A 72,089-nucleotide genomic window follows, 5' to 3' on the forward strand; every position below is an offset into this window, starting at 1 on the left:
AATGTGCAAGTGGCTATTTAGCGGGCTTGGAGGACTGTGTTGGAAAAGGAAATATCTTCTCCTAAAAACGACATAGAAGCATTCTCAGAAACTGCTCTGTGATGATTGCATTCAACTCCCAGAGTTGAACATTCCTTTTGATAGAGCAGTTTGCAAACACTCTTTTTGTAGAATCTGCAAGTGGAGATTTGGACCGCTTTGAGGCCTGTGGTAGTGAAGGAAAGAACTTCATATAAAAACCAGACGGTAGCACTCTCAGAAAATTCTTTGTGACGATGGAGTTTAACTCAGGGAGCTGAACATTCGTTATGATGGAGCAGTTTCCAAACACACGTTTTGTAGAATCTGCAAGGGGATATTTGGACCTCTCTGAGGATTTCGTTGGAAACGGGATCAACTTCCCATAACTGAACGGAAGCAAACTCAGAACATTCTTTGTGATGTTTGTATTCAACTCACAGAGTTGAACCTTCCTTTGATAGTTCAGGTTTGCAACACCCTTGTAGTAGAATCTGCAAGTGTATATTTTGACCACTTTGTAGCCTTCGTTTGAAACATGCTATATCTTCACATCAAACCTAGACAGAAGCATTCTCAGAAAGTTTTCTGCGATGACTGCATTCAACTCACAGAGTTGAACAATCCTTCTGATGGAGCAGTTTTGAAACCCTCTTTCTTTGGAATCTGCAAGGGGATATGTGGACCTCTTTGAAGATTTCACTGGAAACGGGATCATCTTCACATAAAAACTAAACAGAAGCATTCTCGGAAACTACTTTGTGATGTTTGTATTCAACTGCCAGAGTTGAACTTTCCTTTTGAAAGAGCAGCTATGAAACACTCTTTTTCGAGAATCTGCAAGTGGACGTTTGGAGGGCTTTGAGGCCTGTGGTGGAAAAGGAAATATCTTCACATAAAAACTAGATAGAAGCATTCTCAGAAACTACTTTGTGAGGATGGCATTCAACTCATGGAGTTGAACAATCCTATTGATAGAGCAGATTGGAATCACTCTTTTTGTAGAATCTGCAAATGGAGATTTGGACTGCTTTGAGGCCTACAGTAGTACAGGAAGGAACTTCATATAAAAGGCAAACGGAAGCATTCTCAGAATATTCTTTGTGATGATGGAGTTTCACTCACAGAGCTGAACATGCCTTTTGATGGAGCAGTTTCCAAATACACTTTTGGTAGAATCTGCAGGTGGATATTTGGAGCTCTCTGAGGATTTCGTTGGAAACGGGAATAATTTCCCATAACTAAACACAAACACTCTGAGAAAGTTCTTCATGATGAATGCATTTAACTCGCAGAGATGAACCTGCCTTTGAGAGTTCAGGTTCGAAACACTCTTTCTGTAGAATCTGCAAGTGGATATTTGGACCACTGGGTGGCCTTCGTTCGAAACGGGTATATGTTCACGTAAAAACTAAAGAGAAGCATTCTCAGAAACTTCTGAGTGATGATTGCATTCAAGTCACACAGTTGAACCCTCCTTTTGATGGAGCAGTTTTGAAACTGTCTTTTTGTAGAATCTGTAAGTGGATGCGTGGACCTCTTTGAAGATTTCTTTGGAAACGGGAATATTTCCACAGAAAAACTAAACTGAAGCATTCTCAGAAACTGCTTTGTGATGTTTGTGTTCGAGCCACAGAGTTTAACATTGCTTTTCATAGAGCAGTTTTGAAATATTCTTTTCGCAGAATCTGCAAGTGGACATTTGGAGCGCTTTCAGGCCTGTGGTGGCAAAGGCCTGAAAGCCTTTTCCTTTATCTTCACAGAAAGACGAGAGAGAAGCATTGTCAGAAACTTCTTTGTGATGATTGCATTCAACTCACAGAGTTGAAGATTCCTTTTGAAACAGCAGTTTCGAAACACTCTTTCTGTGGGATCCGCAAGGGGATATTTGGACCTCTTTGAAGGTTTCGTTGGAAACGGGATAATCTTCACCTAAAAGCTAAACGGAAGCATTCTCAGAAACTTCTTTGGGATGTTTGCATTCACCTCACAGAGTTGAACTTTCCCTTTGATAGCGCAGCTTTGACACACTTTTTCTACAATGTGCAAGTGGCTATTTAGCGGACTTGGAGGACTGTGTTGGAAAAGGAAATATCTTCTCCTAAAAACGACATAGAAGCATTCTCAGAAACTGCTCTGTGATGATTGCATTCAACTCCCAGAGTTGAACATTCCTTTTGATAGAACAGTTTGCAAACACTCTTTTTGTAGAATCTGCAAGTGGAGATTTGGACCGCTTTGAGGCCTGTGGTAGTGAAGGAAAGAACTTCATATAAAAACCAGACGGTAGCACTCTCAGAAAATTCTTTGTGACGATGGAGTTTAACTCAGGGAGCTGAACATTCGTTATGATGGAGCAGTTTCCAAACACACGTTTTGTAGAATCTGCAAGGGGATATTTGGACCTCTCTGAGGATTTCGTTGGAAACGGGATCAACTTCCCATAACTGAACGGAAGCAAACTCAGAACATTCTTTGTGATGTTTGTATTCAACTCACAGAGTTGAACCTTCCTTTGATAGTTCAGGTTTGCAACACCCTTGTAGTAGAATCTGCAAGTGTATATTTTGACCACTTTGTAGCCTTCGTTTGAAACGTCTATATCTTCACATCAAACCTAGACAGAAGCATTCTCAGAAAGTTTTCTGCGATGACTGCATTCAACTCACAGAGTTGAACAATCCTTCTGATGGAGCAGTTTTGAAACCCTCTTTCTTTGGAATCTGCAAGGGGATATGTGGACCTCTTTGAAGATTTCACTGGAAACGGGATCATCTTCACATAAAAACTAAACAGAAGCATTCTCGGAAACTACTTTGTGATGTTTGTATTCAACTCCCAGAGTTGAACTTTCCTTTTGAAAGAGCAGCTATGAAACTCTCTTTTTCGAGAATCTGCAAGTGGACGTTTGGAGGGCTTTGAGGCCTGTGGTGGAAAAGGAAATATCTTCACATAAAAACTAGATAGAAGCATTCTCAGAAACGACTTTGTGAGGATGGCATTCAACTCATGGAGTTGAACAATCCTATTGATAGAGCAGATTGGAATCACTCTTTTTGTAGAATCTGCAAATGGAGATTTGGACTGCTTTGAGGCCTACGGTCGTATAGGAAGGAACTTCAGATAAAAGGCAAACGGAAGCATTCTCAGAATATTCTTTGTGATGATGGAGTTTCACTCACAGAGCTGAACATGCCTTTTGATGGAGCAGTTTCCAAATACACTTTTGGTAGAATCTGCAGGTGGATATTTGGAGCTCTCTGAGGATTTCGTTGGAAACGTTAATAATTTCCCATAACTAAACACAAAAACACTCTGAGAAAGTTCTTCATGATGAATGTATTTAACTTGCAGAGATGAACCTGCCTTTGAGAGTTCAGGTTCGAAACACTCTTTCTGTAGAATCTGCAAGTGGATATTTGGACCACTGGCTGGCCTTCGTTCGAAACGGGTATATGTTCACGTAAAAACTAAAGAGAAGCATTCTCAGAAACTTCTGAGTGATGATTGCATTCAAGTCACACAGTTGAACCCTCCTTTTGATGGAGCAGTTTTGAAACTGTCTTTTTGTAGAATCTGTAAGTGGATACGTGGACCTCTTTGAAGATTTCTTTGGAAACGGGAATATTTCCACAGAAAAACTAAACTGAAGCATTCTCAGAAACTGCTTTGTGATGTTTGTGTTCGAGCCACAGAGTTTAACATTGCTTTTCATAGAGCAGTTTTGAAATATTCTTTTGGCAGAATCTGCAAGTGGACATTTGGAGCGCTTTCAGGCCTGTGGTGGAAAAGGCCTGAAAGCCTTTTCCTTTATCTTCACAGAAAGACGAGAGAGAAGCATTGTCAGAAACTTCTTTGTGATGATTGCATTCAACTCACAGAGTTGAAGATTCCTTTTGAAACAGCAGTTTCGAAACACTCTTTCTGTGGGATCCGCAAGGGGATATTTGGACCTCTTTGAAGGTTTCGTTGGAAACGGGATAATCTTCACCTAAAAGCTAAACGGAAGCATTCTCAGAAACTTCTTTGGGATGTTTGCATTCACCTGACAGAGTTGAACTTTCCCTTTGATAGCGCAGCTTTGACACACTTTTTCTACAATGTGCAAGTGGCTATTTAGCGGGCTTGGAGGACTGTGTTGGAAAAGGAAATATCTTCTCCTAAAAACGACATAGAAGCATTCTCAGAAACTGCTCTGTGATGATTGCATTCAACTCCCAGAGTTGAACATTCCTTTTGATAGAGCAGTTTGCAAACACTCTTTTTGTAGAATCTGCAAGTGGAGATTTGGACCGCTTTGAGGCCTGTGGTAGTGAAGGAAAGAACTTCATATAAAAACCAGACGGTAGCACTCTCAGAAAATTCTTTGTGACGATGGAGTTTAACTCAGGGAGCTGAACATTCGTTATGATGGAGCAGTTTCCAAACACACGTTTTGTAGAATCTGCAAGGGGATATTTGGACCTCTCTGAGGATTTCGTTGGAAACGGGATCAACTTCCCATAACTGAACGGAAGCAAACTCAGAACATTCTTTGTGATGTTTGTATTCAACTCACAGAGTTGAACCTTCCTTTGATAGTTCAGGTTTGCAACACCCTTGTAGTAGAATCTGCAAGTGTATATTTTGACCACTTTGTAGCCTTCGTTTGAAACGTCTATATCTTCACATCAAACCTAGACAGAAGCATTCTCAGAAAGTTTTCTGCGATGACTGCATTCAACTCACAGAGTTGAACAATCCTTCTGATGGAGCAGTTTTGAAACCCTCTTTCTTTGGAATCTGCAAGGGGATATGTGGACCTCTTTGAAGATTTCACTGGAAACGGGATCATCTTCACATAAAAACTAAACAGAAGCATTCTCGGAAACTACTTTGTGATGTTTGTATTCAACTCCCAGAGTTGAACTTTCCTTTTGAAAGAGCAGCTATGAAACACTCTTTTTCGAGAATCTGCAAGTGGACGTTTGGAGGGCTTTGAGGCCTGTGGTGGAAAAGGAAATATCTTCACATAAAAACTAGATAGAAGCATTCTCAGAAACGACTTTGTGAGGATGGCATTCAACTCATGGAGTTGAACAATCCTATTGATAGAGCAGATTGGAATCACTCTTTTTGTAGAATCTGCAAATGGAGATTTGGACTGCTTTGAGGCCTACGGTCGTATAGGAAGGAACTTCATATAAAAGGCAAACGGAAGCATTCTCAGAATATTCTTTGTGATGATGGAGTTTCACTCACAGAGCTGAACATGCCTTTTGATGGAGCAGTTTCCAAATACACTTTTTGTAGAATCTGCAGGTGGATATTTGGAGCTCTCTGAGGATTTCTTTGGAAACGGGAATAATTTCCCATAACTAAACACAAACACTCTGAGAAAGTTCTTCATGATGAATGCATTTAACTCGCAGAGATGAACCTGCCTTTGAGAGTTCAGGTTCGAAACACTCTTTCTGTAGAATCTGCAAGTGGATATTTGGACCACTGGCTGGCCTTCGTTCGAAACGGGTATATGTTCACGTAAAAACTAAAGAGAAGCATTCTCAGAAACTTCTGAGTGATGATTGCATTCAAGTCACACAGTTGAACCCTCCTTTTGATGGAGCAGTTTTGAAACTGTCTTTTTGTAGAATCTGTAAGTGGATACGTGGACCTCTTTGAAGATTTCTTTGGAAACGGGAATATTTCCACAGAAAAACTAAACTGAAGCATTCTCAGAAACTGCTTTGTGATGTTTGTGTTCGAGCCACAGAGTTTAACATTGCTTTTCATAGAGCAGTTTTGAAATATTCTTTTGGCAGAATCTGCAAGTGGACATTTGGAGCGCTTTCAGGCCTGTGGTTGGGAAAAGGCCTGAAAGCCTTTTCCTTTATCTTCACAGAAAGACGAGAGAGAAGCATTGTCAGAAACTTCTTTGTGATGATTGCATTCAACTCACAGAGTTGAAGATTCCTTTTGAAACAGCAGTTTCGAAACACTCTTTCTGTGGGATCCGCAAGGGGATATTTGGACCTCTTTGAAGGTTTCGTTGGAAACGGGATAATCTTCACCTAAAAGCTAAACGGAAACATTCTCAGAAACTTCTTTGGGATGTTTGCATTCACCTCACAGAGTTGAACTTTCCCTTTGATAGCGCAGCTTTGACACACTTTTTCTACAATGTGCAAGTGGCTATTTAGCGGGCTTGGAGGACTGTGTTGGAAAAGGAAATATCTTCTCCTAAAAACGACATAGAAGCATTCTCAGAAACTGCTCTGTGATGATTGCATTCAACTCCCAGAGTTGAACATTCCTTTTGATAGAGCAGTTTGCAAACACTCTTTTTGTAGAATCTGCAAGTGGAGATTTGGACCGCTTTGAGGCCTGTGGTAGTGAAGGAAAGAACTTCATATAAAAACCAGACGGTAGCACTCTCAGAAAATTCTTTGTGACGATGGAGTTTAACTCAGGGAGCTGAACATTCGTTATGATGGAGCAGTTTCCAAACACACGTTTTGTAGAATCTGCAAGGGGATATTTGGACCTCTCTGAGGATTTCGTTGGAAACGGGATCAACTTCCCATAACTGAACGGAAGCAAACTCAGAACATTCTTTGTGATGTTTGTATTCAACTCACAGAGTTGAACCTTCCTTTGATAGTTCAGGTTTGCAACACCCTTGTAGTAGAATCTGCAAGTGTATATTTTGACCACTTTGTAGCCTTCGTTTGAAATATCTATATCTTCACATCAAACCTAGACAGAAGCATTCTCAGCAAAGTTTTCTGCGATGACTGCATTCAACTCACAGAGTTGAACAATCCTTCTGATGGAGCAGTTTTGAAACCCTCTTTCTTTGGAATCTGCAAGGGGATATGTGGACCTCTTTGAAGATTTCACTGGAAACGGGATCATCTTCACATAAAAACTAAACAGAAGCATTCTCGGAAACTATTTTGTGATGTTTGCATTCAACTCCCAGAGTTGAACTTTCCTTTTGAAAGAGCAGCTATGAAACACTCTTTTTCGAGAATCTGCAAGTGGACGTTTGGAGGGCTTTGAGGCCTGTGGTGGAAAAGGAAATATCTTCACACAAAAACCAGATAGAAGCATTCTCAGAAACTGCTTTGTGAGGATGGCATTCAAATCATGGAGTTGAACAATCCTATTGATAGAGCAGATTGGAATCACTCTTTTTATAGAATCTGCAAATGGAGATTTGGACTGCTTTGAGGCCTACGGTAGTACAGGAAGGAACTTCATATAAAAGGCAAACGGAAGCATTCTCAGAATATTCTTTGTGATGATGGAGTTTCACTCACAGAGCTGAACATGCCTTTTGATGGAGCAGTTTCCAAATACACTTTTGGTAGAATCTGCAGGTGGATATTTGGAGCTCTCAGAGGATTTCGTTGGAAACGGGAATAATTTCCCATAACTAAACACAAACACTCTGAGAAAGTTCTTCATGATGAATGCATTTAACTCGCAGAGATGAACCTGCCTTTGAGAGTTCAGGTTCGAAACACTCTTTCTGTATAATCTGCAAGTGGATATTTGGACCACTGGGTGGCCTTCGTTCGAAACGGGTATATGTTCACGTAAAAACTAAAGAGAAGCATTCTCAGAAACTTCTGAGTGATGATTGCATTCAAGTCACACAGTTGAACCCTCCTTTTGATGGAGCAGTTTTGAAACTGTCTTTTTGTAGAATCTGTAAGTGGATACGTGGACCTCTTTGAAGATTTCTTTGGAAACGGGAATATTTCCACAGAAAAACTAAACTGAAACATTCTCAGAAACCGCTTTGTGATGTTTGTGTTCCAGCCACAGAGTTTAACATTGCTTTTCATAGAGCAGTTTTGAAATATTCTTTTCGCAGAATCTGCAAGTGGACATTTGGAGCGCTTTCAGGCCTGTGGTGGAAAAGGCCTGAAAGCCTTTTCCTTTATCTTCACAGAAAGACGAGAGAGAAGCATTGTCAGAAACTTCTTTGTGATGATTGCATTCAACTCACAGAGTTGAAGATTCCTTTTGAAACAGCAGTTTCGAAACACTCTTTCTGTGGGATCCGCAAGGGGATATTTGGACCTCTTTGAAGGTTTCGTTGGAAACGGGATAATCTTCACCTAAAAGCTAAACGGAAGCATTCTCAGAAACTTCTTTGGGATGTTTGCATTCACCTCACAGAGTTGAACTTTCCCTTTGATAGCGCAGCTTTGACACACTTTTTCTACAATGTGCAAGTGGCTATTTAGCGGGCTTGGAGGACTGTGTTGGAAAAGGAAATATCTTCTCCTAAAAACGACATAGAAGCATTCTCAGAAACTGCTCTGTGATGATTGCATTCAACTCCCAGAGTTGAACATTCCTTTTGATAGAGCAGTTTGCAAACACTCTTTTTGTAGAATCTGCAAGTGGAGATTTGGACCGCTTTGAGGCCTGTGGTAGTGAAGGAAAGAACTTCATATAAAAACCAGACGGTAGCACTCTCAGAAAATTCTTTGTGACGATGGAGTTTAACTCAGGGAGCTGAACATTCGTTATGATGGAGCAGTTTCCCAACACACGTTTTGTAGAATCTGCAAGGGGATATTTGGACCTCTCTGAGGATTTCGTTGGAAACGGGATCAACTTCCCATAACTGGACGGAAGCAAACTCAGAACATTCTTTGTGATGTTTGTATTCAACTCACAGAGTTGAACCTTCCTTTGATAGTTCAGGTTTGCAACACCCTTGTAGTAGAATCTGCAAGTGTATATTTTGACCACTTTGTAGCCTTCGTTTGAAACGTCTATATCTTCACATCAAACCTAGACAGAAGCATTCTCAGAAAGTTTTCTGCGATGACTGCATTCAACTCACAGAGTTGAACAATCCTTCTGATGGAGCAGTTTTGAAACCCTCTTTCTTTGGAATCTGCAAGGCGATATGTGGACCTCTTTGAAGATTTCACTGGAAACGGGATCATCTTCACATAAAAACTAAACAGAAGCATTCTCGGAAACTACTTTGTGATGTTTGTATTCAACTCCCAGAGTTGAACTTTCCTTTTGAAAGAGCAGCTATGAAACACTCTTTTTCGAGAATCTGAAAGTGGACGTTTGGAGGGCTTTGAGGCCTGTGGTGGAAAAGGAAATATCTTCACATAAAAACTAGATAGAAGCATTCTCAGAAACGACATTGTGAGGATGGCATTCAACTCATGGAGTTGAACAATCCTATTGATAGAGCAGATTGGAATCACTCTTTTTGTAGAATCTGCAAATGGAGATTTGGACTGCTTTGAGGCCTACGGTAGTACAGGAAGGAAGTTCATATAAAAGGCAAACGGAAGCATTCTCAGAATATTCTTTGTGATGATGGAGTTTCACTCACAGAGCTGAACATGCCTTTTGATGGAGCAGTTTCCAAATACACTTTTGGTAGAATCTGCAGGTGGATATTTGGAGCTCTCTGAGGCTTTCGTTGGAAACGGGAATAATTTCCCATAACTAAACACAAACACTCTGAGAAAGTTCTTCATGATGAATGCATTTAACTCGCAGAGATGAACCTGCCTTTGAGAGTTCATGTTCGAAACACTCTTTCTGTAGAATCTGCAAGTGGATATTTGGACCACTGGCTGGCCTTCGTTCGAAACGGGTATATGTTCACGTAAAAACTAAAGAGAAGCATTCTCAGAAACTTCTGAGTGATGATTGCATTCAAGTCACACAGTTGAACCCTCCTTTTGATGGAGCAGTTTTGAAACTGTCTTTTTGTAGAATCTGTAAGTGGATACGTGGACCTCTTTGAAGATTTCTTTGGAAACGGGAATATTTCCACAGAAAAACTAAACTGAAGCATTCTCAGAAACTGCTTTGTGATGTTTGTGTTCGAGCCACAGAGTTTAACATTGCTTTTCATAGAGCAGTTTTGAAATATTCTTTTGGCAGAATCTGCAAGTGGACATTTGGAGCGCTTTCAGGCCTGTGGTGGAAAAGGCCTGAAAGCCTTTTCCTTTATCTTCACAGAAAGACGAGAGAGAAGCATTGTCAGAAACTTCTTTGGGATGATTGCATTCAACTCACAGAGTTGAAGATTCCTTTTGAAACAGCAGTTTCGAAACACTCTTTCTGTGGGATCCGCAAGGGGATATTTGGACCTCTTTGAAGGTTTCGTTGGAAACGGGATAATCTTCACCTAAAAGCTAAACGGAAGCATTCTCAGAAACTTCTTTGGGATGTTTGCATTCACCTCACACAGTTGAACTTTCCCTTTGATAGCGCAGCTTTGACACACTTTTTCTACAATGTGCAAGTGGCTATTTAGCGGGCTTGGAGGACTGTGTTGGAAAAGGAAATATCTTCTCCTAAAAACGACATAGAAGCATTCTCAGAAACTGCTCTGTGATGATTGCATTCAACTCCCAGAGTTGAACATTCCTTTTGATAGAGCAGTTTGCAAACACTCTTTTTGTAGAATCTGCAAGTGGAGATTTGGACCGCTTTGAGGCCTGTGGTAGTGAAGGAAAGAGCTTCATATAAAAACCAGACGGTAGCACTCTCAGAAAATTCTTTGTGACGATGGAGTTTAACTCAGGGAGCTGAACATTCGTTATGATGGAGCAGTTTCCAAACACACGTTTTGTAGAATCTGCAAGGGGATATTTGGACCTCTCTGAGGATTTCGTTGGAAACGGGATCAACTTCCCATAACTGAACGGAAGCAAACTCAGAACATTCTTTGTGATGTTTGTATTCAACTCAGAGTTGAACCTTCCTTTGATAGTTCAGGTTTGCAACACCCTTGTAGTAGAATCTGCAAGTGTATATTTTGACCACTTTGTAGCCTTCGTTTGAAACGTCTATATCTTCACATCAAACCTAGACAGAAGCATTCTCAGAAAGTTTTCTGCGATGACTGCATTCAACTCACAGAGTTGAACAATCCTTCTGATGGAGCAGTTTTGAAACCCTCTTTCTTTGGAATCTGCAAGGGGATATGTGGACCTCTTTGAAGATTTCACTGGAAACGGGATCATCTTCACATAAAAACTAAACAGAAGCATTCTCGGAAACTACTTTGTGATGTTTGTATTCAACTCCCAGAGTTGAACTTTCCTTTTGAAAGAGCAGCTATGAAACACTCTTTTTCGAGAATCTGCAAGTGGCCGTTTGGAGGGCTTTGAGGCCTGTGGTGGAAAAGGAAATATCTTCACATAAAAACTAGATAGAAGCATTCTTAGAAACGACTTTGTGAGGATGGCATTCAACTCATGGAGTTGAACAATCCTATTGATAGAGCAGATTGGAATCACTCTTTTTGTAGAATCTGCAAATGGAGATTTGGACTGCTTTGAGGCCTACGGTCGTATAGGAAGGAACTTCATATAAAAGGCAAACGGAAGCATTCTCAGAATATTCTTTGTGATGATGGAGTTTCACTCACAGTAGCTGAACATTCCTGTTGATGGAGCAGTTTCCAAATACACTTTTGGTAGAATCTGCAGGTGGATATTTGGAGCTCTCTGAGGATTTCCTTGGAAACGGGAATAATTTCCCATAACTAAACACAAACACTCTGAGAAAGTTCTTCATGATGAATGCATTTAACTCGCAGAGATGAACCTGCCTTTGAGAGTTCAGGTTCGAAACACTCTTTCTGTAGAATCTGCAAGTGGATATTTGGACCACTGGCTGGCCTTCGTTCGAAACGGGTATATGTTCACGTAAAAACTAAAGAGAAGCATTCTCAGAAACTTCTGAGTGATGATTGCATTCAAGTCACACAGTTGAACCCGCCTTTTGATTGAGCAGTTTTGAAACTGTCTTTTTGTAGAATCTGTAAGTGGATACGTGGACCTCTTGGAAGATTTCCTTGGAAACGGGAATATTTCCACAGAAAAACTAAACTGAAGCATTCTCAGAAACTGCTTTGTGATGTTGGTGTTCGAGCCACAGAGTTTAACATTGCTTTTCATAGAGCAGTTTTGAAATATTCTTTTGGCAGAATCTGCAAGTGGACATTTGGAGCGCTTTCAGGCCTGTGGTGGAAAAGGCCTGAAAGCCTTTTCCTTTATCTTCACAGAAAGACGAGAGAGAAGCATTGTCAGAAACTTCTTTGTGATGATTGCATTCAACTCACAGAGTTGAAGATTCCTTTTGAAACAGCAGTTTCGAAACACTCTTTCTGTGGGATCCGCAAGGGGATATTTGGACCTCTTTGAAGATTTCGTTGGAAACGGGATAATCTTCACCTGAAAGCTAAACGGAAGCATTCTCAGAAACTTCTTTGGGATGTTTGCATTCACCTCACAGAGTTGAACTTTCCCTTTGATAGCGCAGCTTCGACACACTTTTTCTATAATGTGCAAGTGGATATTTAGCGGGCTTGGAGGACTGTGTTGGAAAAGGAAATATCTTCTCCTAAAAACGACATAGAAGCATTCTCAGAAACTGCTCTGTGATGATTGCATTCAACTCCCAGAGTTGAACATTCCTTTTGATAGAGCAGTTTGCAAACACTCTTTTTGTAGAATCTGCAAGTGGAGATTTGGACCGCTTTGAGGCCTGTGGTAGTAAAGGAAAGAACTTCATATAAAAACTAGACGGTAGCACCCTCAGAAAATTCTTTGTGACGATGGAGTTTAACTCAGAGAGCTGAACATTCGTTATGATGGAGCAGTTTCCAAACACACGTTTTGTAGAATCTGCAAGGGGATATTTGGACCTCTCTGAGGATTTCGTTGGAAACGGGATCAACTTCCCATAACTGAACGGAAGCAAACTCAGAACATTCTTTGTGATGTTTGTATTCAACTCACAGAGTTGAACCTTCCTTTGATAGTTCAAGTTTGCATCACCCTTGTAGTAGAATCTGTAAGTGTATATTTTGACCACTTTGTAGCCTTCGTTTGAAACGTCTATATCTTCACATCAAACCTAGACAGAAGCATTCTCAGAAAGTTTTCTGCGATGACTGCATTCAACTCACAGAGTTGAACAATCCTTTTGATGGAGCAGTTTAGAAACCCTCTTTCTTTGGAATCTGCAAGGGGATATGTGGACCTCTTTGAAGATTTCACTGGAAACGGGATCATCTTCACATAAGAACTAAACAGAAGCATTCTCGGAAACTACTTTGTGAAGTTTGTATTCAACTCCCAGAGTTGAACTTTCCTTGTGAAAGAGCAGCTATGAAACACTCTTTTTCGAGAATCTGCAAGTGGACGTTTGGAGGGCTTTGAGGCCTGTGGTGGAAAAGGAAATATCTTCACATAAAAACTAGATAGAAGCATTCTCAGAAACGACTTTGTGAGGGTGGCATTCAACTCATGGAGTTGAACAATCCTATTGATAGAGCAGATTGGAATCACTCTTTTTGTAGAATCTGCAAATGGAGATTTGGACTGCTTTGAGGCCTACGGTAGTATAGGAAGGAACTTCATATAAAGGGCAAACGGAAGCATTCTCAGAATATTCTTTGTGATGATGGAGTTTCACTCACAGAGCTGAAAATGCCTTTTGATGGAGCAGTTTCCAAATACACTTTTGGTAGAATCTGCAGGTGGATATTTGGACCTCTCTGAGGATTTCGTTGGAAACGGGAATAATTTCCCATAACTAAATACAAACACTCTGAGAAAGTTCTTCATGATGAATGCATTTAACTCGCAGAGATGAACCTGCCTTTGAGAGTTCATGTTCGAAACACTCTTTCTGTAGAATCTGCAAGTGGATATTTGGACCACTGGCTGGCCTTCGTTCGAAACGGGTATATGTTCACGTAAAAACTAAAGAGAAGCATTCTCAGAAACTTCTGAGTGATGATTGCATTCAAGTCACACAGTTGAACCCTCCTTTTGATGGAGCAGTTTTGAAACTGTCTTTTTGTAGAATCTGTAAGTGGATACGTGGACCTCTTTGAAGATTTCTTTGGAAACGGGAATATTTCCACAGAAAAACTAAACTGAAGCATTCTCAGAAACCGCTTTGTGATGTTTGTGTTCGAGCCACAGAGTTTAACATTGCTTTTCATAGAGCAGTTTTGAAATATTCTTTTGGCAGAATCTGCAAGTGGACATTTGGAGCGCTTTCAGGCCTGTGGTGGAAAAGGCCTGAAAGCCTTTTCCTTTATCTTCACAGAAAGACGAGAGAGAAGCATTGTCAGAAACTTCTTTGTGATGATTGCATTCAACTCACAGAGTTGAAGATTCCTTTTGAAACAGCAGTTTCGAAACACTCTTTCTGTGGGATCCGCAAGGGGATATTTGGACCTCTTTGAAGGTTTCGTTGGAAACGGGATAATCTTCACCTAAAAGCTCAACGGAAGCATTCTCAGAAACTTCTTTGGGATGTTTGCATTCACCTCACAGAGTTGAACTTTCCCTTTGATAGCGCAGCTTTGACACACTTTTTCTACAATGTGCAAGTGGCTATTTAGCGGGCTTGGAGGACTGTGTTGGAAAAGGAAATATCTTCTCCTAAAAACGACATAGAAGCATTCTCAGAAACTGCTCTGTGATGATTGCATTCAACTCCCAGAGTTGAACATTCCTTTTGATAGAGCAGTTTGCAAACACTCTTTTTGTAGAATCTGCAAGTGGAGATTTGGACCGCTTTGAGGCCTGTGGTAGTGAAGGAAAGAACTTCATATAAAAACCAGACGGTAGCACTCTCAGAAAATTCTTTGTGACGATGGAGTTTAACTCAGGGAGCTGAACATTCGTTATGATGGAGCAGTTTCCAAACACACGTTTTGTAGAATCTGCGAGGGGATATTTGGACCTCTCTGAGGATTTCGTTGGAAACGGGATCAACTTCCCATAACTGAACGGAAGCAAACTCAGAACATTCTTTGTGATGTTTGTATTCAACTCACAGAGTTGAACCTTCCTTTGATAGTTCAGGTTTGCAACACCCTTGTAGTAGAATCTGCAAGTGTATATTTTGACCACTTTGTAGCTTTCGTTTGAAACGTCTATATCTTCACATCAAACCTAGACAGAAGCATTCTCAGAAAGTTTTCTGCGATGACTGCATTCAACTCACAGAGTTGAACAATCCTTCTGATGGAGCAGTTTTGAAACCCTCTTTCTTTGGAATCTGCAAGGGGATATGTGGACCTCTTTGAAGATTTCACTGGAAACGGGATCATCTTCACATAAAAACTAAACAGAAGCATTCTCGGAAACTACTTTGTGATGTTTGTATTCAACTCCCAGAGTTGAACTTTCCTTTTGAAAGAGCAGCTATGAAACACTCTTTTTCGAGAATCTGCAAGTGGACGTTTGGAGGGCTTTGAGGCCTGTGGTGGAAAAGGAAATATCTTCACATAAAAACTAGATAGAAGCATTCTCAGAAACGACATTGTGAGGATGGCATTCAACTCATGGAGTTGAACAATCCTATTGATAGAGCAGATTGGAATCACTCTTTTTGTAGAATCTGCAAATGGAGATTTGGACTGCTTTGAGGCCTACGGTAGTATAGGAAGGAACTTCATATAAAAGGCAAACGGAAGCATTCTCAGAATATTCTTTGTGATGATGGAGTTTCACTCACAGAGCTGAACATGCCTTTTGATGGAGCAGTTTCCAAATACACTTTTGGTAGAATCTGCAGGTGGATATTTGGAGCTCTCTGAGGATTTCGTTGGAAACGGGAATAATTTCCCATAACTAAACACAAACACTCTGAGAAAGTTCTTCATGATGAATGCATTTAACTCGCAGAGATGAACCTGTCTTTGACAGTTCAGGTTCGAAACACTCTTTCTGTAGAATCTGCAAGTGGATATTTGGACCACTGGGTGGCCTTCGTTCGAAACGGGTATATGTTCACGTAAAAACTAAAGAGAAGCATTCTCAGAAACTTCTGAGTGATGATTGCATTCAAGTCACACAGTTGAACCCTCCTTTTGATGGAGCAGTTTTGAAACTGTCTTTTTGTAGAATCTGTAAGTGGATACGTGGACCTCTTTGAAGATTTCTTTGGAAACGGGAATATTTCCACAGAAAAACTAAACTGAAAGCATTCTCAGAAACTGCTTTGTGATGTTTGTGTTCGAGCCGCAGAGTTTAACATTGCTTTTCATAGAGCAGTTTTGAAATATTCTTTTGGCAGAATCTGCAAGTGGACATTTGGAGCGCTTTCAGGCCTGTGGTGGAAAAGGCCTGAAAGCCTTTTCCTTTATCTTCACAGAAAGACGAGAGAGAGCATTGTCAGAAACTTCTTTGTGATGATTGCATTCAACTCACAGAGTTGAAGATTCCTTTTGAAACAGCAGTTTCGAAACACTCTTTCTGTGGGATCCGCAAGGGGATATTTGGACCTCTTTGAAGGTTTCGTTGGAAACGGGATAATCTTCACCTAAAAGCTAAACGGAAGCATTCTCAGAAACTTCTTTGGGATGTTTGCATTCACCTCACAGAGTTGAACTTTCCCTTTGATAGCGCAGCTTTGACACACTTTTTCTACAATGTGCAAGTGGCTATTTAGCGGGCTTGGAGGACTGTGTTGGAAAAGGAAATATCTTCTCCTAAAAACGACATAGAAGCATTCTCAGAAACTGCTCTGTGATGATTGCATTCAACTCCCAGAGTTGAACATTCCTTTTGATAGAGCAGTTTGCAAACACTCTTTTTGTAGAATCTGCAAGTGGAGATTTGGACCGCTTTGAGGCCTGTGGTAGTGAAGGAAAGAACTTCATATAAAAACCAGACGGTAGCACTCTCAGAAAATTCTTTGTGACGATGGAGTTTAACTCAGGGAGCTGAACATTCGTTATGATGGAGCAGTTTCCAAACACACGTTTTGTAGAATCTGCAAGGGGATATTTGGACCTCTCTGAGGATTTCGTTGGAAACGGGATCAACTTCCCATAACTGAACGGAAGCAAACTCAGAACATTCTTTGTGATGTTTGTATTCAACTCACAGAGTTGAACCTTCCATTGATAGTTCAGGTTTGCAACACCCTTGTAGTAGAATCTGCAAGTGTATATTTTGACCACTTTGTAGCCCTTCGTTTGAAACGTCTATATCTTCACATCAAACCTAGACAGAAGCATTCTCAGAAAGTTTTCTGCGATGACTGCATTCAACTCACAGAGTTGAACAATCCTTCTGATGGAGCAGTTTTGAAACCCTCTTTCTTTGGAATCTGCAAGGGGATATGTGGACCTCTTTGAAGATTTCACTGGAAACGGGATCATCTTCACATAAAAACTAAACAGAAGCATTCTCGGAAACTACTTTGTGATGTTTGTATTCAACTCCCAGAGTTGAACTTTCCTTTTGAAAGAGCAGCTATGAAACACTCCTTTTCGAGAATCTGCAAGTGGACGTTTGGAGGGCTTTGAGGCCTGTGGTGGAAAAGTTAATATCTTCACATAAAAACTAGATAGAAGCATTCTCAGAAACGACTTTGTGAGGATGGCATTCAACTCATGGAGTTGAACAATCCTATTGATAGAGCAGATTGGAATCACTCTTTTTGTAGAATCTGCAAATGGAGATTTGGACTGCTTTGAGGCCTACGGTCGTATAGGAAGGAACTTCAGATAAAAGGCAAACGGAAGCATTCTCAGAATATTCTTTGTGATGATGGAGTTTCACTCACAGAGCTGAACATGCCTTTTGATGGAGCAGTTTCCAAATACACTTTTGGTAGAATCTGCAGGTGGATATTTGGAGCTCTCTGAGGATTTCGTTGGAAACGGGAATAATTTCCCATAACTAAACACAAACACTCTGAGAAAGTTCTTCATGATGAATGCATTTAACTCGCAGAGATGAACCTGCCTTTGAGAGTTCAGGTTCGAAACACTCTTTCTGTATAATCTGCAAGTGGATATTTGGACCACTGGGTGGCCTTCGTTCGAAACGGGTATATGTTCACGTAAAAACTAAAGAGAAGCATTCTCAGAAACTTCTGAGTGATGATTGCATTCAAGTCACACGGTTGAACCCTCCTTTTGATGGAGCAGTTTTGAAACTGTCTTTTTGTAGAATCTGTAAGTGGATGCGTGGACCTCTTTGAAGATTTCTTTGGAAACGGGAATATTTCCACAGAAAAACTAAACTGAAGCATTCTCAGAAACCGCTTTGTGATGTTTGTGTTCGAGCCGCAGAGTTTAACATTGCTTTTCATAGAGCAGTTTTGAAATATTCTTTTCGCAGAATCTGCAAGTGGACATTTGGAGCGCTTTCAGGCCTGTGGTGGAAAAGGCCTGAAAGCCTTTTCCTTTATCTTCACAGAAAGACGAGAGAGAAGCATTGTCAGAAACTTCTTTGTGATGATTGCATTCAACTCACAGAGTTGAAGATTCCTTTTGAAACAGCAGTTTTGAAACACTCTTTCTGTGGGATCCGCAAGGGGATATTTGGACCTCTTTGAAGGTTTCGTTGGAAACGGGATAATCTTCACCTAAAAGCTAAACGGAAGCATTCTCAGAAACTTCTTTGGGATGTTTGCATTCACCTCACAGAGTTGAACTTTCCCTTTGATAGCGCAGCTTTGACACACTTTTTCTACAATGTGCAAGTGGCTATTTAGCGGGCTTGGAGGACTGTGTTGGAAAAGGAAATATCTTCTCCTAAAAACGACATAGAAGCATTCTCAGAAACTGCTCTGTGATGATTGCATTCAACTCCCAGAGTTGAACATTCCTTTTGATAGAGCAGTTTGCAAACACTCTTTTTGTAGAATCTGCAAGTGGAGATTTGGACCGCTTTGAGGCCTGTGGTAGTGAAGGAAAGAACTTCATATAAAAACCAGACGGTAGCACTCTCAGAAAATTCTTTGTGACGATGGAGTTTAACTCAGGGAGCTGGATATTCGTTATGATGGAGCAGTTTCCAAACACACGTTTTGTAGAATCTGCGAGGGGATATTTGGACCTCTCTGAGGATTTCGTTGGAAACGGGATCAACTTCCCATAACTGAACGGAAGCAAACTCAGAACATTCTTTGTGATGTTTGTATTCAACTCACAGAGTTGAACCTTCCTTTGATAGTTCAGGTTTGCAACACCCTTGTAGTAGAATCTGCAAGTGTATATTTTGACCACTTTGTAGCCTTCGTTTGAAACGTCTATATCTTCACATCAAACCTAGACAGAAGCATTCTCAGAAAGTTTTCTGCGATGACTGCATTCAACTCACAGAGTTGAACAATCCTTCTGATGGAGCAGTTTTGAAACCCTCTTTCTTTGGAATCTGCAAGGGGATATGTGGACCTCTTTGAAGATTTCACTGGAAACGGGATCATCTTCACATAAAAACTAAACAGAAGCATTCTCGGAAACTACTTTGTGATGTTTGTATTCAACTCCCAGAGTTGAACTTTCCTTTTGAAAGAGCAGCTATGAAACACTCTTTTTCGAGAATCTGCAAGTGGACGTTTGGAGGGCTTTGAGGCCTGTGGTGGAAAAGGAAATATCTTCACATAAAAACTAGATAGAAGCATTCTCAGAAACTACTTTGTGAGGATGGCATTCAACTCATGGAGTTGAACAATCCTATTGATAGAGCAGATTGGAATCACTCTTTTTGTAGAATCTGCAAATGGAGATTTGGACTGCTTTGAGGCCTACGGTCGTATACGAAGGAACTTCATATAAAAGGCAAACGGAAGCATTCTCAGAATATTCTTTGTGATGATGGAGTTTCACTCACAGAGCTGAACATGCCTTTTGATGGAGCAGTTTCCAAATACACTTTTGGTAGAATCTGCAGGTGGATATTTGGACCTCTCTGAGGATTTCGTTGGAAACGGGAATAATTTCCCATAACTAAACACAAACACTCTGAGAAAGTTCTTCATGATGAATGCATTTAACTCGCAGAGATGAACCTGCCTTTGAGAGTTCATGTTCGAAACACTCTTTCTGTAGAATCTGCAAGTGGATATTTGGACCACTGGCTGGCCTTCGTTCGAAACGGGTATATGTTCACGTAAAAACTAAAGAGAAGCATTCTCAGAAACTTCTGAGTGATGATTGCATTCAAGTCACACAGTTGAACCCTCCTTTTGATGGAGCAGTTTTGAAACTGTCTTTTTGTAGAATCTGTAAGTGGATACGTGGACCTCTTTGAAGATTTCTTTGGAAACGGGAATATTTCCACAGAAAAACTAAACTGAAGCATTCTCAGAAACCGCTTTGTGATGTTTGTGTTCCAGCCACAGAGTTTAACATTGCTTTTCATAGAGCAGTTTTGAAATATTCTTTTGGCAGAATCTGCAAGTGGACATTTGGAGCGCTTTCAGGCCTGTGGTGGAAAAGGCCTGAAAGCCTTTTCCTTTATCTTCACAGAAAGACGAGAGAGAAGCATTGTCAGAAACTTCTTTGTGATGATTGCATTCAACTCACAGAGTTGAAGATTCCTTTTGAAACAGCAGTTTCGAAACACTCTTTCTGTGGGATCCGCAAGGGGATATTTGGACCTCTTTGAAGCTTTCGTTGGAAACGGGATAATCTTCACCTAAAAGCTAAACGGAAGCATTCTCAGAAACTTCTTTGGGATGTTTGCATTCACCTCACAGAGTTGAACTTTCCCTTTGATAGCGCAGCTTTGACACACTTTTTCTACAATGTGCAAGTGGATATTTAGCGGGCTTGGAGGACTGTGTTGGAAAAGGAAATATCTTCTCCTAAAAACGACATAGAAGCATTCTCAGAAACTGCTCTGTGATGATTGCATTCAACTCCCAGAGTTGAACATTCCTTTTGATAGAGCAGTTTGCAAACACTCTTTTTGTAGAATCTGCAAGTGGAGATTTGGACCGCTTTGAGGCCTGGGGTAGTGAAGGAAAGAACTTCATATAAAAACCAGACGGTAGCACTCTCAGAAAATTCTTTGTGACGATGGAGTTTAACTCAGGGAGCTGAACATTCGTTATGATGGAGCAGTTTCCAAACACACGTTTTGTAGAATCTGCAAGGGGATATTTGGACCTCTCTGAGGATTTCGTTGGAAACGGGATCAACTTCCCATAACTGAACGGAAGCAAACTCAGAACATTCTTTGTGATGTTTGTATTCAACTCACAGAGTTGAACCTTCCTTTGATAGTTCAGGTTTGCAACACCCTTGTAGTAGAATCTGCAAGTGTATATTTTGACCACTTTGTAGCCTTCGTTTGAAACGTCTATATCTTCACATCAAACCTAGACAGAAGCATTCTCAGAAAGTTTTCTGCGATGACTGCATTCAACTCACAGAGTTGAACAATCCTTCTGATGGAGCAGTTTTGAAACCCTCTTTCTTTGGAATCTGCAAGGGGATATGTGGACCTCTTTGAAGATTTCACTGGAAACGGGATCGATCATCTTCACATAAAAACTAAACAGAAGCATTCTCGGAAACTACTTTGTGATGTTTGTATTCAACTCCCAGAGTTGAACTTTCCTTTTGAAAGAGCAGCTATGAAACACTCTTTTTCGAGAATCTGCAAGTGGACGTTTGGAGGGCTTTGAGGCCTGTGGTGGAAAAGGAAATATCTTCACACAAAAACCAGATAGAAGCATTCTCAGAAACTACTTTGTGAGGATGGCATTCAACTCATGGAGTTGAACAATCCTATTGATAGAGCAGATTGGAATCACTCTTTTTATAGAATCTGCAAATGGAGATTTGGACTGCTTTGAGGACTACGGTAGTACAGGAAGGAACTTCATATAAAAGGCAAACGGAAGCATTCTCAGAATATTCTTTGTGATGATGGAGTTTCACTGACAGAGCTGAACATGCCTTTTGATGGAGCAGTTTCCAAATACACTTTTGGTAGAATCTGCAGGTGGATATTTGGAGCTCTCTGAGGATTTCGTTGGAAACGGGAATAATTTCCCATAACTAAACACAAACACTCTGAGAAAGTTCTTCATGATGAATGCATTTAACTCGCAGAGATGAACCTTCCTTTGAGAGTTCAGGTTCGAAACACTCTTTCTGTATAATCTGCAAGTGGATATTTGGACCACTGGGTGGCCTTCGTTCGAAACGGGTATATGTTCACGTAAAAACTAAAGAGAAGCATTCTCAGAAACTTCTGAGTGATGATTGCATTCAAGTCACACAGTTGAACCCTCCTTTTGATGGAGCAGTTTTGAAACTGTCTTTTTGTAGAATCTGTAAGTGGATACGTGGACCTCTTTGAAGATTTCTTTGGAAACGGGAATATTTCCACAGAAAAACTAAACTGAAACATTCTCAGAAACCGCTTTGTGATGTTTGTGTTCCAGCCACAGAGTTTAACATTGCTTCTCATAGAGCAGTTTTGAAATATTCTTTTGGCAGAATCTGCAAGTGGACATTTGGAGCGCTTTCAGGCCTGTGGTGGAAAAGGCCTGAAAGCCTTTTCCTTTATCTTCACAGAAAGACGAGAGAGAAGCATTGTCAGAAACTTCTTTGTGATGATTGCATTCAACTCACAGACTTGAAGATTCCTTTTGAAACAGCAGTTTCGAAACACTCTTTCTGTGGGATCCGCAAGGGGATATTTGGACCTCTTTGAAGGTTTCGTTGGAAACGGGATAATCTTCACCTAAAAGCTAAACGGAAGCATTCTCAGAAACTTCTTTGGGATGTTTGCATTCACCTCACAGAGTTGAACTTTCCCTTTGATAGCGCAGCTTTGACACACTTTTTCTACAATGTGCAAGTGGCTATTTAGCGGGCTTGGAGGACTGTGTTGGAAAAGGAAATATCTTCTCCTAAAAACGACATAGAAGCATTCTCAGAAACTGCTCTGTGATGATTGCATTCAACTCCCAGAGTTGAACATTCCTTTTGATAGAGCAGTTTGCAAACACTCTTTTTGTAGAATCTGGAAGTGGAGATTTGGACCGCTTTGAGGCCTGTGGTAGTGAAGGAAAGAGCTTCATATAAAAACCAGACGGTAGCACTCTCAGAAAATTCTTCGTGACGATGGAGTTTAACTCAGGGAGCTGAACATTCGTTATGATGGAGCAGTCTCCAAACACACGTTTTGTAGAATCTGCAAGGGGATATTTGGACCTCTCTGAGGATTTCGTTGGAAACGGGATCAACTTCCCATAACTGAACGGAAGCAAACTCAGAACATTCCTTGTGATGTTTGTATTCAACTCACAGAGTTGAACCTTCCTTTGATAGTTCAGGTTTGCAACACCCTTGTAGTAGAATCTGCAAGTGTATATTTTGACCACTTTGTAGCCTTCGTTTGAAACGTCTATATCTTCACATCAAACCTAGACAGAAGCCTTCTCAGAAAGTTTTCTGCGATGACTGCATTCAACTCACAGAGTTGAACAATCCTTCTGATGGAGCAGTTTTGAAACCCTCTTTCTTTGGAATCTGCAAGGGGATATGTGGACCTCTTTGAAGATTTCACTGGAAACGGGATCATCTTCACATAAAAACTAAACAGAAGCATTCTCGGAAACTACTTTGTGATGTTTGTATTCAACTCCCAGAGTTGAACTTTCCTTTTGAAAGAGCAGCTATGAAACACTCTTTTTCGAGAATCTGCAAGTGGACGTTTGGAGGGCTTTGAGGCCTGTGGTGGAAAAGGAAATATCTTCACATAAAAACTAGATAGAAGCATTCTCAGAAACTACTTTGTGAGGATGGCATTCAACTCATGGAGTTGAACAATCCTATTGATAGAGCAGATTGGAATCACTCTTTTTGTAGAATCTGCAAATGGAGATTTGGACTGCTTTGAGGCCTACGGTCGTATAGGAAGGAACTTCATATAAAAGGCAAACGGAAGCATTCTCAGAATATCTCCTTTGTGATGATGGAGTTTCACTCACAGAGCTGAACATGCCTTTTGATGGAGCAGTTTCCAAATACACTTTTGGTAGAATCTGCAGGTGGATATTTGGACCTCTCTGAGGATTTCGTTGGAAACGGGAATAATTTCCCATAACTAAACACAAACACTCTGAGAAAGTTCTTCATGATGAATGCATTTAACTCGCAGAGATGAACCTGCCTTTGAGAGTTCATGTTCGAAACACTCTTTCTGTAGAATCTGCAAGTGGATATTTGGACCACTGGCTGGCCTTCGTTCGAAACGGGTATATGTTCACGTAAAAACTAAAGAGAAGCATTCTCAGAAACTTCTGAGTGATGATTGCATTCAAGTCACACAGTTGAACCCTCCTTTTGATGGAGCAGTTTTGAAACTGTCTTTTTGTAGAATCTGTAAGTGGATACGTGGACCTCTTTGAAGATTTCTTTGGAAACGGGAATATTTCCACAGAAAAACTAAACTGAAGCATTCTCAGAAACCGCTTTGTGATGTTTGTGTTCGAGCCACAGAGTTTAACATTGCTTTTCGTAGAGCAGTTTTGAAATATTCTTTTCGCAGAATCTGCAAGTGGACATTTGGAGCGCTTTCAGGCCTGTGGTGGAAAAGGCCTGAAAGCCTTTTCCTTTATCTTCACAGAAAGACGAGAGAGAAGCATTGTCAGAAACTTCTTTGTGATGATTGCATTCAACTCACAGAGTTGAAGATTCCTTTTGAAACAGCAGTTTCGAAACACTCTTTCTGTGGGATCCGCAAGGGGATATTTGGACCTCTTTGAAGGTTTCGTTGGAAACGGGATAATCTTCACCTAAAAGCTAAACGGAAGCATTCTCAGAAACTTCTTTGGGATGTTTGCATTCACCTCACAGAGTTGAACTTTCCCTTTGATAGCGCAGCTTTGACACACTTTTTCTACAATGTGCAAGTGGCTATTTAGCGGGCTTGGAGGACTGTGTTGGAAAAGGAAATATCTTCTCCTAAAAACGACATAGAAGCATTCTCAGAAACTGCTCTGTGATGATTGCATTCAACTCCCAGAGTTGAACATTCCTTTTGATAGAGCAGTTTGCAAACACTCTTTTTGTAGAATCTGCAAGTGGAGATTTGGACCGCTTTGAGGCCTGTGGTAGTGAAGGAAAGAACTTCATATAAAAACCAGACGGTAGCACTCTCAGAAAATTCTTTGTGACGATGGAGTTTAACTCAGGGAGCTGAACATTCGTTATGATGGAGCAGTTTCCAAACACACGTTTTGTAGAATCTGCAAGGGGATATTTGGACCTCTCTGAGGATTTCGTTGGAAACGGGATCAACTTCCCATAACTGAACGGAAGCAAACTCAGAACATTCTTTGTGATGTTTGTATTCAACTCACAGAGTTGAACCTTCCTTTGATAGTTCAGGTTTGCAACACCCTTGTAGTAGAATCTGCAAGTGTATATTTTGATCACTTTGTAGCCTTCGTTTGAAACGTCTATATCTTCACATCAAACCTAGACAGAAGCATTCTCAGAAAGTTTTCTGCGATGACTGCATTCAACTCACAGAGTTGAAGAATCCTTTTGATGGAGCAGTTTTGAAACCCTCTTTCTTTGGAATCTGCAAGGGGATATGTGGACCTCTTTGAAGATTTCACTGGAAACGGGATCATCTTCACATAAAAACTAAACAGAAGCATTCTCGGAAACTATTTTGTGATGTTTGTATTCAACTCCCAGAGTTGAACTTTCCTTTTGAAAGAGCAGCTATGAAACACTCTTTTTCGAGAATCTGCAAGTGGACGTTTGGAGGGCTTTGAGGCCTGTGGTGGAAAAGGAAATATCTTCACACAAAAACCAGATAGAAGCATTCTCAGAAACTACTTTGTGAGGATGGCATTCAACTCATGGAGTTGAACAATCCTATTGATAGAGCAGATTGGAATCACTCTTTTTGTAGAATCTGCAAATGGAGATTTGGACTGCTTTGAGGCCTACGGTCGTATAGGAAGGAACTTCATATAAAAGGCAAACGGAAGCATTCTCAGAATATTCTTTGTGATGATGGAGTTTCACTCACAGAGCTGAACATGCCTTTTGATGGAGCAGTTTCCAAATACACTTTTGGTAGAATCTGCAGGTGGATATTTGGAGCTCTCTGAGGATTTCGTTGGAAACGGGAATAATTTCCCATAACTAAACACAAACACTCTGAGAAAGTTCTTCATGATGAATGCATTTAACTCGCAGAGATGAACCTGCCTTTGAGAGTTCAGGTTCGAAACACTCTTTCTGTAGAATCTGCAAGTGGATATTTGGACCACTGGCTGGCCTTCGTTCGAAACGGGTATATGTTCACGTAAAAACTAAAGAGAAGCATTCTCAGAAACTTCTGAGTGATGATTGCATTCAAGTCACACAGTTGAACCCTCCTTTTGATGGAGCAGTTTTGAAACTGTCTTTTTGTAGAATCTGTAAGTGGATACGTGGACCCCCTTTGAAGATTTCTTTGGAAACGGGAATATTTCCACAGAAAAACTAAACTGAAGCATTCTCAGAAACTGCTTTGTGATGTTTGTGTTCGAGCCACAGTAGTTTAACATTGCTTTTCATAGAGCAGTTTTGAAATATTCTTTTGGCAGAATCTGCAAGTGGACATTTGGAGCGCTTTCAGGCCTGTGGTGGAAAAGGCCTGAAAGCCTTTTCCTTTATCTTCACAGAAAGACGAGAGAGAAGCATTGTCAGAAACTTCTTTGTGATGATTGCATTCAACTCACAGAGTTGAAGATTCCTTTTGAAACAGCAGTTTCGAAACACTCTTTCTGTGGGATCCGCAAGGGGATATTTGGACCTCTTTGAAGGTTTCGTTGGAAACGGGATAATCTTCACCTAAAAGCTAAACGGAAGCATTCTCAGAAACTTCTTTGGGAAGTTTGCATTCACCTCACAGAGTTGAATTTTCCCTTTGATAGCGCAGCTTCGACACACTTTTTCTACAATGTGCAAGTGGATATTTAGCGGGCTTGGAGGACTGTGTTGGAAAAGGAAATATCTTCTCCTAAAAACGACATAGAAGCATTCTCAGAAACTGCTCTGTGATGATTGCATTCAACTCCCAGAGTTGAACATTCCTTTTGATAGAGCAGTTTGCAAACACTCTTTTTGTAGAATCTGCAAGTGGAGATTTGGACCGCTTTGAGGCCTGTGGTAGTAAAGGAAAGAACTTCATATAAAAACTAGACGGTAGCACTCTCAGAAAATTCTTTGTGACGATGGAGTTTAACTCAGAGAGCTGAACATTCGTTATGATGGAGCAGTTTCCAAACACACGTTTTGTAGAATCTGCAAGGGGATATTTGGACCTCTCTGAGGATTTCGTTGGAAACGGGATCAACTTCCCATAACTGAACGGAAGCAAACTCAGAACATTCTTTGTGATGTTTGTATTCAACTCACAGAGTTGAACCTTCCTTTGATAGTTGAGGTTTGCAACACCCTTGTAGTAGAATCTGCAAGTGTATATTTTGACCACTTTGTAGCCTTCGTTTGAAACGTCTATATCTTCACCTCAAACCTAGACAGAAGCATTCTCAGAAAGTTTTCTGCGATGACTGCATTCAACTCACAGAGTTGAACAATCCTTTTGATGGAGCAGTTTTGAAACCCTCTTTCTTTGGAATCTGCAAGGGGATATGTGGACCTCTTTGAAGATTTCACTGGAAACGGGATCATCTTCACATAAGAACTAAACAGAAGCATTCTCGGAAACTACTTTGTGATGTTTGTATTCAACTCCCAGAGTTGAACTTTCCTTTTGAAAGAGCAGCTATGAAACACTCTTTTTCGAGAATCTGCAAGTGGACGTTTGGAGGGCTTTGAGGCCTGTGGTGGAAAAGGAAATATCTTCACATAAAAACTAGATAGAAGCATTCTCACAAACGACTTTGTGAGGATGGCATTCAAATCATGGAGTTGAACAATCCTATTGATAGAGCAGATTGGAATCACTCTTTTTGTAGAATCTGCAAATGGAGATTTGGACTGCTTTGAGGCCTACGGTAGTATAGGAAGGAACTTCATATAAAAGGCAAACGGAAGCATTCTCAGAATATTCTTTGTGATGATGGAGTTTCACTCACAGAGCTGAACATGCCTTTTGATGGAGCAGTTTCCAAATACACTTTTGGTAGAATCTGCAGGTGGATATTTGGACCTCTCTGAGGATTTCGTTGGAAACGGGAATAATTTCCCATAACTAAACACAAACACGCTGAGAAAGTTCTTCATGATGAATGCATTGAACTCGCAGAGATGAACCTGCCTTTGAGAGTTCAGGTTCGAAACACTCTTTCTGTAGAATCTGCAAGTGGATATTTGGACCACTGGCTGGCCTTCGTTCGAAACGGGTATATGTTCACGTAAAAACTAAAGAGAAGCGTTCTCAGAAACTTCTGAGTGATGATTGCATTCAAGTCACACAGTTGAACCCTCCTTTTGATTGAGCAGTTTTGAAACTGTCTTTTTGTAGAATCTGTAAGTGGATGCGTGGACCTCTTTGAAGATTTCTTTGGAAACGGGAATATTTCCACAGAAAAACTAAACTGAAGCATTCTCTGAAACTGCTTTGTGATGTTTGTGTTCGAGCCGCAGAGTTTAACATTGCTTTTCATAGAGCAGTTTTGAAATATTCTTTTGGAAGAATCTGCAAGTGGACATTTGGAGCGCTTTCAGGCCTGTGGGTGGAAAAGGCCTGAAAGCCTTTTCCTTTATCTTCACAGAAAGACGAGAGAGAAGCATTGTCAGAAACTTCTTTGTGATGATTGCATTCAACTCACAGAGTTGAAGATTCCTTTTGAAACAGCAGTTTCGAAACACTCTTTCTGTGGGATCCGCAAGGGGATATTTGGACCTCTTTGAAGGTTTCGTTGGAAACGGGATAATCTTCACCTAAAAGCTAAACGGAAGCATTCTCAGAAATTTCTTTGGGATGTTTGCATTCACCTCACAGAGTTGAACTTTCCCTTTGATAGCGCAGCTTTGACACACTTTTTCTACAATGTGCAAGTGGCTATTTAGCGGGCTTGGAGGACTGTGTTGGAAAAGGAAATATCTTCTCCTAAAAACGACATAGAAGCATTCTCAGAAACTGCTCTGTGATGATTGCATTCAACTCCCAGAGTTGAACATTCCTTTTGATAGAGCAGTTTGCAAACACTCTTTTTGTAGAATCTGCAAGTGGAGATTTGGACCGCTTTGAGGCCTGTGGTAGTGAAGGAAAGAACTTCATATAAAAACCAGACGGTAGCACTCTCAGAAAATTCTTTGTGACGATGGAGTTTAACTCAGGGAGCTGAACATTCGTTATGATGGAGCAGTTTCCAAACACACGTTTTGTAGAATCTGCAAGGGGATATTTGGACCTCTCTGAGGATTTCGTTGGAAACGGGATCAACTTCCCATAACTGAACGGAAGCAAACTCAGAACATTCTTTGTGATGTTTGTATTCAACTCACAGAGTTGAACCTTCCTTTGATAGTTCAGGTTTGCAACACCCTTGTAGTAGAATCTGCAAGTGTATATTTTGACCACTTTGTAGCCTTCGTTTGAAACGTCTATATCTTCACATCAAACCTAGACAGAAGCATTCTCAGAAAGTTTTCTGCGATGACTGCATTCAACTCACAGAGTTGAACAATCCTTCTGATGGAGCAGTTTTGAAACCCTCTTTCTTTGGAATCTGCAAGGGGATATGTGGACCTCTTTGAAGATTTCACTGGAAACGGGATCATCTTCACATAAAAACTAAACAGAAGCATTCTCGGAAACTACTTTGTGATGTTTGTATTCAACTCCCAGAGTTGAACTTTCCTTTTGAAAGAGCAGCTATGAAACACTCTTTTTCGAGAATCTGCAAGTGGACGTTTGGAGGGCTTTGAGGCCTGTGGTGGAAAAGGAAATATCTTCACATAAAAACTAGATAGAAGCATTCTCAGAAACGACTTTGTGAGGATGGCATTCAACACATGGAGTTGAACAATCCTATTGATAGAGCAGATTGGAATCACTCTTTTTGTAGAATCTGCAAATGGAGATTTGGACTGCTTTGAGGCCTACGGTCGTATAGGAAGGAAGTTCATATAAAAGGCAAACGGAAGCATTCTCAGAATATTCTTTGTGATGATGGAGTTTCACTCACAGAGCTGAACATGCCTTTTGATGGAGCAGTTTCCAAATACACTTTTGGTAGAATCTGCAGGTGGATATTTGGAGCTCTCTGAGGATTTCGTTGGAAACGGGAATAATTTCCCATAACTAAACACAAACACTCTGAGAAAGTTCTTCATGATGAATGCATTTAACTCGCAGAGATGAACCTGCCTTTGAGAGTTCAGGTTCGAAACACTCTTTCTGTAGAATCTGCAAGTGGATATTTGGACCACTGGGTGGCCTTCGTTCGAAACGGGTATATGTTCACGTAAAAACTAAAGAGAAGCATTCTCAGAAACTTCTGAGTGATGATTGCATTCAAGTCACACAGTTGAACCCTCCTTTTGATGGAGCAGTTTTGAAACTGTCTTTTTGTAGAATCTGTAAGTGGATACGTGGACCTCTTTGAAGATTTCTTTGGAAACGGGAGTATTTCCACAGAAAATCTAAACTGAAGCATTCTCAGAAACTGCTTTGTGATGTTTGTGTTCGAGCCACAGAGTTTAACATTGCTTTTCATAGAGCAGTTTTGAAATATTCTTTTGGCAGAATCTGCAAGTGGACATTTGGAGCGCTTTCAGGCCTGTGGTGGAAAAGGCCTGAAAGCCTTTTCCTTTATCTTCACAGAAAGACGAGAGAGAAGCATTGTCAGAAACTTCTTTTTGATGATTGCATTCAACTCACAGAGTTGAAGATTCCTTTTGAAACAGCAGTTTCGAAACACTCTTTCTGTGGGATCCGCAAGGGGATATTTGGACCTCTTTGAAGGTTTCGTTGGAAACGGGATAATCTTCACCTAAAAGCTAAACGGAAGCATTCTCAGAAACTTCTTTGGGATGTTTGCATTCACCTCACAGAGTTGAACTTTCCCTTTGATAGCGCAGCTTTGACACACGTTTTCTACAATGTGCAAGTGGCTATTTAGCGGGCTTGGAGGACTGTGTTGGAAAAGGAAATATCTTCTCCTAAAAACGACATAGAAGCATTCTCAGAAACTGCTCTGTGATGATTGCATTCAACTCCCAGAGTTGAACATTCCTTTTGATAGAGCAGTTTGCAAACACTCTTTTTGTAGAATCTGCAAGTGGAGATTTGGACCGCTTTGAGGCCTGTGGTAGTGAAGGAAAGAGCTTCATATAAAAACCAGACGGTAGCACTCTCAGAAAATTCTTTGTGACGATGGAGTTTAACTCAGGGAGCTGAACATTCGTTATGATGGAGCAGTTTCCAAACACACGTTTTGTAGAATCTGCAAGGGGATATTTGGACCTCTCTGAGGATTTCGTTGGAAACGGGATCAACTTCCCATAACTGAACGGAAGCAAACTCAGAACATTCTTTGTGATGTTTGTATTCAACTCACAGAGTTGAACCTTCCTTTGATAGTTCAGGTTTGCAACACCCTTGTAGTAGAATCTGCAAGTGTATATTTTGACCACTTTGTAGCCTTCGTTTGAAACGTCTATATCTTCACATCAAACCTAGACAGAAGCATTCTCAGAAAGTTTTCTGCGATGACTGCATTCAACTCACAGAGTTGAACAATCCTTCTGATGGAGCAGTTTTGAAACCCTCTTTCTTTGGAATCTGCAAGGGGATATGTGGACCTCTTTGAAGATTTCACTGGAAACGGGATCATCTTCACATAAAAACTAAACAGAAGCATTCTCGGAAACTACTTTGTGATGTTTGTATTCAACTCCCAGAGTTGAACTTTCCTTTTGAAAGAGCAGCTATGAAACACTCTTTTTCGAGAATCTGCAAGTGGACGTTTGGAGGGCTTTGAGGCCTGTGGTGGAAAAGGAAATATCTTCACACAAAAACCAGATAGAAGCATTCTCAGAAACTACTTTGTGAGGATGGCATTCAACTCATGGAGTTGAACAATCCTATTGATAGAGCAGATTGGAATCACTCTTTTTATAGAATCTGCAAATGGAGATTTGGACTGCTTTGAGGCCTACGGTAGTACAGGAAGGAACTTCATATAAAAGACAAACGGAAGCATTCTCAGAATATTCTTTGTGATGATGGAGTTTCACTCACAGAGCTGAACATGCCTTTTGATGGAGCAGTTTCCAAATACACTTTTGGTAGAATCTGCAGGTGGATATTTGGAGCTCTCTGAGGATTTCGTTGGAAACGGGAATAATTTCCCATAACTAAACACAAACACTCTGAGAAAGTTCTTCATGATGAATGCATTTAACTCGCAGAGATGAACCTGCCTTTGAGAGTTCAGGTTCGAAACACTCTTTCTGTAGAATCTGCAAGTGGATATTTGGACCACTGGCTGGCCTTCGTTCGAAACGGGTATATGTTCACGTAAAAACTAAAGAGAAGCATTCTCAGAAACTTCTGAGTGATGATTGCATTCAAGTCACACAGTTGAACCCTCCTTTTGATGGAGCAGTTTTGAAACTGTCTTTTTGTAGAATCTGTAAGTGGATACGTGGACCTCTTTGAAGATTTCTTTGGAAACGGGAATATTTCCACAGAAAAACTAAACTGAAGCATTCTCAGAAACTGCTTTGTGATGTTTGTGTTCGAGCCACAGAGTTTAACATTGCTTTTCATAGAGCAGTTTTGAAATATTCTTTTGGCAGAATCTGCAAGTGGACATTTGGAGCGCTTTCAGGCCTGTGGTGGAAAAGGCCTGAAAGCCTTTTCCTTTATCTTCACAGAAAGACGAGAGAGAAGCATTGTCAGAAACTTCTTTGTGATGATTGCATTCAACTCACAGAGTTGAAGATTCCTTTTGAAACAGCAGTTTCGATACACTCTTTCTGTGGGATCCGCAAGGGGATATTTGGACCTCTTTGAAGGTTTCGTTGGAAACGGGATAATCTTCACCTAAAAGCTAAACGGAAGCATTCTCAGAAACTTCTTTGGGATGTTTGCATTCACCTCACAGAGTTGAACTTTCCCTTTGATAGCGCAGCTTTGACACACTTTTTCTACAATGTGCAAGTGGCTATTTAGCGGGCTTGGAGGACTGTGTTGGAAAAGGAAATATCTTCTCCTAAAAACGACATAGAAGCATTCTCAGAAACTGCTCTGTGATGATTGCATTCAACTCCCAGAGTTGAACATTCCTTTTGATAGAGCAGTTTGCAAACACTCTTTTTGTAGAATCTGCAAGTGGAGATTTGGACCGCTTTGAGGCCTGTGGTAGTGAAGGAAAGAACTTCATATAAAAACCAGACGGTAGCACTCTCAGAAAATTCTTTGTGACGATGGAGTTTAACTCAGGGAGCTGAACATTCGTTATGATGGAGCAGTTTCCGAACACACGTTTTGTAGAATCTGCAAGGGGATATTTGGACCTCTCTGAGGATTTCGTTGGAAACGGGATCAACTTCCCATAACTGAACGGAAGCAAACTCAGAACATTCTTTGTGATGTTTGTATTCAACTCCCAGAGTTGAAATTTCCTTTTGAAAGAGCAGCTATGAAACACTCTTTTTCGAGAATCTGCAAGTGGACTTTTGGAGGGCTTTGAGGCCTGTGGTGGAAAAGGAAATATCTTCACATAAAAACTAGATAGAAGCATTCTCAGAAACTACTTTGTGAGGATGGCATTCAACTCATGGAGTTGAACAATCCTATTGATAGAGCAGATTGGAATCACTCTTTTTGTAGAATCTGCAAATGGAGATTTGGACTGCTTTGAGGCCTACGGTAGTATAGGAAGGAACTTCATATAAAAGGCAAACGGAAGCATTCTCAGAATATTCTTTGTGATGATGGAGTTTCACTCACAGAGCTGAACATGCCTTTTGATGGAGCAGTTTCCAAATACACTTTTGGTAGAATCTGCAGGTGGATATTTGGAGCTCTCTGAGGATTTCGTTGGAAAAGGGAATAATTTCCCATAACTAAACACAAACACTCTGAGAAAGTTCTTCATGATGAATGCATTTAACTCGCAGAGATGAACCTGCCTTTGAGAGTTCAGGTTCGAAACACTCTTTCTGTAGAATCTGCAAGTGGATATTTGGACCACTGGCTGGCCTTCGTTCGAAACGGGTATATGTTCACGTAAAAACTAAAGAGAAGCATTCTCAGAAACTTCTGAGTGATGATTGCATTCAAGTCACACAGTTGAACCCTCCTTTTGATGGAGCAGTTTTGAAACTGTCTTTTTGTAGAATCTGTAAGTGGATACAGTGGACCTCTTTGAAGATTTCTTTGGAAACGGGAATATTTCCACAGAAAAACTAAACTGAAGCATTCTCAGAAACCGCTTTGTGATGTTTGTGTTCGAGCCGCAGAGTTTAACATTGCTTTTCATAGAGCAGTTTTGAAATATTCTTTTGGCAGAATCTGCAAGTGGACATTTGGAGCGCTTTCAGGCCTGTGGTGGCAAAGGCCTGAAAGCCTTTTCCTTTATCTTCACAGAAAGACGAGAGAGAAGCATTGTCAGAAACTTCTTTGTGATGATTGCATTCAACTCACAGAGTTGAAGATTCCTTTTGAAACAGCAGTTTCGAAACACTCTTTCTGTGGGATCCGCAAGGGGATATTTGGACCTCTTTGAAGGTTTCGTTGGAAACGGGATAATCTTCACCTAAAAGCTAAACGGAAGCATTCTCAGAAACTTCTTTGGGATGTTTGCATTCACCTCACAGAGTTGAACTTTCCCTTTGATAGCGCAGCTTTGACACACTTTTTCTACAATGTGCAAGTGGCTATTTAGCGGGCTTGGAGGACTGTGTTGGAAAAGGAAATATCTTCTCCTAAAAACGACATAGAAGCATTCTCAGAAACTGCTCTGTGATGATTGCATTCAACTCCCAGAGTTGAACATTCCTTTTGATAGAGCAGTTTGCAAACACTCTTTTTGTAGAATCTGCAAGTGGAGATTTGGACCGCTTTGAGGCCTGTGGTAGTGAAGGAAAGAACTTCATATAAAAACCAGACGGTAGCACTCTCAGAAAATTCTTTGTGACGATGGAGTTTAACTCAGGGAGCTGAACATTCGTTATGATGGAGCAGTTTCCAAACACACGTTTTGTAGAATCTGCAAGGGGATATTTAGACCTCTCTGAGGATTTCGTTGGAAACGGGATCAACTTCCCATAACTGAACGGAAGCAAACTCGGAACATTCTTTGTGATGTTTGTATTCAACTCACAGAGTTGAACCTTCCTTTGATAGTTCAGGTTTGCAACACCCTTGTAGTAGAATCTGCAAGTGTATATTTTGACCACTTTGTAGCCTTCGTTTGAAACGTCTATATCTTCACATCAAACCTAGACAGAAGCATTCTCAGAAAGTTTTCTGCGATGACTGCATTCAACTCACAGAGTTGAACAATCCTTCTGATGGAGCAGTTTTGAAACCCTCTTTCTTTGGAATCTGCAAGGGGATATGTGGACCTCTTTGAAGATTTCACTGGAAACGGGATCATCTTCACATAAAAACTAAACAGAAGCATTCTCGGAAACTACTTTGTGATGTTTGTATTCAACTCCCAGAGTTGAACTTTCCTTTTGAAAGAGCAGCTATGAAACACTCTTTTTCGAGAATCTGCAAGTGGACGTTTGGAGGGCTTTGAGGCCTGTGGTGGAAAAGGAAATATCTTCACATAAAACTAGATAGAAGCATTCTCAGAAACTACTTTGTGAGGATGGCATTCAACTCATGGAGTTGAACAATCCTATTGATAGAGCAGATTGGAATCACTCTTTTTGTGGAATCTGCAAATGGAGATTTGGACTGCTTTGAGGCCTACGGTCGTATAGGAAGGAACTTCATATAAAAGGCAAACGGAAGCATTCTCAGAATATTCTTTGTGATGATGGAGTTTCACTCACAGAGCTGAACATGCCTTTTGATGGAGCAGTTTCCAAATACACTTTTGGTAGAATCAGCAGGTGGATATTTGGAGCTCTCTGAGGATTTCGTTGGAAACGGGAATAATTTCCCATAACTAAACACAAACACTCTGAGAAAGTTCTTCATGATGAATGCATTTAACTTGCAGAGATGAACCTGCCTTTGAGAGTTCAGGTTCGAAACACTCTTTCTGTAGAATCTGCAAGTGGATATTTGGACCACTGGGTGGCCTTCGTTCGAAACGGGTATATGTTCACGTAAAAACTAAAGAGAAGCATTCTCAGAAACTTCTGAGTGATGATTGCATTCAAGTCACACAGTTGAACCCTCCTTTTGATGGAGCAGTTTTGAAACTGTCTTTTTGTAGAATCTGTAAGTGGATACGTGGACCTCTTTGAAGATTTCTTTGGAAACGGGAATATTTCCACAGAAAAACTAAACTGAAACATTCTCAGAAACCGCTTTGTGATGTTTGTGTTCCAGCCACAGAGTTTAACATTGCTTTTCATAGAGCAGTTTTGAAATATTCTTTTCGCAGAATCTGCAAGTGGACATTTGGAGCGCTTTCAGGCCTGTGGTGGAAAAGGCCTGAAAGCCTTTTCCATTATCTTCACAGAAAGACGAGAGAGAAGCATTGTCAGAAACTTCTTTGTGATGATTGCATTCAACTCACAGAGTTGAAGATTCCTTTTGAAACAGCAGTTTCGAAACACTCTTTCTGTGGGATCCGCAAGGGGATATTTGCACCTCTTTGAAGGTTTCGTTGGAAACGGGATAATCTTCACCTAAAAGCTAAACGGAAGCATTCTCAGAAACTTCTTTAGGATGTTTGCATTCACCTCACAGAGTTGAACTTTCCCTTTGATAGCGCAGCTTTGACACACTTTTTCTACAATGTGCAAGTGGCTATTTAGCGGGCTTGGAGGACTGTGTTGGAAAAGGAAATATCTTCTCCTAAAAACGACATAGAAGCATTCTCAGAAACTACTCTGTGATGATTGCATTCAACTCCCAGAGTTGAACATTCCTTTTGATAGAGCAGTTTGCAAACACTCTTTTTGTAGAATCTGCAAGTGGAGATTTGGACCGCCTTGAGGCCTGTGGTAGTAAAGGAAAGAACTTCATATAAAAACTAGACGGTAGCACTCTCAGAAAATTCTTTGTGACGATGGAGTTTAACTCAGGGAGCTGAACATTCGTTATGATGGAGCAGTTTCCAAACACACGTTTTGTAGAATCTGCGAGGGGATATTTGGACCTCTCTGAGGATTTCGTTGGAAACGGGATCAACTTCCCATAACTGAACGGAAGCAAACTCAGAACATTCTTTGTGATGTTTGTATTCAACTCACAGAGTTGAACCTTCCTTTGATAGTTCAGGTTTGCAACACCCTTGTAGTAGAATCTGCAAGTGTATATTTTGACCACTTTGTAGCCTTCATTTGAAACGTCTATATCTTCACATCAAACCTAGACAGAAGCATTCTCAGAAAGTTTTCTGCGATGACTGCATTCAACTCACAGAGTTGAACAATCCTTCTGATGGAGCAGTTTTGAAACCCTCTTTCTTTGGAATCTGCAAGGGGATATGTGGACCTCTTTGAAGATTTCACTGGAAACGGGATCATCTTCACATAAAAACTAAACAGAAGCATTCTCGGAAACTACTTTGTGATGTTTGTATTCAACTCCCAGAGTTGAACTTTCCTTTTGAAAGAGCAGCTATGAAACACTCTTTTTCGAGAATCTGCAAGTGGACGTTTGGAAGGCTTTGAGGCCTGTGGTGGAAAAGGAAATATCTTCACATAAAAACTAGATAGAAGCATTCTCAGAAACTACTTCGTGAGGATGGCTTTCAACTCATGGAGTTGAACAATCCTATTGATACAGCAGATTGGAATCACTCTTTTTGTAGAATCTGCAAATGGAGATTTGGACTGCTTTGAGGCCTACGGTCGTATAGGAAGGAACTTCATATAAAAGGCAAACGGAAGCATTCTCAGAATATTCTTTGTGATGATGGAGTTTCACTCACAGAGCTGAACATGCCTTTTGATGGAGCAGTTTCCAAATACACTTTTGGTAGAATCTGCAGGTGGATATTTGGAGCTCTCTGAGGATTTCGTTGGAAACGGGAATAATTTCCCATAACTAAACACAAACACTCTGAGAAAGTTCTTCATGATGAATGCATTTAACTCGCAGAGATGAACCTGCCTTTGAGAGATTCAGGTTCGAAACACTCTTTCTGTAGAATCTGCAAGTGGATATTTGGACCACTGGGTGGCCTTCGTTCGAAACGGGTATATGTTCACCTAAAAACTAAAGAGAAGCATTCTCAGAAACTTCTGAGTGATGATTGCATTCAAGTCACACAGTTGAACCCTCCTTTTGATGGAGCAGTTTTGAAACTGTCTTTTTGTAGAATCTGTAAGTGGATACGTGGACCTCTTTGAAGATTTCTTTGGAAACGGGAATATTTCCACAGAAAAACTAAACTGAAGCATTCTCAGAAACTGTTTTGTGATGTTTGTGTTCGAGCCGCAGAGTTTAACATTGCTTTTCATAGAGCAGTTTTGAAATATTCTTTTGGCAGAATCTGCAAGTGGACATTTGGAGCGCTTTCAGGCCTGTGGTGGAAAAGACCTGAAAGCCTTTTCCTTTATCTTCACAGAAAGACGAGAGAGAAGCATTGTCAGAAACTTCTTTGTGATGATTGCATTCAACTCACAGAGTTGAAGATTCCTTTTGAAACAGCAGTTTCGAAACACTCTTTCTGTGGGATCCGCAAGGGGATATTTGGACCTCTTTGAAGCTTTCGTTGGAAACGGGATAATCTTCACCTAAAAGCTAAACGGAAGCATTCTCAGAAACTTCTTTGGGATGTTTGCATTCACCTCACAGAGTTGAACTTTCCCTTTGATAGCGCAGCTTCGACACACTTTTTCTACAATGTGCAAGTGGATATTTAGCGGGCTTGGAGGACTGTGTTGGAAAAGGAAATATCTTCTCCTAAAAACGACATAGAAGCATTCTCAGAAACTGCTCTGTGATGATTGCATTCAACTCCCAGAGTTGAACATTCCTTTTGATAGAGCAGTTTGCAAACACTCTTTTTGTAGAATCTGCAAGTGGAGATTTGGACCGCTTTGAGGCCTGTGGTAGTAAAGGAAAGAACTTCATATAAAAACTAGACGGTAGCACTCTCAGAAAATTCTTTGTGACGATGGAGTTTAACTCAGAGAGCTGAACATTCGTTATGATGGAGCAGTTTCCAAACACACGTTTTGTAGAATCTGCAAGGGGATATTTGGACCTCTCTGAGGATTTCGTTGGAAACGGGATCAACTTCCCATAACTGAACGGAAGCAAACTCAGAACATTCTTTGTGATGTTTGCATTCATCTCACAGAGTTGAACCTTCCTTTGATAGTTGAGGTTTGCAGCACCCTTGTAGGAGAATCTGCAAGTGTATATTTTGACCACTTTGTAGCCTTCGTTTGAAACGTCTATATCTTCACATCAAACCTAGACAGAAGCATTCTCAGAAAGTTTTCTGCGATGACTGCATTCAACTCACAGAGTTGAACAATCCTTTTGATGGAGCAGTTTTGAAACCCTCTTTTTTTGGAATCTGCAAGGGGATATGTGGACCTCTTTGAAGATTTCACTGGAAACGGGATCATCTTCACATAAGAACTAAACAGAAGCATTCTCGGAAACTACTTTGTGATGTTTGTATTCAACTCCCAGAGTTGAACTTTCCTTTTGAAAGAGCAGCTATGAAACACTCTTTTTCGAGAATCTGCAAGTGGACGTTTGGAGGGCTTTGAGGCCTGTGGTGGAAAAGGAAATATCTTCACATAAAAACTACATAGAAGCATTCTCAGAAACGACTTTGTGAGGATGGCATTCAACTCATGGAGTTGAACAATCCTATTGATAGAGCAGATTGGAATCACTCTTTTTGTAGAATCTGCAAATGGAGATTTGGACTGCTTTGAGGCCTACGGTAGTATAGGAAGGAACTTCATATAAAAGGCAAACGGAAGCATTCTCAGAATATCCTTTGTGATGATGGAGTTTCACTCACAGAGCTGAACATGCCTTTTGATGGAGCAGTTGCCAAATACACTTTTGGTAGAATCTGCAGGTGGATATTTGGAGCTCTCTGAGGATTTCGTTGGAAACGGGAATAATTTCCCATACCTAAACACAAACACTCTGAGAAAGTTCTTCATGATGAATGCATTTAACTCGCAGAGATGAACCTGCCTTTGAGAGTTCAGGTTCGAAACACTCTTTCTATAGAATCTGCAAGTGGATATTTGGACCACTGGGTGGCCTTCGTTCTAAACGGGTATATGTTCACGTAAAAACTAAAGAGAAGCATTCTCAGAAACTTCTGAGTGATGATTGCATTCAAGTCACACGGTTGAACCCTCCTTTTGATTGAGCAGTTTTGAAACTGTCTTTTTGTAGAATCTGTAAGTGGATACGTGGACCTCTTTGAAGATTTCTTTGGAAACGGGAATATTTCCACAGAAAAACTAAACTGAAGCACTCTCAGAAACTGCTTTGTGATGTTTGTGTTCGAGCCACAGATTTTAACATTGCTTTTCATAGAGCAGTTTTGAAATATTCTTTTGGCAGAATCTGCAAGTGGACATTTGGAGCGCTTTCAGGCCTGTGGTGGAAAAGGCCTGAAAGCCTTTTCCTTTATCTTCACAGAAAGACGAGAGAGAAGCATTGTCAGAAACTTCTTTGTGATGATTGCATTCAACTCACAGAGTTGAAGATTCCTTTTGAAACAGCAGTTTCGAAACACTCTTTCTGTGGGATCCGCAAGGGGATATTTGGACCTCTTTGAAGATTTCGTTGGAAACGGGATAATCTTCACCTAAAAGCTAAACGGAAGCATTCTCAGAAACTTCTTTGGGATGTTTGCATTCACCTCACAGAGTTGAACTTTCCCTTTGATAGCGCAGCTTCGACACACTTTTTCTACAATGTGCAAGTGGCTATTTAGCGGGCTTGGAGGACTGTGTTGGAAAAGGAAATATCTTCTCCTAAAAACGACATAGAAGCATTCTCAGAAACTGCTCTGTGATGATTGCATTCAACTCCCAGAGTTGAACATTCCTTTTGATAGAGCAGTTTGCAAACACTCTTTTTGTAGAATCTGCAAGTGGAGATTTGGACCGCTTTGAGGCCTGTGGTAGTGAAGGAAAGAACTTCATATAAAAACCAGACGGTAGCACTCTCAGAAAATTCTTTGTGACGATGGAGTTTAACTCAGGGAGCTGAACATTCGTTATGATGGAGCAGTTTCCAAACACACGTTTTGTAGAATCTGCAAGGGGATATTTGGACCTCTCTGAGGATTTCGTTGGAAACGGGATCAACTTCCCATAACTGAACGGAAGCAAACTCAGAACATTCTTTGTGATGTTTGTATTCAACTCACAGAGTTGAACCTTCCTTTGATAGTTCAGGTTTGCAACACCCTTGTAGTAGAATCTGCAAGTGTATATTTTGACCTCTTTGTAGCCTTCGTTTGAAACGTCTATATCTTCACATCAAACCTAGACAGAAGCATTCTCAGAAAGTTTTCTGCGATGACTGCATTCAACTCACAGAGTTGAACAATCCTTTTGATGGAGCAGTTTTGAAACCCTCTTTCTTTGGAATCTGCAAGGGGATATGTGGACCTCTTTGAAGATTTCACTGGAAACGGGATCATCTTCACATAAAAACTAAACAGAAGCATTCTCGGAAACTACTTTGTGATGTTTGTATTCAACTCCCAGAGTTGAACTTTCCTTTTGAAAGAGCAGCTATGAAACACTCTTTTTCGAGAATCTGCAAGTGGACGTTTGGAGGGCTTTGAGGCCTGTGGTGGAAAAGGAAATATCTTCACATAAAAACTAGATAGAAGCATTCTCAGAAACGACTTTGTGAGGATGGCATTCAACTCATGGAGTTGAACAATCCTATTGATAGAGCAGATTGGAATCACTCTTTTTGTAGAATCTGCAAATGGAGATTTGGACTGCTTTGAGGCCTACGGTAGTATAGGAAGGAACTTCATATAAAAGGCAAACGGAAGCATTCTCAGAATATTCTTTGTGATGATGGAGTTTCACTCACAGAGCTGAACATGCCTTTTGATGGAGCAGTTTCCAAATACACTTTTGGTAGAATCTGCAGGTGGATATTTGGACCTCTCTGAGGATTTCGTTGGAAACGGCAATAATTTCCCATACCTAAACACAAACACGCTGAGAAAGTTCTTCATGTTGAATGCATTGAACTCGCAGAGATGAACCTGCCTTTGAGAGTTCAGGTTCGAAACACTCTTTCTGTAGAATCTGCAAGTGGATATTTGGACCACTGGGTGGCCTTCGTTCGAAACGGGTATATGTTCACGTAAAAACTAAAGAGAAGCATTCTCAGAAACTTCTGACTGATGATTGCATTCAAGTCACACGGTTGAACCCTCCTTTTGATTGAGCAGTTTTGAAACTGTCTTTTTGTAGAATCTGTAAATGGATACGTGGACCTCTTTGAAGATTTCTTTGGAAACGGGAATATTTCCACAGAAAAACTAAACTGAAGCATTCTCAGAAACCGCTTTGTGATGTTTGTGTTCGAGCCGCAGAGTTTAACATTGCTTTTCATAGAGCAGTTTTGAAATATTGTTTTGGCAGAATCTGCAAGTGGACATTTGGAGTGCTTTCAGGCCTGTGGTGGAAAAGGCCTGAAAGCCTTTTCCTTTATCTTCACAGAAAGACGAGAGAGAAGCATTGTCAGAAACTTCTTTGTGATGATTGCATTCAACTCACAGAGTTGAAGAGTCCTTTTGAAACAGCAGTTTCGAAACACTCTTTCTGTGGGATCCGCAAGGGGATATTTGGACCTCTTTGAAGGTTTCTTTGGAAACGGGATAATCTTCACCTAAAAGCTAAACGGAAGCATTCTCAGAAACTTCTTTGGGATGTTTGCATTCACCTCACAGAGTTGAACTTTCCCTTTGATAGCGCAGCTTCGACACACTTTTTCTACAATGTGCAAGTGGATATTTAGCGGGCTTGGAGGACTGTGTTGGAAAAGGAAATATCTTCTCCTAAAAACGACATAGAAGCATTCTCAGAAACTGCTCTGTGATGATTGCATTCAACTCCCAGAGTTGAACATTCCTTTTGATAGAGCAGTTTGCAAACACTGTTTTTGTAGAATCTGCAAGTGGAGATTTGGACCGCTTTGAGGCCTGTGGTAGTAAAGGAAAGAACTTCATATAAAAACTAGACGGTAGCACCCTCAGAAAATTCTTTGTGACGATGGAGTTTAACTCAGAGAGCTGAACATTCGTTATGATGGAGCAGTTTCCAAACACACGTTTTGTAGAATCTGCAAGGGGATATTTGGACCTCTCTGAGGATTTCGTTGGAAATGGGATCAACTTCCCATAGCTGAACGGAAGCAAACTCAGAACATTCTTTGTGATGTTTGTATTCAACTCACAGAGTTGAACCTTCCTTTGATAGTTCAGGTTTGCATCACCCTTGTAGTAGAATCTGCAAGTGTATATTTTGACCACTTTGTAGCGTTCGTTTGAAACGTCTATATCTTCACATCAAACCTAGACAGAAGCATTCTCAGAAAGTTTTCTGCGATGACTGCATTCAACTCACAGAGTTGAACAATCCTTCTGATGGAGCAGTTTTGAAACCCTCTTTCTTTGGAATCTGCAAGGGGATATGTGGACCTCTTTGAAGATTTCACTGGAAACGGGATCATCTTCACATAAAAACTAAACAGAAGCATTCTCGGAAACTACTTTGTGATGTTTGTATTCAACTCCCAGAGTTGAACTTTCCTTTTGAAAGAGCAGCTATGAAACACTCTTTTTCGAGAATCTGCAAGTGGACGTTTGGAGGGCTTTGAGGCCTGTGGTGGAAAAGGAAATATCTTCACATAAAAACTAGATAGAAGCATTCTCAGAAACTACTTTGTGAGGATGGCATTCAACTCATGGAGTTGAACAATCCTATTGATAGAGCAGATTGGAATCACTCTTTTTGTAGAATCTGCAAATGGAGATTTGGACTGCTTTGAGGCCTACGGTCGTATAGGAAGGAACTTCATATAAAAGGCAAACGGAAGCATTCTCAGAATATTCTTTGTGATGATGGAGTTTCACTCACAGAGCTGAACATGCCTTTTGATGGAGCAGTTTCCAAATACACTTTTGGTAGAATCTGCAGGTGGATATTTGGACCTCTCTGAGGATTTCGTTGGAAACGGGAATAATTTCCCATAACTAAACACAAACACTCTGAGAAAGTTCTTCATGATGAATGCATTTAACTCGCAGAGATGAACCTGCCTTTGAGAGTTCAGGTTCGAAACACTCTTTCTGTAGAATCTGCAAGTGGATATTTGGACCACTGGCTGGCCTTCGTTCGAAACGGGTATATGTTCACGTAAAAACTAAAGAGAAGCATTCTCAGAAACTTCTGAGTGATGATTGCATTCAAGTCACACAGTTGAACCCTCCTTTTGATGGAGCAGTTTTGAAACTGTCTTTTTGTAGAATCTGTAAGTGGATACGTGGACCTCTTTGAAGATTTCTTTGGAAACGGGAATATTTCCACAGAAAAACTAAACTGAAGCATTCTCAGAAACCGCTTTTTGATGTTTGTGTTCGAGCCACAGAGTTTAACATTGCTTTTCATAGAGCAGTTTTGAAATATTCTTTTCGCAGAATCTGCAAGTGGACATTTGGAGCGCTTTCAGGCCTGTGGTGGAAAAGGCCTGAAAGCCTTTTCCTTTATCTTCACAGAAAGACGAGAGAGAAGCATTGTCAGAAACTTCTTTGTGATGATTGCATTCAACTCACAGAGTTGAAGATTCCTTTTGAAACAGCAGTTTCGAAACACTCTTTCTGTGGGATCCGCAAGGGGATATTTGGACCTCTTTGAAGGTTTCGTTGGAAACGGGATAATCTTCACCTAAAAGCTAAACGGAAGCATTCTCAGAAACTTCTTTGGGATGTTTGCATTCACCTCACAGAGTTGAACTTTCCCTTTGATAGCGCAGCTTTGACACACTTTTTCTACAATGTGCAAGTGGCTATTTAGCGGGCTTGGAGGACTGTGTTGGAAAAGGAAATATCTTCTCCTAAAAACGACATAGAAGCATTCTCAGAAACTGCTCTGTGATGATTGCATTCAACTCCCAGAGTTGAACATTCCTTTTGATAGAGCAGTTTGCAAACACTCTTTTTGTAGAATCTGCAAGTGGAGATTTGGACCGCTTTGAGGCCTGGGGTAGTGAAGGAAAGAGCTTCATATAAAAACCAGACGGTAGCACTCTCAGAAAATTCTTTGTGACGATGGAGTTTAACTCAGGGAGCTGAACATTCGTTATGATGGAGCAGTTTCCAAACACACGTTTTGTAGAATCTGCAAGGGGATATTTGGACCTCTCTGAGGATTTCGTTGGAAACGGGATCAACTTCCCATAACTGAACGGAAGCAAACTCAGAACATTCTTTGTGATGTTTGTATTCAACTCACAGAGTTGAACCTTCCTTTGATAGTTCAGGTTTGCAACACCCTTGTAGTAGAATCTGCAAGTGTATATTTTGACCACTTTGTAGCCTTCGTTTGAAACGTCTATATCTTCACATCAAACCTAGACAGAAGCATTCTCAGAAAGTTTTCTGCGATGACTGCATTCAACTCACAGAGTTGAACAATCCTTCTGATGGAGCAGTTTTGAAACCCTCTTTCTTTGGAATCTGCAAGGGGATATGTGGACCTCTTTGAAGATTTCACTGGAAACGGGATCATCTTCACATAAAAACTAAACAGAAGCATTCTCGGAAACTACTTTGTGATGTTTGTATTCAACTGCCAGAGTTGAACTTTCCTTTTGAAAGAGCAGCTATGAAACACTCTTTTTCGAGAATCTGCAAGTGGACGTTTGGAGGGCTTTGAGGCCTGTGGTGGAAAAGGAAATATCTTCACATAAAAACTAGATAGAAGCATTCTCAGAAACGACTTTGTGAGGATGGCATTCAACTCATGGAGTTGAACAATCCTATTGATAGAGCAGATTGGAATCACTCTTTTTGTAGAATCTGCAAATGGAGATTTGGACTGCTTTGAGGCCTACGGTCGTATAGGAAGGAACTTCAGATAAAAGGCAAACGGAAGCATTCTCAGAATATTCTTTGTGATGATGGAGTTTCACTCACAGAGCTGAACATGCCTTTTGATGGAGCAGTTTCCAAATACACTTTTGGTAGAATCTGCAGGTGGATATTTGGACCTCTCTGAGGATTTCGTTGGAAACGGGAATAATTTCCCATAACTAAACACAAACACTCTGAGAAAGTTCTTCATGATGAATGCATTTAACTCGCAGAGATGAACCTGCCTTTGAGAGTTCAGGTTCGAAACACTCTTTCTGTAGAATCTGCAAGTGGATATTTGGACCACTGGGTGGCCTTCGTTCGAAACGGGTATATGTTCACGTAAAAACTAAAGAGAAGCATTCTCAGAAACTTCTGAGTGATGATTGCATTCAAGTCACACGGTTGAACCCTCCTTTTGATTGAGCAGTTTTGAAACTGTCTTTTTGTAGAATCTGTAAGTGGATACGTGGACCTCTTTGAAGATTTCTTTCGAAACGGGAATATTTCCACAGAAAAACTAAACTGAAGCATTCTCAGAAACTGCTTTGTGATGTTTGCGTTCGAGCCGCAGAGTTTAACATTGCTTTTCATAGAGCAGTTTTGAAATATTCTTTTGGCAGAATCTGCAAGTGGACATTTGGAGCGCTTTCAGGCCTGTGGTGGAAAAGTCCTGAAAGCCTTTTCCTTTATCTTCACAGAAAGACGAGAGAGAAGCATTGTCAGAAACTTCTTTGTGATGATTGCATTCAACCCACAGAGTTGAAGATTCCTTTTGAAACAGCAGTTTCGAAACACTCTTTCTGTGGGATCCGCAAGGGGATATTTGGACCTCTTTGAAGATTTCGTTGGAAACGGGATAATCTTCACCTAAAAGCTAAACGGAAGCATTCTCAGAAACTTCTTTGGGATGTTTGCATTCACCTCACAGAGTTGAACTTTCCCTTTGATAGCGCAGCTTCGACACCCTTTTTCTACAATGTTCAAGTGGATATTTAGCGGGCTTGGAGGACTGTGTTGGAAAAGGAAATATCTTCTCCTAAAAACGACATAGAAGCATTCTCAGAAACTGCTCTGTGATGATTGCATTCAACTCCCAGAGTTGAACATTCCTTTTGATAGAGCAGTTTGCAAACACTCTTTTTGTAGAATCTGCAAGTGGAGATTTGGACCGCTTTGAGGCCTGTGGTAGTAAAGGAAAGAACTTCATATAAAAACCAGACGGTAGCACTCTCAGAACATTCTTTGTGACGATGGAGTTTAACTCAGAGAGCTGAACATTCGTTATGATGGAGCAGTTTCCAAACACACGTTTTGTAGAATCTGCAAGGGGATATTTGGCCCTCTCTGAGGATTTCGTTGGAAATGGGATCAACTTCCCATAAATGAACGGAAGCAAACTCAGAACATTCTTTGTGATGTTTGTATTCAACTCACAGAGTTGAACCTTCCTTTGATAGTTCAGGTTTGCAACACCCTTGTAGTAGAATCTGCAAGTATATATTTTGACCACTTTGTAGCCTTCGTTTGAAACGTCTATATCTTCACATCAAACCTAGACAGAAGCATTCTCAGAAAGTTTTCTGCGATGACTGCATTCAACTCACAGAGTTGAACAATCCTTCTGATGGAGCAGTTTTGAAACCCTCTTTCTTTGGAATCTGCAAGGGGATATGTGGACCTCTTTGAAGATTTCACTGGAAACGGGATGATCTTCACATAAGAACTAAACAGAAGCATTCTCGGAAACTACTTTGTGATGTTTGTATTCAACTCCCAGAGTTGAACTTTCCTTTTGAAAGAGCAGCTATGAAACACTCTTTTTCGAGAATCTGCAAGTGGACGTTTGGACGGCTTTGAGGCCTGTGGTGGAAAAGGAAATATCTTCACATAAAAACTAAATAGAAGCATTCTCAGAAACTACTTTGTGAGGATGGCATTCAACTCATGGAGTTGAACAATCCTATTGATAGAGCAGATTGGAATCACTCTTTTTGTAGAATCTGCAAATGGAGATTTGGACTGCTTTGAGGCCTACGGTCGTATAGGAAGGAACTTCATATAAAAGGCAAACGGAAGCATTCTCAGAATATTCTTTGTGATGATGGAGTTTCACTCACAGAGCTGAACATGCCTTTTGATGGAGCAGTTTCCAAATACACTTTTGGTAGAATCTGCAGGTGGATATTTGGAGCTCTCTGAGGATTTCGTTGGAAACGGGAATAATTTCCCATAACTAAACACAAACACTCTGAGAAAGTTCTTCATGATGAATGCATTTAACTCGCAGAGATGAACCTGCCTTTGAGAGTTCAGGTTCGAAACACTCTTTCTGTAGAATCTGCAAGTGGATATTTGGACCACTGGCTGGGTTCGTTCGAAACGGGTATATGTTCACGTAAAAACTAAAGAGAAGCATTCTCAGAAACTTCTGAGTGATGATTGCATTCAAGTCACACAGTTGAACCCTCCTTTTGATGGAGCAGTTTTGAAACTGTCTTTTTGTAGAATCTGTAAGTGGATACGTGGACCTCTTTGAAGATTTCTTTGGAAACGGGAATATTTCCACAGAAAAACTAAACTGAAGCATTCTCAGAAACCGCTTTGTGATGTTTGTGTTCGAGCCACAGAGTTTAACATTGCTTTTCATAGAGCAGTTTTGAAATATTCTTTTGGCAGAATCTGCAAGTGGACATTTGGAGCGCTTTCAGGCCTGTGGTGGAAAAGGCCTGAAAGCCTTTTCCTTTATCTTCACAGAAAGACGAGAGAGAAGCATTGTCAGAAACTTCTTTGTGATGATTGCATTCAACTCACAGAGTTGAAGATTCCTTTTGAAACAGCAGTTTCGAAACACTCTTTCTGTGGGATCCGCAAGGGGATATTTGGACCTCTTTGAAGGTTTCGTTGGAAACGGGATAATCTTCACCTAAAAGCTAAACGGAAGCATTCTCAGAAACTTCTTTGGGATGTTTGCATTCACCTCACAGAGTTGAACTTTCCCTTTGATAGCGCAGCTTTGACACACTGTTTCTACAATGTGCAAGTGGCTATTTAGCGGGCTTGGAGGACTGTGTTGGAAAAGGAAATATCTTCTCCTAAAAACGACATAGAAGCATTCTCAGAAACTGCTCTGTGATGATTGCATTCAACTCCCAGAGTTGAACATTCCTTTTGATAGAGCAGTTTGCAAACACTCTTTTTGTAGAATCTGCAAGTGGAGATTTGGACCGCTTTGAGGCCTGTGGTAGTGAAGGAAAGAACTTCATATAAAAACCAGACGGTAGCACTCTCAGAAAATTCTTTGTGACGATGGAGTTTAACTCAGGGAGCTGAACATTCGTTATGATGGAGCAGTTTCCAAACACACGTTTTGTAGAATCTGCAAGGGGATATTTGGACCTCTCTGAGGATTTCGTTGGAAACGGGATCAACTTCCCATAACTGAACGGAAGCAAACTCAGAACATTCTTTGTGATGTTTGTATTCAACTCACAGAGTTGAACCTTCCTTTGATAGTTCAGGTTTGCAACACCCTTGTAGTAGAATCTGCAAGTGTATATTTTGACCACTTTGTAGCCTTCGTTTGAAACGTCTATATCTTCACATCAAACCTAGAAAGAAGCATTCTCAGAAAGTTTTCTGCGATGACTGCATTCAACTCACAGAGTTGAACAATCCTTCTGATGGAGCAGTTTTGAAACCCTCTTTCTTTGGAATCTGCAAGGGGATATGTGGACCTCTTTGAAGATTTCACTGGAAACGGGATCATCTTCACATAAAAACTAAACAGAAGCATTCTCGGAAACTACTTTGTGATGTTTGTATTCAACTCCCAGAGTTGAACTTTCCTTTTGAAAGAGCAGCTATGAAACACTCTTTTTCGAGAATCTGCAAGTGGACGTTTGGAAGGCTTTGAGGCCTGTGGTGGAAAAGGAAATATCTTCACATAAAAACTAGATAGAAGCATTCTCAGAAACGACTTTGTGAGGATGGCATTCAACTCATGGAGTTGAACAATCCTATTGATAGAGCAGATTGGAATCACTCTTTTTGTAGAATCTGCAAATGGAGATTTGGACTGCTTTGAGGCCTACGGTAGTATAGGAAGGAACTTCATATAAAAGGCAAACGGAAGCATTCTCAGAATATTCTTTGTGATGATGGAGTTTCACTCACAGAGCTGAACATGCCTTTTGATGGAGCAGTTTCCAAATACACTTTTGGTAGAATCTGCAGGTGGATATTTGGACCTCTCTGAAGATTTCGTTGGAAACGGGAATAATTTCCCATACCTAAACACAAACACTCTGAGAAAGTTCTTCATGATGAATGCATTGAACTCGCAGAGATGAACCTGCCTTTGAGAGTTCAGGTTCGAAACACTCTTTCTGTAGAATCTGCAAGTGGATATTTGGACCACTGGGTGGCCTTCGTTCGAAACGGGTATATGTTCACGTAAAAACTAAAGAGAAGCATTCTCAGAAACTTCTGAGTGATGATTGCATTCAAGTCACACGGTTGAACCCTCCTTTTGATGGAGCAGTTTTGAAACTGTCTTTTTGTAGAATCTGTAAGTGGATACGTGGACCTCTTTGAAGATTTCTTTGGAAACGGGAATATTTCCACAGAAAAACTAAACTGAAGCATTCTCAGAAACTGCTTTGTGATGTTTGTGTTCGAGCCACAGAGTTTAACATTGCTTTTCATAGAGCAGTTTTGAAATATTCTTTTGGCAGAATCTGCAAGTGGACATTTGGAGCGCTTTCAGGCCTGTGGTGGAAAAGGCCTGAAAGCCTTTTCCTTTATCTTCACAGAAAGACGAGAGAGAAGCATTGTCAGAAACTTCTTTGTGATGATTGCATTCAACTCACAGAGTTGAAGATTCCTTTTGAAACAGCAGTTTCGAAACACTCTTTCTGTGGGATCCACAAGGGGATATTTGGACCTCTTTGAAGGTTTCGTTGGAAACGGGATAATCTTCACCTAAAAGCTAAACGGAAGCATTCTCAGAAACTTCTTTGGGATGTTTGCATTCACCTCACAGAGTTGAACTTTCCCTTTGATAGCGCAGCTTTGACACACTTTTTCTACAATGTGCAAGTGGCTATTTAGCGGGCTTGGAGGACTGTGTTGGAAAAGGAAATATCTTCTCCTAAAAACGACATAGAAGCATTCTCAGAAACTGCTCTGTGATGATTGCATTCAACTCCCAGAGTTGAACATTCCTTTTGATAGAGCAGTTTGCAAACACTCTTTTTGTAGAATCTGCAAGTGGAGATTTGGACCGCTTTGAGGCCTGTGGTAGTGAAGGAAAGAACTTCATATAAAAACCAGACGGTAGCACTCTCAGAAAATTCTTTGTGACGATGGAGTTTAACTCAGGGAGCTGAACATTCGTTATGATGGAGCAGTTTCCAAACACACGTTTTGTAGAATCTGCAAGGGGATATTTGGACCTCTCCTGAGGATTTCGTTGGAAACGGGATCAACTTCCCATAACTGAACGGAAGCAAACTCAGAACATTCTTTGTGATGTTTGTATTCAACTCACAGAGTTGAACCTTCCTTTGATAGTTCAGGTTTGCAACACCCTTGTAGTAGAATCTGCAAGTGTATATTTTGACCACTTTGTAGCCTTCGTTTGAAACGTCTATATCTTCACATCAAACCTAGACAGAAGCATTCTCAGAAAGTTTTCTGCGATGACTGCATTCAACTCACAGAGTTGAACAATCCTTCTGATGGAGCAGTTTTGAAACCCTCTTTCTTTGGAATCTGCAAGGGGATATGTGGACCTCTTTGAAGATTTCACTGGAAACGGGATCATCTTCACATAAAAACTAAACAGAAGCATTCTCGGAAACTACTTTGTGATGTTTGTATTCAACTCCCAGAGTTGAACTTTCCTTTTGAAAGAGCAGCTATGAAACACTCTTTTTCGAGAATCTGCAAGTGGACGTTTGGAGGGCTTTGAGGCCTGTGGTGGAAAAGGAAATATCTTCACATAAAAACTAGATAGAAGCATTCTCAGAAACGACTTTGTGAGGATGGCATTCAACTCATGGAGTTGAACAATCCTATTGATAGAGCAGATTGGAATCACTCTTTTTGTAGAATCTGAAAATGGAGATTTGGACTGCTTTGAGGCCTACGGTCGTATAGGAAGGAACTTCATATAAAAGGCAAACGGAAGCATTCTCAGAATATTCTTTGTGATGATGGAGTTTCACTCACAGAGCTGAACATGCCTTTTGATGGAGCAGTTTCCAAATACACTTTTGGTAGAATCTGCAGGTGGATATTTGGAGCTCTCTGAGGATTTCGTTGGAACCTGGAATAATTTCCCATAACTAAACACAAACACTCTGAGAAAGTTCTTCATGATGAATGCATTTAACTCGCAGAGATGAACCTGCCTTTGAGAGTTCAGGTTCGAAACACTCTTTCTGTAGAATCTGCAAGTGGATATTTGGACCACTGGCTGGCCTTCGTTCGAAACGGGTATATGTTCACGTAAAAACTAAAGAGAAGCATTCTCAGAAACTTGTGAGTGATGATTGCATTCAAGTCACACAGTTGAACCCTCCTTTTGATGGAGCAGTTTTGAAACTGTCTTTTTGTAGAATCTGTAAGTGGATACGTGGACCTCTTTGAAGATTTCTTTGGAAACGGGAATATTTCCACAGAAAAACTAAACTGAAGCATTCTCAGAAACCGCTTTGTGATGTTTGTGTTCGAGCCACAGAGTTTAACATTGCTTTTCATAGAGCAGTTTTGAAATATTCTTTTCGCAGAATCTGCAAGTGGACATTTGGAGCGCTTTCAGGCCTGTGGTGGAAAAGGCCTGAAAGCCTTTTCCTTTATCTTCACAGAAAGACGAGAGAGAAGCATTGTCAGAAACTTCTTTGTGATGATTGCATTCAACTCACAGAGTTGAAGATTCCTTTTGAAACAGCAGTTTCGAAACACTCTTTCTGTGGGATCCGCAAGGGGATATTTGGACCTCTTTGAAGGTTTCGTTGGAAACGGGATAATCTTCACCTAAAAGCTAAACGGAAGCATTCTCAGAAACTTCTTTGGGATGTTTGCATTCACCTCACAGAGTTGAACTTTCCCTTTGATAGCGCAGCTTTGACACACTTTTTCTACAATGTGCAAGTGGCTATTTAGCGGGCTTGGAGGACTGTGTTGGAAAAGGAAATATCTTCTCCTAAAAACGACATAGAAGCATTCTCAGAAACTGCTCTGTGATGATTGCATTCAACTCCCAGAGTTGAACATTCCTTTTGATAGAGCAGTTTGCAAACACTCTTTTTGTAGAATCTGCAAGTGGAGATTTGGACCGCTTTGAGGCCTGTGGTAGTGAAGGAAAGAACTTCATATAAAAACCAGACGGTAGCACTCTCAGAAAATTCTTTGTGACGATGGAGTTTAACTCAGGGAGCTGAACATTCGTTATGATGGAGCAGTTTCCAAACACATGTTTTGTAGAATCTGCGAGGGGATATTTGGACCTCTCTGAGGATTTCGTTGGAAACGGGATCAACTTCCCATAACTGAACGGAAGCAAACTCAGAACATTCTTTGTGATGTTTGTATTCAACTCACAGAGTTGAACCTTCCTTTGATAGTTCAGGTTTGCAACACCCTTGTAGTAGAATCTGCAAGTGTATATTTTGACCACTTTGTAGCCTTCGTTTGAAACGTCTATATCTTCACATCAAACCTAGAAAGAAGCATTCTCAGAAAGTTTTCTGCGATGACTGCATTCAACTCACAGAGTTGAACAATCCTTCTGATGGAGCAGTTTTGAAACCCTCTTTCTTTGGAATCTGCAAGGGGATATGTGGACCTCTTTGAAGATTTCACTGGAAACGGGATCATCTTCACATAAAAACTAAACAGAAGCATTCTCGGAAACTACTTTGTGATGTTTGTATTCAACTCCCAGAGTTGAACTTTCCTTTTGAAAGAGCAGCTATGAAACACTCTTTTTCGAGAATCTGCAAGTGGACGTTTGGAGGGCTTTGAGGCCTGTGGTGGAAAAGGAAATATCTTCACATAAAAACTAGATAGAAGCATTCTCAGAAACGACTTTGTGAGGATGGCATTCAACTCATGGAGTTGAACAATCCTATTGATAGAGCAGATTGGAATCACTCTTTTTGTAGAATCTGCAAATGGAGATTTGGACTGCTTTGAGGCCTACGGTCGTATAGGAAGGAACTTCATATAAAAGGCAAACGGAAGCATTCTCAGAATATTCTTTGTGATGATGGAGTTTCACTCACAGAGCTGAACATGCCTTTTGATGGAGCAGTTTCCAAATACACTTTTGGTAGAATCTGCAGGTGGATATTTGGAGCTCTCTGAGGATTTCGTTGGAAACGGGAATAATTTCCCATAACTAAACACAAACACTCTGAGAAAGTTCTTCATGATGAATGCATTTAACTCGCAGAGATGAACCTTCCTTTGAGAGTTCAGGTTCGAAACACTCTTTCTGTAGAATCTGCAAGCGGATATTTGGACCACTGGGTGGCCTTCGTTCGAAACGGGTATATGTTCACGTAAAAACTAAAGAGAAGCATTCTCAGAAACTTCTGAGTGATGATTGCATTCAAGTCACACAGTTGAACCCTCCTTTTGATGGAGCAGTTTTGAAACTGTCTTTTTGTAGAATCTGTAAGTGGATACGTGGACCTCTTTGAAGATTTCTTTGGAAACGGGAATATTTCCACAGAAAAACTAAACTGAAGCATTCTCAGAAACCGCTTTGTGATGTTTGTGTTCGAGCCACAGAGTTTAACATTGCTTTTCATAGAGCAGTTTTGAAATATTCTTTTGGAGCGCTTTCAGGCCTGTGGTGGAAAAGGCCTGAAAGCCTTTTCCTTTATCTTCACAGAAAGACGAGAGAGAAGCATTGTCAGAAACTTCTTTGTGATGATTGCATTCAACTCACAGAGTTGAAGATTCCTTTTGAAACAGCAGTTTCGAAACACTCTTTCTGTGGGATCCGCAAGGGGATATTTGGACCTCTTTGAAGGTTTCGTTGGAAACGGGATAATCTTCACCTAAAAGCTAAACGGAAGCACTCTCAGAAACTTCTTTGGGATGTTTGCATTCACCTCTCAGAGTTGAACTTTCCCTTTGATAGCGCAGCTTTGACACACTTTTTCTACAATGTGCAAGTGGCTATTTAGCGGGCTTGGAGGACTGTGTTGGAAAAGGAAATATCTTCTCCTAAAAACGACATAGAAGCATTCTCAGAAACTGCTCTGTGATGATTGCATTCAACTCCCAGAGTTGAACATTCCTTTTGATAGAGCAGTTTGCAAACACTCTTTTTGTAGAATCTGCAAGTGGAGATTTGGACCGCTTTGAGGACTGGGGTAGTAAAGGAAAGAGCTTCATATAAAAAACAGACGGTAGCACTCTCAGAAAATTCTTTGTGACGATGGAGTTTAACTCAGGGAGCTGAACATTCGTTATGATGGAGCAGTTTCCAAACACACGTTTTGTAGAATCTGCAAGGGGATATTTGGACCTCTCTGAGGATTTCGTTGGAAACGGGATCAACTTCCCATAACTGAACGGAAGCAAACTCAGAACATTCTTTGTGATGTTTGTATTCAACTCCCAGAGTTGAAATTTCCTTTTGAAAGAGCAGCTATGAAACACTCTTTTTCGAGAATCTGCAAGTGGACGTTTGGAGGGCTTTGAGGCCTGTGGTGGAAAAGGAAATATCTTCACATAAAAACTAGATAGAAGCATTCTCAGAAACTACTTTGTGAGGATGGCATTCAACTCATGGAGTTGAACAATCCTATTGATAGAGCAGATTGGAATCACTCTTTTTGTAGAATCTGCAAATGGAGATTTGGACTGCTTTGAGGCCTACGGTAGTATAGGAAGGAACTTCATATAAAAGGCAAACGGAAGCATTCTCAGAATATTCTTTGTGATGATGGAGTTTCACTCACAGAGCTGAACATGCCTTTTGATGGAGCAGTTTCCAAATACACTTTTGGTAGAATCTGCAGGTGGATATTTGGAGCTCTCTGAGGATTTCGTTGGAAAAGGGAATAATTTCCCATAACTAAACACAAACACTCTGAGAAAGTTCTTCATGATGAATGCATTTAACTCGCAGAGATGAACCTGCCTTTGAGAGTTCAGGTTCGAAACACTCTTTCTGTAGAATCTGCAAGTGGATATTTGGACCACTGGCTGGCCTTCGTTCGAAACGGGTATATGTTCACGTAAAAACTAAAGAGAAGCATTCTCAGAAACTTCTGAGTGATGATTACATTCAAGTCACACAGTTGAACCCTCCTTTTGATTGAGCAGTTTTGAAACTGTCTTTTTGTAAAATCTGTAAGTGGATACGTGGACCTCTTTGAATATTTCTTTGGAAACGGGAATATTTCCACAGAAAAACTAAACTGAAGCATTCTCAGAAACTGCTATGTGATGTTTGTGTTCGAGCCACAGAGTTTAACATTGCTTTTCATAGAGCAGTTTTGAAATATTCTTTTGGCAGAATCTGCAAGTGGACATTTGGAGCGCTTTCAGGCCTGTGGTTGAAAAGGCCTGAAAGCCTTTTCCTTTATCTTCACAGAAAGACGAGAGAGAAGCATTGTCAGAAACTTCTTTGTGATGATTGCATTCAACTCACAGAGTTGAAGATTCCTTTTGAAACAGCAGTTTCGAAACACTCTTTCTGTGGGATCCGCAAGGGGATATTTGGACCTCTTTGAAGGTTTCGTTGGAAACGGGATAATCTTCACCTAAAAGCTAAACGGAAGCATTCTCAGAAACTTCTTTGGGATGTTTGCATTCACCTCACAGAGTTGAACTTTCCCTTTGATAGCGCAGCTTTGACACACTTTTTCTACAATGTGCAAGTGGCTATTTAGCGGGCTTGGAGGACTGTGTTGGAAAAGGAAATATCTTCTCCTAAAAACGACATAGAAGCATTCTCAGAAACTGCTCTGTGATGATTGCATTCAACTCCCAGAGTTGAACATTCCTTTTGATAGAGCAGTTTGCAAACACTCTTTTTGTAGAATCTGCAAGTGGAGATTTGGACCGCTTTGAGGCCTGTGGTAGTGAAGGAAAGAACTTCATATAAAAACCAGACGGTAGCACTCTCAGAAAATTCTTTGTGACGATGGAGTTTAACTCAGGGAGCTGAACATTCGTTATGATGGAGCAGTTTCCAAACACACGTTTTGTAGAATCTGCGAGGGGATATTTGGACCTCTCTGAGGATTTCGTTGGAAACGGGATCAACTTCCCATAACTGAACGGAAGCAAACTCAGAACATTCTTTGTGATGTTTGTATTCAACTCACAGAGTTGAACCTTCCTTTGATAGTTCAGGTTTGCAACACCCTTGTAGTAGAATCTGCAAGTGTATATTTTGACCACTTTGTAGCCTTCGTTTGAAACGTCTATATCTTCACATCAAACCTAGACAGAAGCATTCTCAGAAAGTTTTATGCGATGACTGCATTCAACTCACAGAGTTGAACAATCCTTCTGATGGAGCAGTTTTGAAACCCTCTTTCTTTGGAATCTGCAAGGGGATATGTGGACCTCTTTGAAGATTTCACTGGAAACGGGATCATCTTCACATAAAAACTAAACAGAAGCATTCTCGGAAACTACTTTGTGATGTTTGTATTCAACTCCCAGAGTTGAACTTTCCTTTTGAAAGAGCAGCTATGAAACACTCTTTTTCGAGAATCTGCAAGTGGACGTTTGGAGGGCTTTGAGGCCTGTGGTGGAAAAGGAAATATCTTCACATAAAAACTAGATAGAAGCATTCTCAGAAACGACTTTGTGAGGATGGCATTCAACTCATGGAGTTGAACAATCCTATTGATAGAGCAGATTGGAATCACTGTTTTTGTAGAATCTGCAAATGGAGATTTGGACTGCTTTGAGGCCTACGGTCGTATAGGAAGGAACTTCATATAAAAGGCAAACGGAAGCATTCTCAGAATATTCTTTGTGATGATGGAGTTTCACTCACAGAGCTGAACATGCCTTTTGATGGAGCAGTTTCCAAATACACTTTTGGTAGAATCTGCAGGTGGATATTTGGAGCTCTCTGAGGATTTCGTTGGAAACGGGAATAATTTCCCATAACTAAACACAAACACTCTGAGAAAGTTCTTCATGATGAATGCATTTAACTCGCAGAGATGAACCTGCCTTTGAGAGTTCAGGTTCGAAACACTCTTTCTGTATAATCTGCAAGTGGATATTTGGACCACTGGGTGGCCTTCGTTCGAAACGGGTATATGTTCACGTAAAAACTAAAGAGAAGCATTCTCAGAAACTTCTGAGTGATGATTGCATTCAAGTCACACGGTTGAACCCTCCTTTTGATGGAGCAGTTTTGAAACTGTCTTTTTGTAGAATCTGTAAGTGGATGCGTGGACCTCTTTGAAGATTTCTTTGGAAACGGGAATATTTCCACAGAAAAACTAAACTGAAGCATTCTCAGAAACCGCTTTGTGATGTTTGTGTTCGAGCCGCAGAGTTTAACATTGCTTTTCATAGAGCAGTTTTGAAATATTCTTTTCGCAGAATCTGCAAGTGGACATTTGGAGCGCTTTCAGGCCTGTGGTGGAAAAGGCCTGAAAGCCTTTTCCTTTATCTTCACAGAAAGACGAGAGAGAAGCATTGTCAGAAACTTCTTTGTGATGATTGCATTCAACTCACAGAGTTGAAGATTCCTTTTGAAACAGCAGTTTCGAAACACTCTTTCTGTGGGATCCGCAAGGGGATATTTGGACCTCTTTGAAGGTTTCGTTGGAAACGGGATAATCTTCACCTAAAAGCTAAACGGAAGCATTCTCAGAAACTTCTTTGGGATGTTTGCATTCACCTCACAGAGTTGAACTTTCCCTTTGATAGCGCAGCTTTGACACACTTTTTCTACAATGTGCAAGTGGCTATTTAGCGGGCTTGGAGGACTGTGTTGGAAAAGGAAATATCTTCTCCTAAAAACGACATAGAAGCATTCTCAGAAACTGCTCTGTGATGATTGCATTCAACTCCCAGAGTTGAACATTCCTTTTGATAGAGCAGTTTGCAAACACTCTTTTTGTAGAATCTGCAAGTGGAGATTTGGACCGCTTTGAGGCCTGTGGTAGTGAAGGAAAGAACTTCATATAAAAACCAGACGGTAGCACTCTCAGAAAATTCTTTGTGACGATGGAGTTTAACTCAGGGAGCTGAACATTCGTTATGATGGAGCAGTTTCCAAACACACGTTTTGTAGAATCTGCAAGGGGATATTTGGACCTCTCTGAGGATTTCGTTGGAAACGGGATCAACTTCCCATAACTGAACGGAAGCAAACTCAGAACATTCTTTGTGATGTTTGTATTCAACTCACAGAGTTGAACCTTCCTTTGATAGTTCAGGTTTGCAACACCCTTGTAGTAGAATCTGCAAGTGTATATTTTGACCACTTTGTAGCCTTCGTTTGAAACGTCTATATCTTCACATCAAACCTAGACAGAAGCATTCTCAGAAAGTTTTCTGCGATGACTGCATTCAACTCACAGAGTTGAACAATCCTTCTGATGGAGCAGTTTTGAAACCCTCTTTCTTTGCAATCTGCAAGGGGATATGTGGACCTCTTTGAAGATTTCACTGGAAACGGGATCATCTTCACATAAAAACTAAACAGAAGCATTCTCGGAAACTACTTTGTGATGTTTGTATTCAACTACCAGAGTTGAACTTTCCTTTTGAAAGAGCAGCTATGAAACACTCTTTTTCGAGAATCTGCAAGTGGACGTTTGGAGGGCTTTGAGGCCTGTGGTGGAAAAGGAAATATCTTCACATAAAAACTAGATAGAAGCATTCTCAGAAACTACTTTGTGAGGATGGCATTCAACTCATGGAGTTGAACAATCCTATTGATAGAGCAGATTGGAATCACTCTTTTTGTAGAATCTGCAAATGGAGATTTGGACTGCTTTGAGGCCTACGGTCGTATAGGAAGGAACTTCATATAAAAGGCAAACGGAAGCATTCTCAGAATATTCTTTGTGATGATGGAGTTTCACTCACAGAGCTGAACATGCCTTTTGATGGAGCAGTTTCCAAATACACTTTTGGTAGAATCTGCAGGTGGATATTTGGAGCTCTCTGAGGATTTCGTTGGAAACGGGAATAATTTCCCATAACTAAACACAAAACACTCTGAGAAAGTTCTTCATTTAGAATGCATTGAACTCGCAGAGATGAACCTGCCTTTGAGAGTTCAGGTTCGAAACACTCTTTCTGTAGAATCTGCAAGTGGATATTTGGACCACTGGCTGGCCTTCGTTCGAAACGGGTATATGTTCACGTAAAAACTAAAGAGAAGCATTCTCAGAAACTTCTGAGTGATGATTGCATTCAAGTCACACGGTTGAACCCTCCTTTTGATTGAGCAGTTTTGAAACTGTCTTTTTGTAGAATCTGTAAGTGGATACGTGGACCTCTTTGAAGATTTCTTTGGAAACGGGAATATTTCCACAGAAAAACTAAACTGAAGCACTCTCAGAAACTGCTTTGTGATGTTTGTGTTCGAGCCACAGATTTTAACATTGCTTTTCATAGAGCAGTTTTGAAATATTCTTTTGGCAGAATCTGCAAGTGGACATTTGGAGCGCTTTCAGGCCTGTGGTGGAAAAGGCCTGAAAGCCTTTTCCTTTATCTTCACAGAAAGACGAGAGAGAAGCATTGTCAGAAACTTCTTTGTGATGATTGCATTCAACTCACAGAGTTGAAGATTCCTTTTGAAACAGCAGTTTCGAAACACTCTTTCTGTGGGATCCGCAAGGGGATATTTGGACCTCTTTGAAGATTTCGTTGGAAACGGGATAATCTTCACCTAAAAGCTAAACGGAAGCATTCTCAGAAACTTCTTTGGGATGTTTGCATTCACCTCACAGAGTTGAACTTTCCCTTTGATAGCGCAGCTTCGACACACTTTTTCTACAATGTGCAAGTGGATATTTAGCGGGCTTGGAGGACTGTGTTGGAATAGGAAATATCTTCTCCTAAAAACGACATAGAAGCATTCTCAGAAACTGCTCTGTGATGATTGCATTCAACTCCCAGAGTTGAACATTCCTTTTGATAGAGCAGTTTGCAAACACTTTTTTGTAGAATCTGCAAGTGGAGATTTGGACTGCTTTGAGGCCTGTGGTAGTAAAGGAAAGAACTTCATATAAAAACTAGACGGTAGCACCCTCAGAAAATTCTTTGTGACGATGGAGTTTAACTCAGAGAGCTGAACATTCGTTATGATGGAGCAGTTTCCAAACACACGTTTTGTAGAATCTGCAAGGGGATATTTGGACCTCTCTGAGGATTTCGTTGGAAACGGGATCAACTTCCCATAACTGAACGGAAGCAAACTCAGAACATTCTTTGTGATGTTTGTATTCAACTCACAGAGTTGAACCTTCCTTTGATAGTTCAGGTTTGCATCACCCTTGTAGTAGAATCTGCAAGTGTATATTTTGAACACTTTGTAGCCTTCGTTTGAAACGTCTATATCTTCACATCAAACCTAGACAGAAGCATTCTCAGAAAGTTTTCTGCGATGACTGCATTCCACTCACAGAGTTGAACAATCCTTTTGATGGAGCAGTTTTGAAACCCTCTTTCTTTGGAATCTGCAAGGGGATATGTGGACCTCTTTGAAGATTTCACTGGAAACGGGATCATCTTCACATAAGAACTAAACAGAAGCATTCTCGGAAACTACTTTGTGATGTTTGTATTCAACTACCAGAGGTGAACTTTCCTTTTGAAAGAGCAGCTATGAAACACTCTTTTTCGAGAATCTGCAAGTGGACGTTTGGAGGGCTTTGAGGCCTGTGGTGGAAAAGGAAATATCTTCACATAAAAACTAGATAGAAGCATTCTCAGAAACTACTTTGTGAGGATGGCATTCAACTCATGGAGTTGAACAATCCTATTGATAGAGCAGATTGGAATCACTCTTTTTGTAGAATCTGCAAATGGAGATTTGGACTGCTTTGAGGCCTACGGTCGTATAGGAAGGAACTTCATATAAAAGGCAAACGGAAGCATTCTCAGAATATTCTTTGTGATGATGGAGTTTCACTCACAGAGCTGAACATGCCTTTTGATGGAGCAGTTTCCAAATACACTTTTGGTAGAATCTGCAGGTGGATATTTGGACCTCTCTGAGGATTTCGTTGGAAACGGGAATAATTTCCCATAACTAAACACAAACACTCTGAGAAAGTTCTTCATGATGAATGCATTTAACTCGCAGAGATGAACCTGCCTTTGAGAGTTCAGGTTCGAAACACTCTTTCTGTAGAATCTGCAAGTGGATATTTGGACCACTGGGTGGCCTTCGTTCGAAACGGTATATGTTCACGTAAAAACTAAAGAGAAGCATTCTCAGAAACTTCTGAGTGATGATTGCATTCAAGTCACACAGTTGAACCCTCCTTTTGATGGAGCAGTTTTGAAACTGTCTTTTTGTAGAATCTGTAAGTGGATACGTGGACCTCTTTGAAGATTTCTTTGGAAACGGGAATATTTCCACAGAAAAACTAAACTGAAGCATTCTCAGAAACTGCTTTGTGATGTTTGTGTTCGAGCCACAGAGTTTAACATTGCTTTTCATAGAGCAGTTTTGAAATATTCTTTTGGCAGAATCTGCAAGTGGACTTTTGGAGCGCTTTCAGGCCTGTGGTGGAAAAGGCCTGAAAGCCTTTTCCTTTATCTTCACAGAAAGACGAGAGAGAAGCATTGTCAGAAACTTCTTTGGGATGATTGCATTCAACTCACAGAGTTGAAGATTCCTTTTGAAACAGCAGTTTCGAAACACTCTTTCTGTGGGATCCGCAAGGGGATATTTGGACCTCTTTGAAGGTTTCGTTGGAAACGGGATAATCTTCACCTAAAAGCTAAACGGAAGCATTCTCAGAAACTTCTTTGGGATGTTTGCATTCACCTCACACAGTTGAACTTTCCCTTTGATAGCGCAGCTTTGACACACTTTTTCTACAATGTGCAAGTGGCTATTTAGCGGGCTTGGAGGACTGTGTTGGAAAAGGAAATATCTTCTCCTAAAAACGACATAGAAGCATTCTCAGAAACTGCTCTGTGATGATTGCATTCAACTCCCAGAGTTGAACATTCCTTTTGATAGAGCAGTTTGCAAACACTCTTTTTGTAGAATCTGCAAGTGGAGATTTGGACCGCTTTGAGGCCTGTGGTAGTGAAGGAAAGAGCTTCATATAAAAACCAGACGGTAGCACTCTCAGAAAATTCTTTGTGACGATGGAGTTTAACTCAGGGAGCTGAACATTCGTTATGATGGAGCAGTTTCCAAACACACGTTTTGTAGAATCTGCGAGGGGATATTTGGACCTCTCTGAGGATTTCGTTGGAAACGGGATCAACTTCCCATAACTGAACGGAAGCAAACTCAGAACATTCTTTGTGATGTTTGTATTCAACTCACAGAGTTGAACCTTCCTTTGATAGTTCAGGTTTGCAACACCCTTGTAGTAGAATCTGCAAGTGTATATTTTGACCACTTTGTAGCCTTCGTTTGAAACGTCTATATCTTCACATCAAACCTAGACAGAAGCATTCTCAGAAAGTTTTCTGCGATGACTGCATTCAACTCACAGAGTTGAACAATCCTTCTGATGGAGCAGTTTTGAAACCCTCTTTCTTTGGAATCTGCAAGGGGATATGTGGACCTCTTTGAAGATTTCACTGGAAACGGGATCATCTTCACATAAAAACTAAACAGAAGCATTCTCGGAAACTACTTTGTGATGTTTGTATTCAACTCCCAGAGTTGAACTTTCCTTTTGAAAGAGCAGCTATGAAACACTCTTTTTCGAGAATCTGCAAGTGGACGTTTGGAGGGCTTTGAGGCCTGTGGTGGAAAAGGAAATATCTTCACACAAAAACCAGATAGAAGCATTCTCAGAAACTACTTTGTGAGGATGGCATTCAACTCATGGAATTGAACAATCCTATTGATAGAGCAGATTGGAATCACTCTTTTCATAGAATCTGCAAATGGAGATTTGGACTGCTTTGAGGCCTACGGTAGTACAGGAAGGAACTTCATATAAAAGGCAAACGGAAGCATTCTCAGAATATTCTTTGTGATGATGGAGTTTCACTCACAGAGGTGAACATGCCTTTTGATGGAGCAGTTTCCAAATACACTTTTGGTAGAATCTGCAGGTGGATATTTGGAGCTCTCTGAGGATTTCGTTGGAAACGGGAATAATTTCCCATAACTAAACACAAACACTCTGAGAAAGTTCTTCATGATGAATGCATTTAACTCGCAGAGATGAACCTGCCTTTGAGAGTTCAGGTTCGAAACACTCTTTCTGTAGAATCTGCAAGTGGATATTTGGACCACTGGGTGGCCTTCGTTCGAAACGGGTATATGTTCACGTAAAAACTAAAGAGAAGCATTCTCAGAAACTTCTGAGTGATGATTGCATTCAAGTCACACAGTTGAACCCTCCTTTTGATGGAGCAGTTTTGAAACTGTCTTTTTGTAGAATCTGTAAGTGGATACGTGGACCTCTTTGAAGATTTCTTTGGAAACGGGAATATTTCCACAGAAAAACTAAACTGAAACATTCTCAGAAACCGCTTTGTGATGTTTGTGTTCCAGCCACAGAGTTTAACATTGCTTTTCATAGAGCAGTTTTGAAATATTCTTTTGGCAGAATCTGCAAGTGGACATTTGGAGCGCTTTCAGGCCTGTGGTGGCAAAGGCCTGAAAGCCTTTTCCTTTATCTTCACAGAAAGACGAGAGAGAAGCATTGTCAGAAACTTCTTTGTGATGATTGCATTCAACTCACAGAGTTGAAGATTCCTTTTGAAACAGCAGTTTCGAAACACTCTTTCTGTGGGATCCGCAAGGGGATATTTGGACCTCTTTGAAGGTTTCGTTGGAAACGGGATAATCTTCACCTAAAAGCTAAACGGAAGCATTCTCAGAAACTTCTTTGGGATGTTTGCATTCACCTCACAGAGTTGAACTTTCCCTTTGATAGCGCAGCTTTGACACACTTTTTCTACAATGTGCAAGTGGCTATTTAGCGGGCTTGGAGGATTGTGTTGGAAAAGGAAATATCTTCTCCTAAAAACGACATAGAAGCATTCTCAGAAACTGCTCTGTGATGATTGCATTCAACTCCCAGAGTTGAACATTCCTTTTGATAGAGCAGTTTGCAAACACTCTTTTTGTACAATCTGCAAGTGGAGATTTGGACCGCTTTGAGGCCTGTGGTAGTGAAGGAAAGAACTTCATATAAAAACCAGACGGTAGCACTCTCAGAAAATCCTTTGTGACGATGGAGTTTAATTCAGAGAGCTGAACATTCGTTATGATGGAGCAGTTTCCAAACACACGTTTTGTAGAATCTGCAAGGGGATATTTGGACCTCTCTGAGGATTTCGTTGGAAAAGGGATCAACTTCCCATAACTGAACGGAAGCAAACTCAGAACATTCTTTGTGATGTTTCTATTCAACTCACAGAGTTGAACCTTCCTTTGATAGTTCAGGTTGGCAACACCCTTGTAGTAGAATCTGCAAGTGAATATTTTGACCACTTTGTAGCCTTCGTTTGAAACGTCTATATCTTCACATCAAACCTAGACAGAATCATTCTCAGAACGTTTTCTGCGATGACTGCATTCAACTCACAGATTTGAGCAATCCTTTTGATGGAGCAGTCTTGAAACCCTCTTTCTTTGGAATCTGCAAGGGGATATGTGGACTTCTTTGAAGATTTCACTGGAAATGGGATCATCTTCACATAAAAACTAAACAGAAGCATTCTCCGAAACTACTTTGTGAGGTTTGTATTCAACTCCCAGAGTTGAACTTTCCTTTTGAAAGAGTAGCTATGAAACACTCTTTTTCGAGAATCTGCAAGTGGACGTTTGGAGGGCTTTGAGGCCTGTGGTGGAAAAGGAAATATCTTCACATAAAAACTAGATAGAAGCATTCTCAGAAACTACTTTGTGAGGATGGCATTCAACTCATGGAGTTGAACAATCCTATTGATAGAGCAGATTGGAATCACTCTTTTTGTAGAATCTGCAAATGGAGATTTGGACTGCTTTGAGGCCTACGGTAGTATAGGAAGGAACTTCATATAAAAGGCAAACGGAAGCATTCTCAGAATATTCTTTGTGATGATGGAGTTTCACTCACAGAGCTGAACATGCCTTTTGATGGAGCAGTTTCCAAATACACTTTTGGTAGAATCTGCCGGTGGATATTTGGACCTCTCTGAGGATTTCGTTGGAAACGGGAATAATTTCCCATAACTAAACACAAACACTCTGAGAAAGTTCTTCATGATGAATGCATTGAACTCGCAGAGATGAACCTGCCTTTGAGAGTTCAGGTTCGAAACACTCTTTCTGTAGAATCTGCAAGTGGATATTTGGACCACTGGGTGGCCTTCGTTCGAAACGGGTATATGTTCACGTAAAAACTAAAGAGAAGCATTCTCAGAAACTTCTGAGTGATGATTGCATTCAAGTCACACGGTTGAACCCTCCTTTTGATTGAGCAGTTTTGAAACTGTCTTTTTGTAGAATCTGTAAGCGGGTACGTGGACCTCTTTGAAGATTTCTTTGGAAACGGGAATATTTCCACAGAAAAACTAAACTGAAGCATTCTCAGAAACTGCTTTGTGATGTTTGTGTTCGAGCCGCAGAGTTTAACATTGCTTTTCATAGAGCAGTTTTGAAATATTCTTTTGGCAGAATCTGCAAGTGGACATTTGGAGCGCTTTCAGGCCTGTGGTGGAAAAGGCCTGAAAGCCTTTTCCTTTATCTTCACAGAAAGACGAGAGAGAAGCATTGTCAGAAACTTCTTTGTGATGATTGCATTCAACTCACAGAGTTGAAGATTCCTTTTGAAACAGCAGTTTCGAAACACTCTTTCTGTGGGATCCGCAAGGGGATATTTGGACCTCTTTGAAGTTTTCGTTGGAAACGGGATAATCTTCACCTAAAAGCTAAACGGAAGCATTCTCAGAAACTTCTTTGGGATGTTTGCATTCACCTCACAGAGTTGAACTTTCCCTTTGATAGCGCAGCTTCGACACACTTTTTCTACAATGTGCAAGTGGATATTTAGCGGGCTTGGAGGACTGTGTTGGAAAAGGAAATATCTTCTCCTAAAAACGACATAGAAGCATTCTCAGAAACTGCTCTGTGATGATTGCATTCAACTCCCAGAGTTGAACATTCCTTTTGATAGAGCAGTTTGCAAACACTGTTTTTGTAGAATCTGCAAGTGGAGATTTGGACCGCTTTGAGGCCTGTGGTAGTAAAGGAAAGAACTTCATATAAAAACCAGACGGTAGCACTCTCAGAAAATTCTTTGTGACGATGGAGTTTAACTCAGAGAGCTGAACATTCGTTATGATGGAGCAGTTTCCAAACACACGTTTTGTAGAATCTGCAAGGGGATATTTGGACCTCTCTGAGGATTTCGTTGGAAACGGGATCAACTTCCCATAACTGAACGGAAGCAAACTCAGAACATTCTTTGTGATGTTTGTATTCAACTCACAGAGTTGAAACTTCCTTTGATAGTTGAAGTTTGCAACACCCTTGTAGTAGAATCTGCAAGTGTATATTTTGACCACTTTGTAGCCTTCGTTTGAAACGTCTATATCTTCACCTCAAACCTAGACAGAAGCATTCTCAGAAAGTTTTCTGCGATGACTGCATTCAACTCACAGAGTTGAACAATCCTTTTGATGGAGCAGTTTTGAAACCCTCTTTCTTTGGAATCTGCAAGGGGATATGTGGACCTCTTTGAAGATTTCACTGGAAACGGGATCATCTTCACATAAGAACTAAACAGAAGCATTCTCGGAAACTACTTTGTGATGTTTGTATTCAACTCCCAGGAGTTGAACTTTCCTTTTGAAAGAGCAGCTATGAAACACTCTTTTTCGAGAATCTACAAGTGGACGTTTGGAGGGCTTTGAGGCCTGTGGTGGAAAAGGAAATATCTTCACATAAAAACTAGATAGAAGCATTCTCAGAAACGACTTTGTGAGGATGGCATTCAACTCATGGAGTTGAACAATCCTATTGATAGAGCAGATTGGAATCACTCTTTTTGTAGAATCTGCAAATGGAGATTTGGACTGCTTTGAGGCCTACGGTCGTATAGGAAGGAACTTCAGATAAAAGGCAAACGGAAGCATTCTCAGAATATTCTTTGTGATGATGGAGTTTCACTCACAGAGCTGAACATGCCTTTTGATGGAGCAGTTTCCAAATACACTTTTGGTAGAATCTGCAGGTGGATATTTGGACCACTCTGAGGATTTCGTTGGAAACGGGAATAATTTCCCATAACTAAGCACAAACACTCTGAGAAAGTTCTTCATGATGAATGCATTTAACTTGCAGAGATGAACCTGCCTTTGAGAGTTCAGGTTCGAAACACTCTTTCTGTATAATCTGCAAGTGGATATTTGGACCACTGGGTGGCCTTCGTTCGAAACGGGTATATGTTCACGTAAAAACTAAAGAGAAGCATTCTCAGAAACTTCTGAGTGATGATTGCATTCAAGTCACACAGTTGAACCCTCCTTTTGATGGAGCAGTTTTGAAACTGTCTTTTTGTAGAATCTGTAAGTGGATACGTGGACCTCTTTGAAGATTTCTTTGGAAACGGGAATATTTCCACAGAAAAACTAAACTGAAACATTCTCAGAAACCGCTTTGTGATGTTTGTGTTCCAGCCACAGAGTTTAACATTGCTTTTCATAGAGCAGTTTTGAAATATTCTTTTGGCAGAATCTGCAAGTGGACATTTGGAGCGCTTTCAGGCCTGTGGTGGAAAAGGCCTGAAAGCCTTTTCCTTTATCTTCACAGAAAGACGAGAGAGAAGCATTGTCAGAAACTTCTTTGTGATGATTGCATTCAACTCACAGAGTTGAAGATTCCTTTTGAAACAGCAGTTTCGAAACACTCTTTCTGTGGGATCCGCAAGGGGATATTTGGACCTCTTTGAAGGTTTCGTTGGAAACGGGATAATCTTCACCTAAAAGCTAAACGGAAGCATTCTCAGAAACTTCTTTGGGATGTTTGCATTCACCTCACAGAGTTGAACTTTCCCTTTGATAGCGCAGCTTTGACACACGTTTTCTACAATGTGCAAGTGGCTATTTAGCGGGCTTGGAGGACTGTGTTGGAAAAGGAAATATCTTCTCCTAAAAACGACATAGAAGCATTCTCAGAAACTGCTCTGTGATGATTGCATTCAACTCCCAGAGTTGAACATTCCTTTTGATAGAGCAGTTTGCAAACACTCTTTTTGTAGAATCTGCAAGTGGAGATTTGGACCGCTTTGAGGCCTGTGGTAGTGAAGGAAAGAGCTTCATATAAAAACCAGACGGTAGCACTCTCAGAAAATTCTTTGTGACGATGGAGTTTAACTCAGGGAGCTGAACATTCGTTATGATGGAGCAGTTTCCAAACACACGTTTTGTAGAATCTGCAAGGGGATATTTGGACCTCTCTGAGGATTTCGTTGGAAACGGGATCAACTTCCCATAACTGAACGGAAGCAAACTCAGAACATTCTTGGTGATGTTTGTATTCAACTTACAGAGTTGAACCTTCCTTTGATAGTTCAGGTTTGCAACACCCTTGTAGTAGAATCTGCAAGTGTATATTTTGACCACTTTGTAGCCTTCGTTTGAAACGTCTATATCTTCACATCAAACCTAGACAGACGCATTCTCAGAAAGTTTTCTGCGATGACTGCATTCAACTCACAGAGTTGAACAATCCTTTTGATGGAGCAGTTTTGAAACCCTCTTTCTTTGGAATCTGCAAGGGGATATGTGGACCTCTTTGAAGATTTCACTGGAAACGGGATCATCTTCACATAAGAACTAAACAGAAGCATTCTCGGAAACTACTTTGTGATGTTTGTATTCAACTCCCAGAGTTGAACTTTCCTTTTGAAAGAGCAGCTATGAAACACTCTTTTTCGAGAATCTGCAAGTGGACGTTTGGAGGGCTTTGAGGCCTGTGGTGGAAAAGGAAATATCTTCACATAAAAACTAGATAGAAGCATTCTCAGAAACTACTTTGTGAGGATGGCATTCAACTCATGGAGTTGAACAATCCTATTGATAGAGCAGATTGGAATCACTCTTTTTGTAGAATCTGCAAATGGAGATTTGGACTGCTTTGAGGCCTACGGTAGTATAGGAAGGAAGTTCATATAAAAGGCAAACGGAAGCATTCTCAGAATATTCTTTGTGATGATGGAGTTTCACTCACAGAGCTGAACATGCCTTTTGATGGAGCAGTTTCCAAATACACTTTTGGTAGAATCTGCAGGTGGATATTTGGAGCTCTCTGAGGATTTCGTTGGAAACGGGAATAATTTCCCATAACTAAACACAAACACTCTGAGAAAGTTCTTCATGATGAATGCATTTAACTCGCAGAGATGAACCTGCCTTTGAGAGTTCAGGTTCGAAACACTCTTTCTGTAGAATCTGCAAGTGGATATTTGGACCACTGGCTGGCCTTCGTTCGAAACGGGTATATGTTCACGTAAAAACTAAAGAGAAGCATTCTCAGAAACTTCTGAGTGATGATTGCATTCAAGTCACACAGTTGAACCCTCCTTTTGATGGAGCAGTTTTGAAACTGTCTTTTTGTAGAATCTGTAAGTGGATACGTGGACCTCTTTGAAGATTTCTTTGGAAACGGGAATATTTCCACAGAAAAACTAAACTGAAGCATTCTCAGAAACTGCTATGTGATGTTTGTGTTCGAGCCACAGAGTTTAACATTGCTTTTCATAGAGCAGTTTTGAAATATTCTTTTGGCAGAATCTGCAAGTGGACATTTGGAGCGCTTTCAGGCCTGTGGTTGAAAAGGCCTGAAAGCCTTTTCCTTTATCTTCACAGAAAGACGAGAGAGAAGCATTGTCAGAAACTTCTTTGTGATGATTGCATTCAACTCACAGAGTTGAAGATTCCTTTTGAAACAGCAGTTTCGAAACACTCTTTCTGTGGGATCCGCAAGGGGATATTTGGACCTCTTTGAAGGTTTCGTTGGAAACGGGATAATCTTCACCTAAAAGCTAAACGGAAGCATTCTCAGAAACTTCTTTGGGATGTTTGCATTCACCTCACAGAGTTGAACTTTCCCTTTGATAGCGCAGCTTTGACACACTTTTTCTACAATGTGCAAGTGGCTATTTAGCGGGCTTGGAGGACTGTGTTGGAAAAGGAAATATCTTCTCCTAAAAACGACATAGAAGCATTCTCAGAAACTGCTCTGTGATGATTGCATTCAACTCCCAGAGTTGAACATTCCTTTTGATAGAGCAGTTTGCAAACACTCTTTTTGTAGAATCTGCAAGTGGAGATTTGGACCGCTTTGAGGCCTGTGGTAGTGAAGGAAAGAACTTCATATAAAAACCAGACGGTAGCACTCTCAGAAAATTCTTTGTGACGATGGAGTTTAACTCAGGGAGCTGAACATTCTTTATGATGGAGCAGTTTCCAAACACACGTTTTGTAGAATCTGCGAGGGGATATTTGGACCTCTCTGAGGATTTCGTTGGAAACGGGATCAACTTCCCATAACTGAACGGAAGCAAACTCAGAACATTCTTTGTGATGTTTGTATTCAACTCACAGAGTTGAACCTTCCTTTGATAGTTCAGGTTTGCAACACCCTTGTAGTAGAATCTGCAAGTGTATATTTTGACCACTTTGTAGCCTTCGTTTGAAACGTCTATATCTTCACATCAAACCTAGACAGAAGCATTCTCAGAAAGTTTTCTGCGATGACTGCATTCAACTCACAGAGTTGAACAATCCTTCTGATGGAGCAGTTTTGAAACCCTCTTTCTTTGGAATCTGCAAGGGGATATGTGGACCTCTTTGAAGATTTCACTGGAAACGGGATCATCTTCACATAAAAACTAAACAGAAGCATTCTCGGAAACTACTTTGTGATG

At 40.6% G+C, this 72,089-nt stretch overlaps 1 annotated feature.

Moving 5' to 3' along the window:
• Positions 1 to 72,089: part of a centromere (Linear centromere model derived predominantly from reads generated in PMID: 17803354. This region does not represent an actual centromere sequence, as long-range ordering of repeats and unmapped WGS contigs is not provided by the model. For details of model production, see http://arxiv.org/abs/1307.0035.) that runs on past both edges of the window.

This window comes from Homo sapiens, chromosome X (genome assembly GCF_000001405.40).
Source record: "Homo sapiens chromosome X, GRCh38.p14 Primary Assembly".
NCBI lineage: Eukaryota > Metazoa > Chordata > Mammalia > Primates > Hominidae > Homo > Homo sapiens.